General features: G+C 42.1%; 2 protein-coding genes across 2 annotated transcripts; both read right to left on the bottom strand.

The window, feature by feature from the left end:
* Window positions 1-284: 284 nt before the first annotated feature.
* Window positions 285-46,131, bottom strand: LOC108942031 (microtubule-associated protein 1B-like). Its single transcript, XM_029253331.1, is given in 8 exon segments — window positions 285-4,268; window positions 4,517-4,749; window positions 4,850-13,190; window positions 13,463-13,603; window positions 13,756-13,838; window positions 41,565-41,666; window positions 45,866-45,905; window positions 45,907-46,131. Coding segments are annotated over 8 exon segments (9,321 nt in total). The 3' UTR covers window positions 285-4,112.
* A 12,482-nt stretch (window positions 46,132-58,613) lies between these two features.
* Window positions 58,614-59,550, bottom strand: LOC108942020 (cocaine- and amphetamine-regulated transcript protein-like). Its single transcript, XM_029253710.1, has 3 exons — window positions 59,335-59,550; window positions 59,006-59,089; window positions 58,614-58,734 (listed from the first exon to the last, which is right to left on the bottom strand). The coding sequence occupies exons 1-3, from the start codon at window positions 59,497-59,499 to the stop codon at window positions 58,627-58,629; spliced, it is 357 nt and encodes a 118-aa protein (XP_029109543.1). The 5' UTR covers window positions 59,500-59,550; the 3' UTR covers window positions 58,614-58,626.
* Between the last annotated feature and the right edge of the window lie 1,398 nt (window positions 59,551-60,948).

The raw sequence follows: 60,948 nt of genomic DNA, 5'->3' as shown, positions 1-60,948 counted from the left end.
TGCTTGCATAAAGGTGTTAGAGAAGAAACAAAATAAAGTAATAAAATAGTATAGTAAATAACTTTTTTATGTTTTATTATCACAATATAAAACAATACTTGAATTTAATCTTCCTTAATTGTACACTCTTCTGATGCCTTGTAAAATGAAGACCAAAGTTAACTGACTATGAAATAGTGCTACAGTATTTTCTTTTTTCTTTTCATTAGTATTATGTAATAGGAAAAGTACTATGAAAGGCAAAAGAGACAAACCAAGAAACACTGCTGACTTTCAATAAATATTTTATTGAACACCAGGATGTTTCCCCATTAATTTCAGTAGTTCAATTAGTTCTATACTTTAAATTTAAAGAGATACAGAGAGTTTTTCCACACAAAAAAAGAACAGATGAACTAAGATTAATTTTACAGCGCAGCACAGACTACCTATCACAGTGCCTTCTTGACTACACAGCCAGGCCACATGTGCCGTTTTGGTACCATTAAGACCATTTTAAAAACATTTAGTTTAATTTCCTCTTTAGCTATTACATATAAGATTATAAGTCATGAGATCACATGCATGAACAAGCAGAACCCTCTGGCTGCCATTGATCTGATCAATCAGGTGAGGCTTTTCTATTGCGACTGAGAGCTGACTTTGCACAGGACTCGATGAGGTGTTCATGTGAACAATTTACTTTTTTCTTGAAAAAATGAATTGCAGCACATTTGTATCTGCTAAAAAGAATGTTTTCCTCTGGCAGCCTATGCATGTTTATTTTACGTGTTTTGTATAAGCTCAGTTTGGGCATCTCAACCCTTGTGGTGGTTGCATCAAGAATTTGTTGGAAGGGCAGTGACAATACATTTTAAACCTCCCCAAAAGTCATCATGACTAAAGGGCTTTCTTTTTCTCACTGTAAATAACCTGTCAAAGCTGCATAACCACAGCAAACATAGTCTTTACAGAAACACTAACATCACACTCGTGGGCCCCATTCCATCACCAAAACTGCAGGGCCCATGACACATTTTCCCACTCACACGGTTAAAGCTCCAGATCACAGTGCGGGTCATATTTCTCATTTCCATACCAACACGTTGAGTTACATGACTCATTCATCCATTAATAGCATATATTAGCATTGCATTGCTACATTCAAAAATGTCGTTTCAAGTGAGAGATTGTGCCTCTGGAACTGCAAAATATTTTGTTATTCACTGGGGCACATGGTTCTGAGTAGTTAAGAAGTGCTAGGAATTGCAAATTTATGGGATCTTTTGACAGAAACAAAACCTGTGGTTTTGGGGTCTAATACCAGTTGCTGTGGCTGTGCGAGGTGCATTTCTGGGATTCAACAGTAGAAGCAAAAGTTGTGTTTTTTGGTATCTAGTGTGAAGAACATAATTTTTTAACCATGCCCCCTGTATTCGGACACATAAGCGGATGAACTGGAAAGCCCGATCATTTCACAGTAACTAAGAAAACACACGACCAAAGTAAATCACTGTTGTCACAAAGAAAGAAAAAGCATGTATTTTCTATGGGGTTAGGCTGGAGTGCATGATATCAGTCTTGGGACACAAAAAAGTCCAACAGGTCTAATTTGCTAAGGCATGTCTTTAAGACACCTTGCACTGAGTGCTCTAGTGCATGGTTTCTTGTGTAGACTCCCCTGCTGGATCAGGTGAAAGTGACCCCCAGCCTGCCTTCACAAGCCCATGCCACTCCATCCCAACACACACTATAAACTACATTTTGTTCCACATTTCATCTGCTGGATCAGTTTAACGAAGAATCACTGTTGTACATCACCTTCCCAAGGAGGCGGACAAAGGACGCATACAGGAGTTCTCTCTGTGAAAGAGGCACCTTGATGCTACACTCCCATTTCCAAAATAAAACTTTAGTGCAAATATAACAAACATCATTTCTCAACTAGTGTTGAGAAGCGACTGAATTTTAAAATATAACTGCATAATTGAAACACAAATATCAATGAATAACATGTATTACAAACATTAAAAAAACTACTAATTATACATTTACTGAGAAAATTGTATGAGAGCTGACATATGCAAACCCTGTCGTGCAACTGTAGCCAACCGCAAACAACCCCAAAGCATTCAAATTTATACACACTTAGGGCTAGCAATGATTTAGCTGCATCAGTTTAAAGCATATTTACATTTAGTACATTGGCAGTAATATTTCAAAGACTCACTTGCAGCTACTTGCTCACATGACTGTGAAAATCACCTTTAACTGATTCCCTCCTGTGTGTGCTTTTCTCTCACTTCAAACCTTTGCCATAGGCCTCTGTTCAGCCTTGACCCAGGCAAGGACATTATTCTTGAGTAAAATGTTGCTTATCTAGAGAAATTTTTAAGCAATTAATCCCATGAGGGCTGACATTTCCTTTAACTTTACTGAACTATGGCCTGGTTCTGCATGGGTAAGAAGAAGCCATCCAGCAGGGCCTTCCTAAATGTCACTCCAGAGCTGAAGCTCACGCATGTGAGTGATACTAATGCCAACAACCATGATTAAGTCCATGCCCCACATGTTCCCTCCAACATGTTGTTGTTTATAACAAAATCCAGTCCAGATAGACTTTACAAACCAGCAGACACATGACCAGTTCAACTGGAGTGGTGATACACACGTCAAGATTCCCTTTGTGTTGCCTGGGATAATGCTTCCTGTGCTTTCAAAAATTCAAAGATATTAACAACTCTATACATCTGCAATAATCCAACCCAAAAATGCGTGACTGATAACCTTGAACGGCTGTTTAAGCTTTGGACATGATCCACTTGCTGGAGAGAGACAATATTGTCTAGGCAAGTAGCCTCACTAATGTGCCCAAGTAACCACTGTAATATTGCCACATAACAGCAATTGCTCTGGTAGTAGAATGCACATATTTATGTGTTTACGAGAAACAATTTTGTGTACCAGTCATTTCTACAAAAAAGACTGTTTTAATTAATTCCACATCAGAGACACTACAATTTGCATCGTATAACTCAAGGCTGAAAAACAACAATGGCAACTCTACTTATTTTTAGTCTTTCTTGAAAGAAACAGAAGGAGGCTCAGCTAGGGGGCACAGCAGACCATCTACATTGATACATCTCAAAAACACTTATTTTACACTGAACCTTTTACAATGATTCAGTTTTGTGTAATGCAGGTCTGAGCAAAAGCGATACAAAGAATACATTTCTTAGGGTTTTTGGCCTTTAATTAGGCTTTAACTACCTGTCTGAAACTACAATGTACTGAATAAACAATATAACCGGTGGGGAACTCCTAAACATAATTTTTTGTAATTATTACATCCACCAGACTTCTATATTATAACCACAAACCAAGGCATTTAATTGAACATTCCAAAACCTTTTAATGTCTGGCACAAATTCAAAGATTAGAAACCTACTTACTGTTTTAGTTGTGTAATTTTGTATTTTCTGCTTTGTTGTATAAGGGCTGTCCTAAGAGCTGTCATGTATATAGAGATGTTGGAAAATCAGTTTTGAAAGCTCAACCTTTTCCTTGCTGTCATTAGTAGACAATTACAGCATTTAAATTTGGCCTACAAGTGTCTGGGTGCCATTTCCAGATTAATAGTACCAATTTATCCTGGGATTAAGACAAGGAAATTAGTGTAGTTTTAAGTGAAACAATGACTGGGATGCTGGCTAGATAGTATAGTGATGCCGTGAACAGGGTCCAGTTAATTTTTATTGGAAAAAGGCATAACATGGCATAACATAGGATATAAATCTGTTTCTTCTGGGTCCTCCACCTTGCAAAGCCCTGTGGAGACATGCTACTCATTGCAGCATTGCCCCAACTTCTGGATGCCCTATCATTTGACATCTGTGTTGTTTTGTAATGTTTTGTATTTATAAACCAAAACCAATGCATACAGCCACCATTAGTCTGCTGGGAAATAACAATAATATTAACAAGTTATACATAACCCTTTAAAATGTACATGAAAAACAAGAGGCTTTGTCGTCATTGTCATCACCAGCAACCTGTGAGTTTCTATATTCAAACCCATGTAAGACACTGGTAGCATAGATGGAGAGACAGGGAAGAAAGCTGAAGGAAGGAGCTCAAAACTCAATTTTGCAGGCAGGGAATGACTCATCTTGCATGACCACTGTGCTGCTGCTGGCCAGAACCATAATATTGAGATCCTGTTGCCTCTCATGGGTCTGTTGGTACCATTCACGGGTCACTTCTGTGTCATGGGTGGGGATCAATGTAACCTGTCAGCACAAGGAGAGGCATTAAGCCACTATATTATCTTGCTTAAGAATCTTAAAGACATTTGACACAGAAGGTGAAACATGGCTCTCATGCCAACATGCCAATGTTTTCAATGTCTCATTCTGTGGTCGGCTGTTTTAACAAGAAGGTCACTTTCACAGATGGTCAATGGTGCTTAAATGGAGATTCAGACCTGAAAGTGAAGGAAATATAAATGAGGCTAAAAAGAATGTAGAGGCTCCTTTACCTGGAGATTGGAGCCCCACTGGGCTTTGCCTTCCAGCAGAGCATCCAGTACTCTGCGGCTTGGTTCTCCATTGGCTGCATCGTTTCCACTCACCACATAATAGGCTGCACGCACACGTTTAAAGAACTCCTGGTCTAGATTCTTGCTACTGCAGTGATTGGGGATGTAGGCCAAGTCTACATAAATAGGTGGTCCAGGGGGCACACCTGAACCCAACTTCTGAAAGTTAGAACCTAAGGTGGAAAGGAAATAATATACATAAATAGCTTTGAGCCTTTATACTTTTTTACCATACAAATACAGAATACATACATTATATCATGTTAGTCCCACCTGCACTGTTCTTGACGCCATTCACAAGTCCTCTTCCTGGATTTTGGCTAGATCTGGACACTTCATCCCTGTCTTCTCCTCTGGATCCCTGGTTATCATATGACCTGCTTGGTTTGGATAATTTCTCTGACTGTTGTTTTTTTATTGAAGAAGTATGCGGTAAAGAGTCCTTAGAAGCCGGCTTTATTGATGTGAACATTTTCTTAACTCTAGTCTCAGTTTTACGAACTGGGGAAGCTGACTTTGGCTTCCCAAGTGACTTCCGTACACCTTTGTTAGTCTTCAGATCCTTTCTGAGCAGCTTATCGCCACGATTGTGGTCACTGGACAAAATCTCTGGGTCCACCATACAAACATCTGGATGTGGGGGATGCGGGAATGGGTCCTTCAGGGGTGCGGGTGGTGGATCATGAAACCCTTGGGATAATCTGGGTGAGGGTGAATGATGATTACCTCCACCACTGGAGGAGGACGATTTATCCACTGGCAGGTGCTCTGTGTCTTCATCTGAGTCCAGGTTACCCTCAGCAGTGATGGATGGGCACTCTTCAGTCTCAGGTGGAACATCAGAGTCAGACTGTGAGGGTAATGATTCACTTACAGAAGTAGGTGGAGTCTCTTCTCCAGCTAATCCTAGGCCAGCTGCCATTGTGCCAGGGAAATGGTGAGACCCACTTCCATCACCAAGCTGACTGGAGATATGGTAGCTCTCTTGTCTATGAGAGTTCCTTTTGGATGATTTATGATTATCATCTTCTTGTGAGTGGCTGCCTCTCTGGTCTTCCTCTTCATCACTGGAAAGTTGGTGTGGGCTTGGATTAATGAAAGATGGGGATATCTCTCCTTTGAGTTGTTTATATTCAGGGGAGGTTGAATAGTTGCAGGAAGAGGCTCCCACAGAGACATCTGGAGGAAGGTCAGAGTCATCTGATTTTCTCAGTCTTTCTGTGTAGAAGGAAGAGTGAAAGGCTGTATCAGTTGATCCCAGAGACAGAGGACGAGTGGGACACTCTGACTCTTCATGTTCTGCATTATCCTCTTCTTTATATGGCAAAGATGAAGCAATTTCAGATGCTTCTTGAAGCTTTTGTCCTTCATGCCCAAATGGTCTGCTCTGTTCCTCCTCCTTTCCCCTCCCTACACTTCTCCCTACTTCACCCAGACTTGACAGTTCTGCACCAGAGTTTTGTTCTGTTGCACAGGGAGCTCCTGGTGGACTTAAGTTTACTTCCGTGGGTCCATTTGCTGTTGCTGACTGTACAGACTCCTGTTGGGGAGACATGAGGGCATCAGGAAGAGAGCTTGTGTTGTTGATTGTTGAGCCAAACACCTGCTCAGATAAGGACTGTGGTTTCCTATCTAGATAACCTTGGCTGGGTAGAGAACTTTGGCATTCCTTTGGGCTTGGAACAGTAAACTGTTCCTTTTCACATGGATAAGCTTCTTCCTCACTATCTTCTGCTTCTTCTAAAACATGTTTGTATAATAAATTTGATTCCTGCAGCGAGGAAGAATCATGCAACACTTGTACTTTAGACTCCATCTCAGAAGACTGCAACAGCTGAGAGTAGACTGCTTCAGAACTTTCAGACAACCTGGAGTCATCGACCCATTCAGGCTTATAAAAGAGATTGGTATGCAGTCTGTTGTCCTTTATGGAGCCTTGCAGAGTCTCCTTCTTATCATCCATTGAAGAACTGGGACTTGTCTCATCAAATGGACTGAGAGTGGAGAACTTTGTAAGGCTGGAAGTTGTCTCTACAGCTGTGGTACCGGTGGCCTGCTTTTCTGAAACCTCTAGATATTCATCTTTCAGCAACCCCCCAGAACTTGAAAAAGGTGAATCTATCACAAGGGAGTGCTCCTCTTTGAAAGAGGAGTATTCTAAGCCAGCACTGTCTGGATCCAGCTTGTAAAATGAATCTGAAACAACAGCAGGAGTGTCTGGCTCCTCTCCAAACTGACGGCTAGTTGACAGAGATGCAGGGGTGGAGGAAGAGTAAGTGTAAGATGAAGAAGAAGAGTATGCTGTGGCAAATGTGGTGGTGTAGGTGAAACCTAAGGGATCGACATCCACAGGTTTTTCACTCTCAGCTGACTTCTCTTTTTCCAACAGAAAGTCTTTATCGGTTTCTTTATCACTACGATAGTACTTTCCTTCACATTCCTTAGTTAAATGATCAGGACTGTGAAAATCATCTTTGCCTCTTGACTGACTGGAGTGGAGAGTGTCCTTACTGTCTTCACAATAATAGTCAGGCCCAGGAGAGTGCTCCTTAGAGTTTATGGATCTTAACTCATTGCAGCCTCCAGTGAAGAGAAAGGTAGTTTCCCCAGTATGTTTCTCTTTAGAATCCTCAGACTTTATGTTTTGTATACTGCTGCTGTTAATGGACTCAGAAATTGCTATGGTCATTGAGGGTTTATCTTGGTTTTCAGTGCTGTAGTCCTGTTTGTAAGAAATGGCCTCCTTCTTATCTTCCTTTGCTTCAATTTTTGGGAGTGTTAATGCAGCAGCAGCACCATATTGACTTTTTGATTCCTTCTCAGATGTCTCTTTGGCACCCTTTTCCAAATCTGAGTCACTGGCATCCTCCTCTTCTCCTGTCCCTTCTTCATCACCACCATTGTCATCATCATCCTCCTCCTCATCATCGTCTTCATAATCTTCACCCGTTACTAATGTTATATCTCCCCTATGCAGAGCTTCCTCTTTTTCATAGTGACTTATTGACTGACTTGCAGCAGAACTGGCTTGACAAGTGTACTCAGAACCAAGAATGTTATTTAAAGACTTCTCTAAGGGTACAGTGTACGAAACTGTGCTGGCGTGGCTGTCAGTTTTTGCAATAGATGAAATGAGACCTTTGTGGTCAGGTGAAATGTGGCTAGAACATGTTCCATGTTTTTCAGTCTTATGTGACTCTTTCTCTGACTTAGCAGATTGCTTCTCTTTGTCTGTGATATTCTCTCTCTCTCTTTTCTCAAAAACATAGGACTGAGAGGAAGTCATACAGAGGTGGGCATCCAGGTTAAAATGTCCTGATGCTACTGATGGCAGTTCTTCTTTGTGGTATGTGCTAGAGAGAGATGTACCAGCTTTGGATGACATCTCATTTTTATCTTTATATTCTTCTGGGTAGGATGGTGAGAGGTCAGTTTTTCTTATCTCTTCCATATATGTGTCTTTGTCACAGCTATCAGAATGCTCTTGCTGATGACTTAAAGCAAATGAATATGATTCCTTCTCTGTGGCTGATTTGTGTTCATAAATTTCAGTATATGTAAAGGTCTTGCCATGTACATAAGGGGTATCTTGTCTGATCTCCTGTTCACTTTCTTCCTTCTGACCTTGCTCATGATCTTCATGAAGAAGGAAAGCATGAGGACTTAAATTAACTCCTGTCTCTGTTTTAGCTAATGGTGGCGAATAGCAGACATCATTTTTATTCTTTTCTTCTACTAGTGGAAATGGAGCTTCAATTTCATAATCTCTTCCATTAGCTGATGGTTTAAGTGTAATCTTTTCATCCATATCTGTCTTTTCTGATTGGTCACCTCCACTGGAATAATGAAGTTTCTCCTTTAATTCCCACTCATCATTCTTTGCAACTAACTTTTCGTCAGTATCATTTTCCTTGTCTGAAGACTTTTCCGTCACTTCTTTTTCTAGGAGGAAACATGAAGAAGGTGACGGTGATGCAGCCCTGTGTTTTTTCTCTGTCTGCCAATTTCTCTCCATCTCTGATTTCTCATCTGCTTTAGCAGCTCGACTCACTATTTCTTTGGTGTGATAGTCATCTTCTTCGGGAAACGGCTCTTTGGGTTCGTAGGGTTCCTGAGCAATACACAGCTTTTCTGAGACTGACAGTACCTCACCTACAGATGTCTTTGTGGTAGGATGAATAATCGAGTGGCTATATGTAGCCTCTGATGATATCGTTTCTGTTTTATTTTGGAATGTTCTGTCATGTTCAGGTTCAGGGGAAATTTCATGTACATATGTCACTTGCTCTTTGGCATCAGTAGGGAGTGCTTCCTCTTTACATAATGTGTCACCAAGTTTATCAGTAAAATCAATATGACTAGTTAAGGTAATCTGGGATAGGAGTGCAGATGTAGTATCATGAGTCATATAATCTAACTGACTATGCTCCAGTGACAATGGTCTTGACCCTGCTCCACCTTTACATACGGCTTCTTCCTCTTCTGAGTACAAAGCCTGAGGTTCACGTTCTTTCTCCTTAAAAGAAACATCCTGTGTTTTGTCTGACACAGCTGTTGTGGTCTGTAAATAAGCTGATACAAAGATTTTGTATTCTTCTTGTCTTTTGTCTAATTCTTCCATTACACCTTCACTGGGGGACTTTTCTTCATAAATGTCATCATCATCTAGGAACCTACTCTCTTTTTCCTCAATGAATTTAGTTTTACTACACAGTCTGACCTCCTTTCCATTACAGTCTTCCTCTTCTTCATCATCTGTTTCTTCAAACTTTACCCTTTCCCGAACAATGTCCTGTATCTGAGAATCAGTCTTATGATCGGTTTCAGCTTGAGACACATCTTTACTTTGTGTTAACTCATCAGATACATCAAATTTAATCTCTTGTTTTTCTTGAGCTTCTTCCTTGATACCAAGGACAACCCCTGTCTCCTGTTTTTGTGCAATAGATGTTAACACAGTGTCTTTTTCAAATGCCATAAACTTGTCCACATCTACAAGATGAACTTGTTCACACAAGTCATCCTTTCTCTCATCCTCAGTGGGAGCTATTTTTTGACTTTCTGTCTCGGCTTTCTTTTGTGCTTGCTCTGGTGACACTTCAGTCTTATCCTCTACAGGTGACTGATGAAAAGGAGTATGTCCTGGACTGACTGGTCCAGACTGTGTAGGGGAGGCCATTTTCATAGTGCTGTCCTCCAGACTTAGACACCTGTCTTCGTTGTCTGGGAAAATACTAGACTCTGCCATCAAAGAAGCAGAGTATGACGGAGGAGAAGGAAGTCTTTTAGTAAGTGTACTTCCATTTTTATCAGATACAGATAATTGGCTTTTGTCAAAATCTTTCCCTGCATCATGTAGCACAGATGGAGAGGCATAACCTTCATGGAGCTTGCTAAGTGGAATGTCAGCGTTTGGGGTTTGGTCTTCATCTTCCTCTTCTTCCTCTTCTTCTTCATCTTGCATCTGTATGATCTTTCTTCCGCTCACTGTTTCTGGTACAATAGGCTGGGATTCCTCAGTTGGACTTGTTTTGAAACACTTGTCTTCTTCCAAGGATGAAGTAGGTGAAATAGTACCTGCAGAGTGTAGGTACTCCTTTCCCTGGGTAGCCTCAGTGTGAGTAGATGAAGGAATGCTGTTGACTGTGTCCAGGAGAGAAGATGAGCTTTTCCCAGTTTCAGTTTCAGTTTCAGTTTGAGGTGCTGTTACAGATGCTATAGATTGATCCTCAGCAACAGACGTGGCAAAAGATGATAATTTATCACACTCTGTGATAGATGTGGCTGAAGAAATGTGTTCTTCCTCTGCTAGGGGTGCAGCAACAATATTAGTGGAATACACTACTAAAGCTGGGTCTGGTCCCTCAATAGCTTTCTTAGCTGTCAAGTCAATTGCCTCAGGCACAGCTGCTGCTTTCATCTCTCTCATGCCATGGATGGAATCGAAAGAGCCTGGTTCATCAGGAACAGATATATCATAAGTACTCACTTCATAACGGAGGTGTGTTATTCTGTCTTCAGTCTCCTCATCAGAAATTGTCTGCTCAGTTTCAGAATAACCAGGAATGGTCTCATCCTGGATATAAGAAACATTCTCTGCTGCAGCTGTAGCACCACATATATTGGACTGATATACACCACCATCTTCCTCTTTTACTGGATAATGTGGCTCTTTTGATTTAGAGTCAAACTGCTTGTTGAATTTCTCTTTTGTATCTTCAATTTTACCTTTCATCTCATTTTCTCCAACCAAATTTAGACCCTCAGCTTCCTCAGCCTCTGCTTTTTCAATTAAATCCCCTTCCTCTTCCCCTTTATCCTCAGGTTCACTCTTTTTAAACAGCTCTGTCTTTTCTACCTGTGACATATGTTTTTCTTCTTTTTTCTGTTCTGCAAATTTCTGGTTCACTCTCTCAACCTCTTTAATCTCACTCCCCGTTTTTTGGTCGATCTCAAAACCTGGTTTTGTATCCTGTTCTGGCTCCATTTTGTTTTTTTCAATTTCTTTCATGCCTTTTTCTGTCTTCTGCTCTTCCTTCTTTATGACTTCATTCTCACTCTGAAACTTCTCCTCACCTTCTGATTGTAGCCCAGCCTCATCCTGCTTTAAAATCTGCTTTGCCTGACATGGGGATTCTGGATCAACATGTGTGATTATTATTCCCTCATCAGCAGGCTCCAGGGATGGGAGATTTGTGTCTGTTTTGGTCACAGACATGATTACCAGTTTTTTATCTCCCTCCATAGAAGGGCTTGGTACTACAGCATTATTTACAAGTTGCTCAGGTAGTGTTGGGTTGTCATGAAGGAGCTCAGTTTCTGGCTTTGAAATATCTTCTTTTTTCAGTTCCTGAAAGTCCTTAGTCAGATCTTCTGGGGAAGAGACAGTGGACCTGCTCTCTACAACCACTGGCATTTCTGTAGTTGAAGGTGTGTCTTCTGTGGTTGAACCAACTGGCAGAGCTGGCTGAATGGCTTGCTCCCTCACCATTTTTTTATCTTTGGTTTTCTCTGTCTTCGGTTTTGTATGAACCTTAGCCTTGTTCAGAGTCTTTCTGACCTCTGGGCTGAATGGCTTAAGATCAGGTTTTGTGATCTTTCTAAGATCACTCTTAGCTGCATCTTTTTTTTTATCCTCTTTAACTTTGATGTCTTTTTTCTCGTCTTTTTTAGTTATGTCATCTCTCTTCACTTCACGTCTTTCTTTCTTGATCTCTTTCTTTTCTTTATCCTTTTTCTCATCCATCTTTGACATCCGTTCCTTGGTTTGTTTTTTAACAGATTTCTCTTTTAAGAGTTTCTTTTTTTCCAGCTTTGCTGGGTCAGATGCCTTCAGAGGTTTTGTGGTTCTATCAGTTTCTTTTATCTTCTTCTCTTTTTTTTCAAATTTGTTTTCTTTGATAGAGTCACTCTTGGTTTCTGCCACTGACACATCATCTTCAGGTTCTCTTTTTGTACCCTTTGTTATGTGTGTTTTTGGGGAAGATTTAAGACTCTCTTTACTGTCAGTTCTTTGCTTTATTTTTGTTTGTTTAATAACAGGTAAAGGAGTCCCAGAAGACATATCTTTTTGAGTGGCAACTGGGTACCTCAAAAAATCCAGATGCTTTAACTTTTCAAGTCCCTCAAAAATTTTGTTTTGGGGTGCATTACCTGGAAACAGCACTCTAACAATCTTTTCAGTAGGGCTGGCAGGAAGCCACACCACAAGAGCAGTGACAGATGTCAAATATGGAACAGATATTTCTGCTTCCTTCCCATTAGGAAGGACAATTCCAGTCTTAGCCTTGCTGTTCCCTGCCCACTTCTGCATGAGAAACTGCATTTCCTTGCTATCTTTTACAGGGTTCAAAATGTACATGTCTAATCTACCCACACCCATTTTGTGGAAAAGGGTGATGGGCTCAACAATGTTGCTAACCACTCTAAAAAGAGGCTCAGGCTTGATCCCCAGTTTGTTAAGGTACTGGAGTGTGAGGGAAGCCTCTTCAATGCTCCGTTTCACTTTCAATGTAGACTCAGGCATTCGTAGCTTCTCAGGCACATTGAAAAACACCACACCCAGCTCTGGTGAGATGAGGTTCTTCATCCAATTGCTGTAAGTGGTAGAACCTTGGGATTGCTCCTCTTCTTGCTCTGCAATCTTCCTCTGAAGGAGTCCATTGATTCCTGGGAGATTTTCTGCCCCAATATGGGTGAGAAGGATAGAGTCAATGCGGTCCAGATGTCTGACAAGTTTCCAGAAGCATGATTTTCGTTCAGAACCTCCATCCACAAGAATGTTGAAGCCATTCACTGCAAACAAAGCAGAGTCTCCTCTCCCTCCAGGGAAGATGTAGCAGCATGGTTTGGACAGCTTTAAAAAACCCCCTGAAGTTGGAGGCTCCAGAAGGTCAAAGGGTGATGGGACATCCACTGTTTCTGAGATATACTCAGTGAATTCAGTTACCCCCTCCATGTCCTGCAGCACAGGTTCAGGGTTTAATCTATACTCCAGGAGATCCTGGATAAGAGGATTCTGTTGCCCCAGGCCACCCCAGTTCCCCTCCCCCTGCCAGAACAGTGTGAGTTGGGCCCTCTGCTGTGGGCTTGCACTGGCCAGCAGATGACGAACCTAAAAAGCAGAATGAGGGAAAAATTGTTTTGCGATACACTATATGTTCAACTGTTATCTGGTCAAGGGAGAAGACGTTTGTTTTATGCCATGTATGCTTTCTACCTTCAATCAAGTGTCTCAGTTGAAACTCCTAGCATTATGTTTCACATAATATAAATCATAGTTTCTGTTGATATATTGTACAGCAAAGTGAATGAAAGTAATGTTAAGCTAAAATTAAAAAAAAAAACAAAAAAACAAAAAAAAAAACATATACTATACAACCACACCTCAGGATCAGTGAAAATGTCAGATAAGCACTGGAAGGTGAACACTCCACTTTGCAAAATGAGGTCCCCACCTGGTTCGGTACTCTGACCACTCACAACCAGTAGCTTGTGCACTGATGTGTCACAGATCAAGGACCAGACCTGCATAAGTGGAAGAAGGTAGAAAAAAAAGACAGGAGAAAAAGTGGCACAATGCATCCATTAAGGAGAACTGGTGTTATTGTATGTGTTTACTGCAATTAATAGCTTAGTCTTGCTGAAATTTTAATTAGTTTTTCAGTAACAAAACATACCTCAGACACAACTGTATCATCTGATGGATTTACTAAGACAACTGTTTCAAGGGCATCACCTTTATGGTGTAGAGTTCTTTGACCTACACGAGATAGAGAAATATATAATCAGGAAAAGCATAAAATTCTCTTACTTACATTTACATTTATTCATTTAGCAGATGCTTTTCTCCAAAGCAACGTACATCTCAACTTCATTGGCAGAATCAAAATCTGTGCACAACACTACTATTCTTTTGGTATTTTTGACACTAAATAGATAAAATTAGGCATGATTGTGACAGCTGATAAGAGCATATACAATTCAAAGAAAAAAGAATCTCGAAAGAAGATTAGCTCATTATGTGGATTTCGTAATACCTGAAATGAGAGCAATCAAAGAATATTCTACGCAAATATGCTTAACAAAGACAAGAATAAATTTAAAATTCAAAATGTGTCAGGAGATAGGTTTTGGCTGTACTCCAATTAGTAAAAAGTTATATGTCAAAGTTCAGTACAGTCACAGCAAACATAATCACATCCTTGACTGTTTGTAAGACTGACCTCCAGTATAGATACCAACCACCTTGTATATAACAATATTTTGCTAGTGATTGAAACATTATCCTTGTACTCCATATTTGTTGATGACTTGAGTATAATTATCACATAGTAGTTTTGCTCTGGGTATATTACATACTGCAAGTATATTTTATGAGTGCATACTCAAAACCAGAGGTTTCCACACCAGTACATAAGCTGCAGAATTAAGATTCAAACCTTCAAGAGCACAGCATGTTCCACAGACTCAGGAGCATGTGGAACTGTAAATCCTTTAAAGAGAAAGGCTGAGCAGCTGCCAAAAGTTAAAATTCAAAAGTTTCATGGTGTGTAAAGGTAAGCTTTCATCTTTGTTTTCAGCCAGCTTTCTGCAGATGGTAATGTCCATCTCTCCAATGTTGATCTGAACAGAGCAAAGGTAATGTCTACCTTGACAGCAATCTTAACTCACCTCATAATTCATACAGTCAGATAAATGATGAGTTATAGCTGCTGCCTTTGGATTCAAAGGTTGCAGGTGCAAACCCCACCTACAGCTGTAGTAATCTTGATCAAGGTACTTACACTAAAATTGCTCAGCTGTATAAATGGTTAAATAACTGTAGTGTCAGCTAAATTGGCAAATGTTTTAATATAGTCCTATACCTAATGGTAGATAAGGTTAAAGTCTCAGATCAACTCTTGTGATTGCATTGATTACTCATTGTGCTATTTCAGAATCAGAATCAGCTTTATTGGCCAAGTATACCTGAGCATCCAAGGAATTTGTTTCCAGTTTAGAGCAAACCTACAGTACACATTCACACATACAGGCTACATAGACACATACTGAACTAGACACAGACTAATACAAACATGATTACCGATAATGCAGCAGACAAGAACATAGTATAATGCAGACAGAACACAACAAAATGACAGAACACAAAACCATGCAAACATAATACAACTAAATGACCAAGCATAGAAAAAAGTACGTCTTGACCTGTATCATAAAGTGACATTATAGTGCAGTGATTGTCAGTTATTTAGAGAACATATTGCACATGGTTATGATGTTACTCAAAAGATATAAAGAAACATATTGCACATGGATATGATATTGCACAAAAGATATAAGGAAACATATTACACATGATGTTGCACAAAAGATGTAAAGAACATACTGCACATGGGTGTAATGTTGAACAAGTAGGGTACAGCAGTAGTAAAAAGTCCAGTGTAGATTGAGGTTCTAGAAGGGTGTTTAGAATCTTTATGGCTGCCAGGAAAAAGCTGTTTTGGTGTCTGGTAGTTCTTGTTTCGATTAGTCTATATCGCCTGCCTGAGGGAAGTAGGGTAAACAGACAATGAGCGGGGTGTGAGGGGTCCCCTATGATTTTCTGAGCCCGTTTCCTGACATGGGACATTTCTTCTGTGCTTCTCTGCTTCTGTGGCCTCACCAATGACACCTACACATCCACTGGTAGTTTGGACTAAAGCAGCCCAAAAAATGTAGACTTCTAGGGCAATGAGAATTAATTATAAAAGAAAATGTAAATATTTCAAGAAAATGGTTCAGGAAACTCTGTTCAAAGCTGAAACAAATGGAACACAATGGACAGTCAGGAAAATTATCCCTTTTACCTCTTTCGTAATTTTAATTTTTTCTGCCCCAGCCTGCAACTATATTTAGAAATCCCCATTTTAAATCAAGCTTGGCTTTTTGTGCTCAGACAAAGAGAAACTGAAAGACTGTCTTCTAATTCATTTGAATAATTTATTCTTAAAGAAGATAATGTCAGAGCACTGTTCTATGCTTTCTGAAGTCTCCATAGGAGGTATCAATCAACACAGTTTTCTTGCATTTTGGAAACAATGACCCCTGGCTGCAGTCTGAGAGTGAAGATCAATGATTGGTCAGATTCAGAATCTCGCTGTGCAATGCACGGCTACAAAAGCACTACCAAGATCCAGACCACTCTGACTCATCCAGGTGATCCTAATGGAAAAAAAAAGTCTGTGGAATAACATAGAAATTCTGGACACACTTATTATTAATGATTCTATATGGTAATTGTTGATGTTGGTTTTGGAGAAAATGGAACTGGCGATAATAAGAGCTGAAAGCAGGCAAAGGGACTTCTGTGCTTGATCTTAACAGAGCAAAGGTAATGTCTGCCTTGCCAGCAATCCTAAATCACCTCATGATTCATACTGTCAAATAAATGATGAGCTAATGTGTGTACATCACTATGGGTAGTTCTTTCCACTGGCACTCAAAGCAGATAGTTTATTGTTAAAGGCCTGATAGCTGTATCACATTTTACCCAGTGTCCAAAGGTACAGTTTGATTGGTTGAGTTTAACCCATAAGTATGTCCCAAAGATATAGGGGAAAAGAGTGGTACAAAGTCTGTATGAGATTTTCTTCTGGTTAGTGTTCAGGAGCACAAAATTTTTTTCCATTTGCCAAGTGAAGCAGAAACAGATTGTAATTCACACACATATTGGCTGAAACTGCTTGGCCCAAGCAGGGGTCGCAGCAAGCCAGAGCCTAACCTGGCAACAAGGGGGGAAGGCTGGACAGGACACATCCAGGGCAGGACGACAGTCTGTTGCAGGGCACCCCAAGCAGGACTCAAACCCCAGACCCACCAGAGAGCAGGCAGAGGACAAATCCACTACGCCACCTCGCACCCCTTTAATTCACTCACTGCATGAGAAAAACTCAGCTGGTCAGTATGATTACTTGCACATTTCTCTCTATCTGTCCTCTAAAGTAGCAGGCCTGAATTTTAGTCTGACTTTTGGCTTCCTCAGGTCTTAAGTCTGCAAATTTCCCACTCCATGTTTTGCAGGTCACAATTTAGCTTTTGTAGGCATAAACCCATGTTAAGAAATCATACCAGCAATCGTACCTGATGTCTCCCATGGAAGGACCTCATGATAGCTCTGCTTTGCTCTAACCAGAGAATGGAGTATCCTCACTGGCAGTTGCCATAGGGATATTTGCTGCTAGCTCTGTTACAGTAACCCAGTCTCAGTACTGCCAGATGCACTGCAGCATTTCTGTGCGGGCACAAAACAAGTCACCCCATGCTGGTGCAGATGGCCATCTGTGGCCCATTGCACCAGTTGATGGGCTGGTAGCACTCATATCTCAAACAGACAAACTATGTTAAGCAGAATATGCCTGAGAACTATGTTTAACTGCAGAAATCAGAGCAGTTCAGCCTATGGGGAGTGGGTCATTTTCTCCACAAGCTTTTTGGGAACCCAAATACTTTAGACAGGAGGAACAGAGTAAGAGCAAAAGAGAGGCAAGGTTTAAAGAAGGGCTTCACAGTGGAGGCAGTACACTCTCTTCAACCAGCTGGATCTCCATTTACTGATCTACTCTGCATTATACCCAGATTTTGTTCCTCTTCACCTGCCATGACTCAACCCATCTCTGCCAGTAAGGCAGTGTTGCCATTAAGTTTAAATACCTGCTGTATGGTGAAGGCTCAAAGTGTAAACTGGAATTGTCATTTTAGGCCATTGGTTCTCAACGGGGGGGGGGGGGGGGGGGCGCGGAGAGATTGGAGGGGGGCGCAATTTGTTTCCAAGAAAAAAGCACAGAGACAGGTCATCATTTGGGTACTCAGTGTATTTTATTGCTTTTCAATTATAATGTGCATAAAAATGAAAAACCTATAAAAATCTATGTAAAAATCTCTTCATTATTTAAAAAATACAATTTAAAAAATATTTAAAAATAATTAAAAATATTTAAAAAAACGCATTCCTTCTCCTTCTGCATTTTCTTTCTGAGTTGGAGAGGCGGAGCCTCTTTTAAGTATAGCTGGCAGTGTAGACACGAGTCAGAACGTCAGAGATACCAGCCGAACTAATCCATGGTGATAAGTTGGTATGGATAAGTTCATCACACGTGCTAAAAGGAGCTGTGGTGATGGTCAGCCGTCAGCACCTCCAGCTAAAAACTCTATAGCTCTTGCTCTCTGCCTTCGTTTTGGTTGACTGTGATGACTGAATATCCTCAGTTGTCTGACGCCGCCGTTAAATTGCTGCTTCCATTCGCCTCAACTTATTTGTGTGAGGCCGGGTTTTCAAAATTGACTGCGTTGAAAACAAAATACCGAAATCGCCTGCAGGTGGAGGATGACCTCAGGCTTGCACTGTCCAGCATTGAACCGCACATTAGAAGCAAGCGCAGGTTTCCCACTAATTTATAATGGCATGGCTAGCGAAACGCACCCTACATCCCAGTTTGCATATCACATTACATTACATGTAATGTTACAAATTAAATCTATATTGTTCAAAAACATTTTTGATAAATTAAGGGCGTGTTCCGCTATTGTATTTTATATAGTTTTAAAAGAAAAAAAACATACAAGTTAAAAAAGTAAAAAAGTACAAAAAACAAAAAATCTAAAAAAAAAAAAGATCTATCTATCTATCTATCTATCTAGTCATGGGAGGGGGGGCGTGCCACATAATAGGAGAGGTTTGGGGGGGGCTTTAGTTTCAAAAGGTTGAGAACCACTGTTTTAGGCAATTGTCAGTTTTAGGCAGTTCAGTTCAAGTTAGTATTTCTTTTTGTTGAAAGCTGCCTCATAAAATGAGAGCAACATAGATAACGTACCAAACCAGGACAAAACAAATAAGCAGGCAGCCCAGTCACTCTGGCTTACGGAATGGACTAATCTTCATTGGTTGCATTAATTCTAACTTGTGCACATAAATACTAGACTGGAAACAAATTTTTTGGTGAGTAAAAGCTTATGTTATATGTAAGCCCTCTGAAATCACAGTCTCACAAACATAGCCTATTGTATTTACACATTATAACAACCCAGTATGTGTAGTCTCTGCAGTGTGATGAAACCTGTTACTACTGGTAACAATGATCTCACACCAGGTAGAACCATTGTTTATATTAAAGATGGCTAAAGTGGTTTTTGTAGGTACAGAATCATTAAACTGCTCTAATGGACTGTTTCTACAGCTTTGAGATTGAAAGCCCATAGATGAAATCTCCCTTCATAATTAAGGGCAGCTGGAATTCTACAGAATATATGTGCATCATTCACCTCTTTGTTTGTACTACCCAAAAGCCAGATGGACTAAAGAAAAGGTCCATTTCATTAAACTTGTCTACACTTCAGATCTGAAACTTCCAATATCCAAAATATAAGGAGTACTGCACTAAACTCCCCTGTTAATACTGTTTTCATTCATGTTGTTGTAATGATTACACCGAATAATGCCCTTAAGCTTATTTACTTAATAGAATTTGCCTGAAGCATATACAGGTGGTCCCAACTTACGATGGGGCTACGTTCCGCAAAACCCATGGAAGCCGAAAATATCATAAGTCGAAAATGCATTTAAAAGACCTAATACACACCTCTGCGTGACAGACTGGGAGATGCAGATTGCTGCTACCGCACAGCATCGCGAGACAATATTGCACCGCATCTTGCTTGCCTGGGAAAACATCAAAATTCGAAGTATGGTTTCTACTAAATGTCTATCGCCAGCTCATTATCGTAAAGTTGAAAAAATCCCAAGTCAAACCATCGCAAGTCAAGGAGCATCTGTAAAGCAGTGCTTAAATTCTTCCTTCAAACAGGCTAAAAGGGTTAAAAAAATCTCAAAAACATCAGAATCTCACTTGCTATTCACCATCTTCAGCAGCATTTCAGGTTGGAGGAAGGCTAACATTGAAATACTTCATCAGCTGATCTTTGGTCTCCTACAAAAGCAAGCAAGCACTTCTCTGGGACATACTGATGTGATTCTCTAGAGTCACCTTGGAACATGATGCAGAGAGCTTACATTGACAACTTTCCGAACTATCCCGTCCTCACCAGTGAAGAAAAGTGAAAAGTGAACCACTGCAACTGGTTCAGACAGGGTGTTCACCACATAAAATGTTACACTGTCAAGCCACATTATTTTCACTCAAGTTGCAGCACAGTGCATAAACAAAAGGTCCTAGTATCACATTTTAAATGAGAAATGGTATTATTTAATCACTGTCCATCAACATTGGACTTACTGTATGTAGAGTAATACCCAAAGGTGCTAATATATTCATGAATTTGAGATACATGGGCGAACATCCTGTTTTCCATAGTCAGGCATACATATATTCATATGTGTGGAAACTCAAACAGTGCTCTGGAACATCAGTCTTGTGACTAGTTCTAAAATGACATGGATTTTTAATGTACCCGAGACAGGGAAGAAGTGAAACCCAGCAGGCCCTTGAAAAGACAAAGTAAAATAATTTCTAATTAAAGTCTATCTTTGTGAACACTGCCTTAGGCAAAAGAGGTTGCATGACTAACAAGGGGTGAAACCCTCAAAGTTTGCAGTCTTGAATGACTTAAGGAAAACACTGGAGATTCTCATATACACTAAACCATGGTAGCTATAAACTCATTACTGCCTTACATAGATGTTATCTGATTAAACACACAACGATACCTTCACGTTGCCTCCTGTCTTCACATGTATACCAATTCGTAACAATTGTTTCTGGAAATACTGCTGTTCTGCTGTTCTAATACTCACAAAAATACTTGGGTAACTGAATTTAAATACTGAAAACGGTATGTAACTGAAAAAGTGATAATACTCTTACAGCAAAACATTCCTAGCAGTTTGGTGCAAAAAAAAATTAAATACAAAGCATAAAAAATATAAAGCTTGGAATTAGTGCTACAGAGAAAAATGGGCTCTGTAATTTCTGCAATTTGAGATTTGCTTTAAACAGAGCTACAGTATAGAAGAGTAATTTTTGCTATTTTCTGCATCTGCTTTTGTGTGTATTCTGACATCACAAGATGAATGAAAAGGTCTTACCTTTTTTAGAGGGGGTTGCAATATATAACAGAATTCTGCCTGGCAAACCAAGTGTAACAATTCAGATGCCATGTAAGTTAAAGACACTGCATGTCTGGCAGCTAGATATTGCCATTCCATCTTAGGATTCAAGACTTTCCCATTTGCATCTAAAACCCTAGAACATTGTGAGGATGTTATTACTGCAGGGTACTTAGCTTAGGGCCACCTTAGACACATTCAGTATGGCATGCCTAGATTTCAGAAGTGATTTTATGTTCATCTACATGAAACCATATTATTAGGAGTGCAAAAAGGAATTTATTAGCATCTCATTAGTTGTCCTCTGCCCCGTACCTTTGGTTGTAAGGACCAAGTTTTAAAAGCAAAAAACCCTGCTGGTTAGGACCAGCTCTTCTTTACATAATAAAAAATTGTGACAATTTGTATATACTATGGGGGGAGCGGTGGCGCAGTGGGTTGGACTGGGTCCTGCTCTCCGGTGGGTCTGGGGTTTGAGTCCCGCTTGGGGTGCCTTACGACGGACTGGTGTCCTGTCCTGGGTGTGTCCCCTCCCCCTCCTGCGTTGCCGGGTTAGGCTCTGGTTCCCCGTGACCCCGTATCATATGGGACAAGTGGTTCAGAAAATGTGTGTGTGTGTGTGTGTATATACACTATTCTTGGAGTCCTTCTAGATGAATGGTTTTTGATCCATGAAAACACACCCTTCAAGGTCAATGCATTCAGCATTGTTCCCTTTTTTGCATGGGATTTCAACTCAAATGAAAACATTAAGCCCCTGCTTATGTAAAATGTATATTGTTTCCTGTGGGATTTCTAGGTCTCCAGAAGCCCCTTACAAAGGCCTTACTGGTCTTAAGATTTTGTCCATTTGGATATGTTTTTACTCACATATAACTGACTTTTTTTTGCTACTTATCTTTGAAAACTGAAATTATTTACACATCTGTTTAATTAGACAGGCCATAATGACCTTCTTTTTATTCTTAGGGCATGTTTTAACGGGCATGCAGCCCCCTTTGGAGGTAAATACATAGAATAATGAGTATTTTAATAAATGCCAAACAACCCACAGACAGTTTTTTTGTTTTAACCTGAGTGAAAGAGGTGATTCATCTTGCAAACTTGATCATTTTCACCATTTATCTCAAAAAAGGACTCTCCAATGGACCAATTCTGTTTTCCACATGGTGTTATATTAATCAGGAAAAAAACTTACCAGCAACCTTAACAGTTTCAAGCAATAACAGAATATTTACGACAAAGAAGTGAACAGCAGCAAGGCTTCTTTTCTAATTTAAACTTAACAGACCTTATTCTTTTGAAGGAAATCTAAAGATAAATACTATATCCATGAATGCTCACAAGAGATGTCAGTGAATGTGAAGTAATAAAAATATCCCTAAAGATGACAAACTGTATTTCCAGAAACAGTCCCCGTTACTTATTTTGAACATCTATACTGCTTGAAGGCCATAAGTGTCACGACCACGTGCGAACCTCAGCCAGCAGCACCTGGTTGGAATTAGAACACCTGGTTGTAATTGGAGCAACAGGGTATAAAGAGCACCACTCTACCACTGCCTGGTTGTGGAATCTCAGTTGAGATAACTGTCCCCTCTGTGCTTTCAAGCACCACAGCGCGATGCTCGTCCCATGTCCTATTCGCCATCGTCCCCAAGTCCTGCTCCACGTATCCTTGGTTACAACCACTTGCCTTGTCCCTCAACCACAATATCAGATCCTCACCTCTGTCCAGTTTGCCGATTAACTGACCACGAGAATGAACCTAGTCCTTCAGTACTGAATAAATGATCCTGCACTTAGGGCCAGCCTCCTCCGCATCTTCTGTTCCCCATGACAACAAGTGGGTATATTTCATTCAACAGACTACAAAACTTTTTCAGCTTTTGTTGTCAAATAACAGCCTGGAGCACAGGCTAACATGTTGAGCATCCAACCATCCATGCAAAAATACATTTTAAAATGTCTTAGAAAATTACAAAAGGACAGGATGACAGGACTCTAGACAGGGCTCTATGTGTGGATCCACTGAGATAGGCTAGTGACTCATCTAGGGTGGTTCTTGTTTAGCTTTCCCACATGTGCTTCTGGAATAGGCTCTGGATGGCCTTGACCATGCCTTGGACAAATGGTTAACAATAGCGAGTGAGTAAGTAAGTGTAGAAAGCACTAACTTGAAGTCAAAATTAAGCTAAATGAATTAAATATTTTACAGTGATGATACTTACTGTCCATTAGACTTATAGTATCAAGCCCTCCATTTTTCACTTTCATCCATATTTCTTCCATATTCCAGGTGTGCGGTGGCGCAGGGGGGGTTTAGGGTTTGAGTCCTACTTGGGGTGCCTTGCAGTGGACTGGTGTCCCGTCAAGGGTCTGTCCTCTCACCCTTAAGCCTTGCACCCTGAGTTGCCAGGTTAGGCCCGGCTCACCCCGACCCCGCTCGAGACAAACGGTTGTAGACATTGTGCATGTTGTGTGCGATCCATATTACTCAGATAGGCATTGTTACGCCCACCAACTCGGTAACAAGCAACACTGGCAGCTGATCAGGGTCTGGGCACATAAAAGGGCAGTCCGGACCATAGAAAGCTGCGGAACCTTGTTCACCCTCGTTACTCACTCGCGCTCCTAGTAATTGCTCCTCGCCCTGCTCCTCACCCCGCTCCTCGTACTCGACTTCCTGGTTTGCCATGACTCCTTGTCTGTCTTCTGGATTGCATTTCTCGGATTCTCCCTTCGGACTATGTTCGCACATCTGTTTCTCTTGCCTGTCTCCTCGACCATGTCTTCTGGATTGTCCCTTGAACAACCTTCCTGTGCTTCGCACTTGGGTCCGGCACACCCGCTCCAGGGAAACACCGTGACAGGCATGATATTTGAGGTGTGATGAATCAGATAAAAACTGATGGAATATGCTATTTGTGCACAAGTGGCCTCTTATTAACCTCTGTTACGTTGTCCTGAGTCCCGTCCTCTAGTTCCACCAACTTTCCTGTGTCTGAGCTTCGCTCTCTGTGCCATTTCAGGAAACGAGTGTCCCAGTTTCCCCCTATAATCCAGGTCATATGATTTGGCAAGTGATGTAGGCCTCTGCACATAATCTCATTAAGGCCTTGATGCTAATTGCTGCCATGCTATAGCATTATTGCAGGTGCTATCTGTATCTGTGCTATCTGCTATCCCATGCACATTCATGGTGCAGTTGTAATGAGCAGTCCTAAGCATTAAGCTATAGTCCAATTGAATGTGTATAACTCTGTACAGGTCTAGACAAATCTAATCTAGTCTAGGCCTGATTTTTTGTTCTTAAAATCCTTGTCCTGACTATTAGAGACATGCTAGTGCATATAATCCAAAGACATAGACATTGAGATTGTTTTCTTGATCCTTTTTGAATGTCCTTAAGGAAGATGGAAGCTGTAACTAGACTGGAAACAACAAAAAAATAGTAGTCCAGACCTATGAATGGTTACTGCAGGGAGATCTTGCAGGGTAAAAAGAAGAAAAAAGATACAGCAAAGAAGTGACCAACAGGTAATCAAGGTGCTATTTGCTTTTTCAAAAAGGCCTTTGTTCTACATGGCCTCCTTGCAGCTGGAACTCTAGTCAGCCATGTAGTTACAGCTGAAGGCCTTGCTGCTAGATCCACTGGAGTCGCCGAGAGGACTGATAGAGAGCCGAGATCTGTCTCCATGGTGATACTACCAGCTGTCCCAGCCATTCAGTCAGACTAAGAAACTAGATTGCCTTTTACTAGCGCTCCCTGCCAACTACAAAAAGAAACTGAAAGTACAATGTCCTGAAAACTGGGTAAATGTACTAAAATAAAACTATAACAGTCAGGAGCTGAACATATTGCAGAAACCAACAAAATATCTTCATAATACAATTCAGATACCTTTAGGGTGTGTGCTGATGGCTGCAGCATCCCTGCTGAGTCTCATATAACCCAAGGCAGCATAAGCAACACCTTGGGGCTACTGGGCCTCATCTGTACTGTATCCTCAAGACTCACTTGGACTCATCTAATGGGAATGCTGTGCCATAATTAGTGAGCAGCTGTTACCACTTTATCGATGGCCAGTGCCACCTCATTTGTCAGGTTTTGAGAACTGCAGGCATATCATATGATCAGGTCAAGGGTGAAGCAGACTATCAAAGAGTAATAATAAAAGAATACTAATGCTAAGGCACACTTGAAAAAAATATAATAATAATATTTTGGTTCTATACATATGCACATTAGTAGAGGACATAAAATTCTTGTTTACCAATTTTATAAATGTATTTTATACATAGGGGGGTGCGGTGGTGCAGTGGGCTTGGCCGGGTTCTGCTCTCTGGCAGGTGTAGGGTTCAAGTCCCGCTTGGGGTGCCTTGTGATGGACTGGCATCCTGTCCTGGGTGTGTCTCCTCCCACTCCAGCCTTATGCCCTGTGTTGCCAGGTTAGGCTCTGGCTTGTTGTAACCCCACTCGGGACAAGTGGCTTCAGCCTGTGTGTGTATTTCATACATACATTATCTCTCTGTAATTAGTATAGTATTTTATGCACCACTAATCAGCCAAATATTTCCTTAACATCCATAAACTTACTTCTGCGTGGGAGTAAACACAAGGCAGATTACTTGCATGTTTCAGTGTCAGCATTTAGATGAGAGGTAGAAGTGAATGATCAAGGTTGAGCCTCAGTGGGGTTTGTGGGTGGACCTAGAATGTAGGCTGAGAAGAAAGCTGTTAGAAAGGTTTGGCTTTCTCTATATCCACAGGTACATCTTCTTAGCAGAAGCCAGGGCAGAAATGAAAGCTACCTCATGCTAAGTAGAAATGGCATCAGTTAATGTCAGATGTCCTGTTCTAAATGAGCAAGTGTATGGCTCTTTTAAGGTACTTTCTGGAAGGTATCAATTGCTGGACACAGGCCTGCCAGATCTACCTGCCATTTCAGCACTGCCTATCTTCTCTTAGTTGTGCCCTAATAGTATATATAGTGTAACCAGAGCCTACCTATCACTTGCTCCCTGAGGAGTTGCCTACTATAAGAAATATGTGGCACAGCACTCTGCATGTCATAGAACTTCATAGGCTGTCAATTAATTGATAAGCATTACTAATTATTTAGTGAAATGGAACTTTAAGTATGATTTACAATAGTTTTGGAAACTGTTTTTGTATGAAAAACTTGTTCACATTGTTGTGCCCTTGACCTTGTGTATACTCTCGGGTAGCAGAATTTTGTTTTTCTATTCAGTCCCCTACAGCTGAAGCACCACAGCTTGAAAACTCTGCACAAACCTGGAAGAACACTGACCTCTGTGGTGTCACATTCAGCTCCATGTACAGCCCATATAATTATACACAGTACCTTCCACAGCCGTAAACCCCACCTGGAGGCCTTAAAACCTTGAGGAGATCACACCTTAGAAAATAGGGGTGCCTTTGAAAAAGGCACCATCCATCTAAAAAAAGAATGTACATCCAAGCTACTGCGACAGATATTCTGCACCTCCTGAGTTTGTAAACGTTGTACTGTTTCTCAAGAAGAAAATATCCAGCCAGTCCTCACAGACAAACAAACATTTCAGATCTGTAGTGTTTGAAATGGGTTTGGACACACAATGCTGACTTTTATATGCACTGAATCTGGAAAAGAACAGTATTACAAGCATTTTTTTTTTTTTTTTTTTTTTTACAAACGAGATGTGAAATCTGCTTTTTTGCATCTGTGCTGTTTAAATTGGAGCCTGTTCCAACCACTTCTGTTTCAAAGAGATGCATATATTTCATAATATTACATGATATCACATTGTTATGGTTCCTAATGGTCATTATGAGTGTACTTCATACCATAAATGGTGACATTGCATTAAAAGATTATTAGTGGTGAGGAGATCAACTACAAGAGCAGTGAAAGTAATACCATGTTGGTAATAATGAGTTGGTAACTGGTCTACCTTCAACTCAGAGCTAGCACTGTAAAGCTTTTCATATCTACTGCTGAGATTCAAATGCAATTGGCATTCCACTCTGGAGAAGTACCTGTTTTGTTCTCAAGGAGCTGGAATTCAAAATGCCAATATGCAAAATGCCAATGAAGAAATATTTTAGTGTCAAACCAACCCGAATCAAATGGATCTGCATACTATGCTGTAACTCAGTGGAGCACCCAGTCACTTGTTTTTCTTCATCCAGATTTTATCCATGTCGCAGCACTCACTGAGAATCCACATGGACAGCTCTGAGCTCCAGTCCCCCCCCTCATTTATTGACACGGAGGAGACACGCATGAGGCGGATCTTTGACATCTGTCCCAAGACACAGCCCTGATTCACACAAAGGGTGTCAGATGACACTTTGAATGTGATGGTGAGATGTGCAGACACACAAAATACACACCGCATCGGTGCGACCACCTGCTAGAAAGTCTGTACATATCACATGAGCATCTGGGTTATTTTACATGATTTTATACATACATATTCCTCAGATCAGTCTGCGTGAGCATGGCACCCTAGTAGACCTTACATCTATTTCATTGAAATTACTGTCACAGACTTGCCACAGACAGTGTGTCTTGACAAACGTCAGGATATGCTTAATAATGGTAATTTGAGAATCCTATACTGAGGATAACGTCCTATTTCCACATCGCATTCCTCACACGCAATATAACTAACAGCGAGCGCGTTTCAGCACAAAATTATTCCAGTCCATGTCAACAAGGTGAAAAACAGAGTGCATAAAACGCGATGGAAAAAACGACCGAAAGCGGGACATCTGCTGTGACGTTTTTTTTTTTTTGCGCGACGACCCATAACTTAATAGTCAATCACGCATCATGTGGAGCGAAACAACAACGAACGTACACGACACAAAAACATGATGATGATGATGATGCTGATGCTGCTGATGATAGTCGTCGCCAGTAACAACAGACATGCAATTCTCTCTCGTGTATTATAATACGCACCGTGACCGATAGCGTCTGGCGTCCGTGCCGCGCAGCTCGTCTCGCAGGAGGACAGTGAGGGCACGCGCGCCCGCTCGCGCCGCGTCGCTCGCGCGCACGCACAGGGAGAGGATGAAGGGAAAGGACGGGGCGGGGCGAGACGGGGCGAGGCGGGGCGGGACGCACGCGCGGACCCACAGGCTCCGATGCGACGCCACAACAAGTCGGTGGGCTGCGACCAGGGGAGGAGACGCAGGAGACATCGCACTCACAGTGTGGTGGTCAACTCTGCCTTCGTCCAGCTCAGTCACTCACTGCGTCCCTGTGTATTATTTATTTATTGATTGATTTATGTATTTATTTATTTATTTTAAACAAAGAAGAAGTGGTGAAGAGAACTAATACTCCTGCATCTATATTAAGCCTTGGTCACAGTGTAGAAATATATGTAATAATTTTTTATGTACAACAAGTTTGGGTATATCTTCTGATTTCATTTGATTTCTGTGTTAAAAGCTAGAAAATACTGTACAGTATTGCTTCAGATAAGTGCACTTATGGCAATTGATTTTTTGACAAGTAAAATACTAATTTATTGTTACAGTCTACATACCTACCCACAGGCTATGACATTTTGTACTATTTGCACTCTGAGCTATTTGATTGTGGCTGTCTTAAATTAAATACAAGCGGGTAGAGCTGCTCTCTCACAGCACCTGAGTGGTGCAAGAGGACATGGTTCGATCCCTACTCAGTCTGTGTGGAGTTTGCATGTTCTCCTCCTGTCTGCGTGGGTTTCCTCCGGGTGATTGGTTTCCTTCCACAGTCCAAAGACATGCTGTTCAGGTTCCCCCATAGTGTGTGAGTGACAGAGAGAGTGTGTTCCAAGGCTGTATGGATGAGTGACCCAGTGTAAGTAGTGTATCTAGCAGTGTAAGTCACCTTGGTGAATAAGGTGTGTGGGCTGGTAACACTACATAGAGTTCACTGGAAGTGGCTTTTGAGAAAAGCTTCTGCTAAATAAATAAATGTAAATATGTTTTTGCCATCGCATGTCCTCTCACAGATCTACAGGCTTGACAATCTCTTCTTGACTCTGACCTTCAGTATCAGAATGGACACGGCACTAAACAATAAACAAGGACATTCCAAGGTTTGCAGTTATTTAATGTCTCCCCTTCGTTTTGGCCAGTGGGGCCGATGCCATGACAAGGTGTCTTATTATTGGCTCCAGTCTAATAATTTGATAAATGCGATAAGTGGTCTGTCCTAAGATGTTCTCTCGCTGTCACTGCTACTTTCCTGCTCCCAGAAGACGGATGGAGATCTAATTCTGGTACACTGGCATTGTGTGAGTACTGGTCTTCACTTAGTAAACCACTGGAGGTTGGTGTGGGTTGAGGGATTGATAAGAAGTCCTTTACTTCTTCCTGTTCACCTATAGCTGCTGGTTAAGAAGCAAAATGGCTGCAACCAGCTGCTTCAGGCACACACCGTGATCAACCTCTTACAAAGCTTCCAATATTTCAGTGCGTCTGTTTTGATATGTGTCCAGACCTGTGTAATTTGTTTAATTTGACTAGAAAATGAATGGAACAAAGATGATGCGAGTCTTGTTTGCACACGTCACAATGACGCTCCAGCCCAAGAGCGATTAAGGAAGCAGGGCGGTGAAACTCATTATGTCTTTGTAGAAAATGTTGTTCTGCTGTGCAATATGAACTTAACTTTTCGAGCTTTTCTATACTCCCTTTTCAGCCATTCCAGGGCATGTATTCAATCACACACTCCCTCTGTATCAGACAGCATGTGACCTCGTCCTTCAACCTGAAGGAGTGTTAGGTGAGGAATGTTAATAAGGGTTCTGATGCCTTACATGAAGTTGAGTATTCCTCAGTGATTTTGATGAGGAAATAAAAAGACCTGAAAAGTAGAAGGATGGGTGGAAGGAAGGAAGGACAGCATTACTTTAGTCTTGTGCCCCAGTTGTCTCTGGCCCAGCAACTGTGGGGTGGAGCCCGCATCAAAATAGTAACCCAACTAAGACATATTTATAACATTTTGCTTGGCAGTGAGACACTACTACCGAGCAAAATGCATAGAGAATGGACAGGGCAAAAATAGAAATGTGTTGTGATGTCAAAGCTACCATGACAAGCCCATGATGGTTATTTTAGATAATCGGTAAAACAAAGCTGCAGCTGTAATAAAAAATAACTGATAATCTTTCTTCTCTGTTACTTGTCAAAATGCATTTTAAACACACATATTGCCACATATTTGTGTTTTTAATTTTAATATGATTTTCAGATCTGTGTTACCAGTCTGCAAAATCTGTCAAATCTGTGCAGATGAGTCAATGACAAGTGATGTGCCCTTCAAACAGACCCTTTATCCAAGGTCATTTCTACAGGTGCTCATACCAGCCATGAAGCCTTGGCCTACCTAAAGTCCCCCTCCCATGCTGGGACAATGCTAATTATGGAACTCTCCGTCTCTGTGAGCAGATGCAATTGCGCAGACTCAGGCGACTGTCTGAGCCATAGGACTCACCCTGTACTTATAAAGATTGTGGCTGAGTTACTTAAGAGACCCATACAAATAATAACTGTACGCTATATTGTACTGTCAGACACTAGGGTGTTCTGGAAGCCAGACTATAAAAATATGTTCTACAAGCCTTTTGTCTCCATGACCTTTCCATAATGTGAAGAATATTTTAAGATATGTTTTGGCTTGATGTTTTCAACTGAGTTTTGATTCTTACAACGTGTTATGTGGACCCATTATACTGTAAACATAGCACAGACCATTGTGGAACCCATGTTTCGATGCTGCTCAGAAAGATATCATAATTGGTCCTGTTTTCTGTATAAAGAACCTCTGTGTATGAATTTGGAAGTCCTGCTGTCATGTCCATCACACCCAGCAAATCTGCTTCTTGCTCCCCTTTGAAACCATCCCAACAATTCCAGGCCTTCCTACTCCTCCAGCTTGTGCCACTCCCAGACAGCAGCTGGCTCTGGACATGTGACCAGGCTGTATTGAGGGATTGTGTTTCTCAGTGCTACTGATGAGAAGAGCGTCCCCAGTCTGAAAGATCTCAGACTTCTAATATCTTCCTGACATGAGATTTCCTTCCCCCAACCATGCATACCCTATGCATAATATCCACTGAGGCAACCAGCTTGTTCTAATATGTTTTTTCTCACAGTGCAGGTTTTGACCAGTCTTTGTACATATTACCCAGAGTGGCCAGTCATGCAACTGGTTAGTCATTTATTATAACAACAAAAACAATAATAATAGTATGAAGTTTCTATACTAATCCATTAACAATTATTTACCCACTTATACTACTATAATTTCTTTCGGAAAAAAAAATCACTTGCCAGAATAAAGTATGTAACTTAAAATGAACTAAAATACCAAAATGCAGAATATTTTGAGACATGACAATAATGTCAAGATATTTTAGTTTAGTGTTTGTAACAAAATTGCTATTTCTTGCATTCTAACCACTGATATTTTCTCTTTTTTAATGTTTTTATTGCATTGTTCATTCGTTTTCACCAACTCTTATTAATGCTGTTTACTGTATATGATTTAAATAACTGAGTTAATAGTTATATGCTTATAGTTTATTCCTGAAAAGACTCAGAGAACCCAGGTTTGAATCCCATTCCTCCTGCAGCACCCTTGAGCAAGGCACTTACTCTAGAAGTGATATGGTAGGAATTGTTCTGTTGAATGTTTATTAAATGTTTACTTTATGCTGAATTACTGCTCTGAACCATGGATGGGAGTTGGGTTATCAGGAATCGCTTATATTGGATTTGACTGCATGTGTGTGTTTGCGACCATGTAATGTGCAGAAATGTTGTTGAACTGAATAATAAGCTTGTTGTATGAAAATGTTGTATGTTTTCTTAACATATTGTAGTGGTGTTTCATTGTATGAGGCAGTGCTGCTTGGAAGTATGTGAACCCCCTGGTGTCCTTTATTTTTACCAAGAAAATTACCATCAACCAGTCTTTTTCATCAGAAATAATGGATGTGTAATTACCCATTCCATATATTGATTTAGAGGAAATTGTGTGTAGTCGGGGGGCGCAGTGGGTTGGACCGGGTCCTGCTCTCCGGTGGGTCTGGGGTTCGAGTCCCACTTGGGGTGCCTTACGACGGACTGGTGTCCTGTCCTGGGTGTGTCCCCTCCCCCTCCAGCCTTATGCCCTGAGTTGCTGGGTTAGGCTCTGGTTCCCTGTGACCCTGTATGGGACAAGTGGTTTGGAAAGTGTGTGTGTGTGTGTGTGTGTGTGTGTGTGTGTGTGTGTGTGTGTGTGTGTGTGTGTGGTAGGAACACAGAAGTGGTGCAGGTGCAAAAATAACTGAACCCCAAGTTGCATTGGTTAAACACTGCAGTACTTGCTGCCCCCTTGTCACTTGTAGTCAGTATTGTGACCATCACTGGCCTCTGTGATAAGCCTTAGTAACAGTTGTGTCTGGGTTCCAGTCCTGTGCTGCATATTGAATATTATAATTGGGTCCTGTTCTACTCTCAGGGAAGGTCCATCAGCACCTTCACAAAAAAGGTCACACACTAGCTGCATTCTGGTCAGGTTCTCTGCTCTGTCCAGGCTCATTTTGACAGAGGAGAGGCTGCAGGAGGCTGTTGAGATGGGCACCATCAGAGGCAGACATGACGTCAAGCCTCTGAAGGATGTAGGCTGATTCACTTTTTCACTGATGGCTCAGTCCCCCCATGTAATACAAAGGAAAGAGCAGTATGTGGGGACAGATAATTCCAGTTCTCAGCAGGGCTGTCGGGGATGCATGTTTTACAGGGTTTATGTGTAATGATAGATTTGTATGCCTACTCACTGGTGTGGGTGCACAGCACTGCAGGGCGAATGTTAATGTGCTGTGGTATTGGATGGAACGCTCTCTCAGGCATCTCTCTCTCTATCACTTTCATACATACACACATGCACACAGCTCAACCTCCTGCCAGCGCTGATTTCTCAGAAATGTAAACAGTGACATCAACCGCATTTGCAATTAATAATCTCCAATGAAAATGAGACATTACTTCTGTTGGTAATGCTAACACAAACTGTTTTTATTTTCCCCAGTGAGGTCTCACAAATAAACACACTCTCCATAATTTGTTGCACATGCAAAGCACAGCTTCCTTTTGCTGGGCAAGGACCAGGATCAATAACACACACTGAATTATTAATCAGCTTTAATAATGCATGTAGCTCACCCCTCTCCATATAGGCAATACCTTTCTCTAGTGGCCAATGACTCTCAGAACCAAACTCTAGAAACATGTTCAGGAGGACTAGGGGGCATTATGGTTATGTTATGTTCATTATACAGGTAAATTTTATTTAAAAGAAATCAGACATATTTGCATGCTTCATGAACATTTTTGTTGACTGCAAACATTATTCTGTTATCTTGCGGATGGATATGAAAAACTAAGTTTAGATGGCCTTCTTCCCATTAAACTGAGAGGTTTTTGTATCAGTCTGATATCAAGAGTGTGTCCTTAAAGAGGTCTGAACAGTGAAACATAATGTCCTACTTTCTCTGTGACAAACACCACAGCTGTACAGCAGCCAAACAGAGAACATTTTGCCCCTATACAAAATACGCAAACTTTGAAAGTATTAATTTATATTAATAATTAACCAGACACATAAACTGACTCACTGAGCTGACTGACATTTTTTTGATAAAGTATGCAATCGAGTTTGTTACTGCTGACTAATAGTTCATCCAAATTTTACAGCGCATCCAAATTTAATTGCAGTAAATACAGACTCGGACCAAAGGGATCTATAAGGCATGCTGGACTGATGAAGTATGCGGGAACACTCAGTATATGGTGAGTGACAGCACTGCTGCAGGCCAGACACCCTGGTCCAAACATTGCTTCCCAGGTCCAGACCCTGTCTCTCAGACGTGCCCCAAATGAAGGAAAATAGTGAGAGGTTGGAAAGCTGGGCTTGTCTGAGTCAAGCAGAATTTTTGTGGACATTGTTATGGCATCACCTTTTTCTCTGTCATCCCGCCTCCACTTTCCCACCCCTTCCGACACATGCTGTGCTCTGCTCATTCTCATCCATGCTCTGGATGCCCTAGTAAAAAAATACCACACTAGAATAAGCACTGGAAAGAGCACTAGAATCAATCAACGTCTCAGTAGCCCTTCACATCCACTTCCACCCACTGTTTCCATTTGCATTTTGTTCCTTCATATCACATTCAGAATAGCTGTGCTGTGGACAACACCTTGCGCTGTGGATAAATAATGAACGTAATCAGCTTGCAGGTCTCGTTGCCAGCCAGCCTGTCCTGACACCTGGCCATCAGACAGGCACAGGGGACATGCTTATTGGTATATGACCTTCCATTGCTTTTTCTTGTTTCCATGGGAATGACCTTTAGTGCTACCGCCGCATCATAAAAAGGAGGAGATAAGGAGCAAACTGGAAGCTTTCCACTAACGTATAGAGATATCACCTCCACCCACAGTAAGTTAAGGAACACTGCAGATCAAATCTCAGAGACACAGCATTCAGAAAACGACATTTTTGTCACAGTACTTCCCACAGTCTGATTCAGTGCTGCGGTTGTATTCCGATCACATCTGTGGCAGCATGGTTTCACAGTCAGATGGAAGCAGATCCCAACATCTCTTTGTTTGATGGATGCTCTTTCCCAGGCCTCTGACCTCAAACCATTGAGTCTTGTTGCTCTACTGCAGCAGCAGAGCTTTCCAATCCTTTTGCTCAAGTAATAGTCAGACAGTCAAGCAGCTTACCTGCAGACACAGTAAATGAATGTAGGGCTCAGACAAATTAGAGGGACGCTTGGGGCATCAGTTGCGTGTGTGGGCCGACAGGGGGCCCTGTGTTGTCCTCTAGCTTGTAACGCTAAAACAACAAACAATGCAGCAGAAACTAATAAGGACCTGTGTTAACATCACTTCTTTCAGCCGAAATAATTCTATAGTAATATTTTGTTGTTGTGGGGGTGCGGTGGCACAGTGGGTTGGACCACGGTCCTGCTTTCTGGTGGGTCTGGGGTTCGAGTCCCGCTTGGGGTGCCTTGCGACGGACTGGTGTCCCGTCCTGGGTGTGTCCCCTCCCCCTCCGGCCTTACGCCCTGTGTTACCGGGTTAGGCTCTGGTTCCCTGTGACCCCATATGGGACAAGTGGTTCTGAAAATGTGTGTGTGTGTGTGTGTGTGTGTGTGTGTGTGTGTGTGTGTATTTTGTTGTTGTGGGGGTGTGGTGGCGCAGTGGGTCTGGGGTTTGAGTCCTGCTTGGGGAGCCTTGCGACGGACTGGCGTCCTGTCCTGGGTGTGTCCCCTCCCCCTCTGGCCTTACGCCCTGTGTTGCCGGGTAGGCTCCGGCTCCCCGCGACCCCGTATGGGACAAGCGGTTCAGAATGTGTGTGTGTGTGTGTGTGTGTGTGTGTGTATATTTTGTTGTTCAGTACATGGATAAACTAACTGACACATTTTTTGTATTCGGAAAAAGTAACATTTAGTCTGCCTGATAACATACAAACTTTGGACACCTTTATGGATAGTAGACTTCTTGGGCAATGGTACTTGATCACACTTTTTAAGTAGTGCAGTTTTTTTTTGTCCTTCCTTTATATATGTGGATGTATTCATACTTTCTCTATTTCTATGTTGCTGTGACCCAGTGTTGCTAAAAAAGAAAACAACCAACAAGCCCTGCCATAAAGTTTTGTAAAATTCCACGCTACAGCACTTAAGTCCAAGTCCTGCCATACCACTACAGGAAGTGTAGTACACTCCTATTCAGTGAACCCGTACGAAAAGTATGAGTGTGTGTGTAGGAGTTCAAGGTTGCTATGAGGACACAATGTTTCCTGAGCACATCTAACACATCTTCAGGAATCTGCAGCTGCCTCTTGTGCATGCAGCACTGTGACCTGTAGACAGGGTCTGGGTGGACACCAAAAGTGATTGCAGCCAAAACTTTGTTCAGAGGTCAGTACTTCTGTTTGTAATGATCATGATGCGACAATGCATCATTATTACCAAAAGAGATCTCAAGGTTCTTTTGTTAGCTTTACACTTTTACCATGATATAAAAATATGGACAATAAGGACTGATGACAGTCTTGGCGCCTATCATATGTGGCTTTTACATTTATATTTATTCATTTAGCAGGTGCTTTTCTCCAAAGTGATGTACATCTCACAGAAAATACAATTTGTGCATTACATGAGGAGAAAGAGAGTCATAGTTGTAGACGTGATTCTTTTAAAATGTATGGAGAAAAAATTTTTTTATAAACATTGCTATTTTTCATTGTTTCAACAAAATCTTTACGGCATAGATGGCAGAACGATAAATACACAAAAAGAATGGCAATGGAATATTGTGATGTCAATCTTGTTGCAAATTTAAATGCTTATTTCCCAGATTCACCAAATATTTATAGTTAAGTTACCTGTGGCATGCCCTGAAATCCAAGATTGTGCAGACACACAAAAATGGGGGGCTGATACTGTGTTAAGTCATGCCATATAAAGCAGCTGGTTTCATTGTATCTCAGCTATAAATTCTTTTATTTCAGCTGTTCAATGTTTTATTGATTTCATTGCTTGGATTTTATTTCATTTTATTACATTTGGTCAACTTACTTATTCACATTAAAGGGCATAATTTGAACAAATGGTTAATTGAAATTCAACATTGAAATATAACTTGCAGGAATGTAACCCACTGATTACCCGCCTCTCACACAAATAGGATAGCAGTAATTCATCTTGTTTTATATAGATGTAGAACATGCATGTAGAATAGGTGGAGGGAAGGTACACTATTCCATTATATACACTGGTCTATGTCTGGGTAGCCACACATAGTCACATGCTACAGAGTCACCACTTGACCTGAACTGCATGCCTTTGGACTGTGGGAGGAAACCAGAGCACCCAGAGGAAATTCACAGCAACATAGTAAATTTGGACTCCACATAAACTGAGCAGGGTTCAGACTCATGTTCTCTTGCACTACCCAGGCACTGTGAGGAACCGGCACTACTCATTGTGCCACTGTGCCACCTGTTTGCATTACAAGCTGATTGGCTTTGCAATAAACGTGTTGAATAAGTCTTCAACTGACTGTACGTAACTATAGCTGCTGTAAAATAATGCATCTATAGCTAAGTGGTAAAATAACTATGAATCCTTGTGTCTTAAATGGTAAACTCTACATTCTTGGATAAAAGGTGAGACATTTTAGTAGTGAAGCTTGGAAAAAGGAAAAAACAAGCTGCTAATGGTATCAAGGTTTTCACTTTCAATTTTAAAACAATAAAATAAAAATAAGACAGAAATATCTTAATATAGCTGTGTGACCTTATTTACACCCGTATCCTGCTTGCTTTCCTTACTGGCAGGAACACAGAGTACGAGACACAGGGTTCTCTTTCTCAGAAATAATGCTGTTCTCAAGCCCCTGCAGCACCTGCCACCCTCCACTGAGGTTTTGCGGAGCTTTGCTCAACCTGCAGAGGTGGAGATAGGGAACGATGAATTGAGGGGTGTGATTTTTCGTCACATGGCTTGGTGCGGAAGGCCAATTACAGACGTGCTACACAGACGCTGCTGTTGTGGAGTGCGGAAGCAGGAGTGTGTGATGGTAAGAAAAACACTACCATCAGGGGTAAAAATGAGTTGGGGAAATGTGGCAGGTGAGGAATTGCACTCACATGTGGAAGAATGGGGTGGCGTGGTGGCACGGCGGTATGGCGGGCTTGGCTGGGTCCCACTCTCTGGTGGGTCTAGGGGTCAAGTTCTGCTTGGGGTGCCTTGCTGTGGACTGGCATCCCATCCTAGGTGTGTTGCCTCCCCCTCCAGCCTTGTGCCCTGTGTTGCCGGGTTAGGCTCTGGCTCGCTGCGACCCCACTTGGGACAAGTGGTTTCGGATAGTGTGTGTGTGTGTGTGTGTGTGTGTGTGCATGTGCAGGAGGAAAGCAGCCTGTAGGAGGTAATGTGCAGCAGCAGAAGGCAGAACCTGTTGACAGCTCTGTCCCTTTCAAACATGAGTAATAGAAGCACTCCAGCTATGGCTCATCACCATGTTCTAGACCATCACGCTCACAAATAAAGGGTTAATTGCCTTTAAACTGACAGATGTCTTTAAAACATGCACAGTTCTAACCTACAAACTGTTTCAATTTCTAGGTCAGAATAGCTGTGCATAATAGCGTAAACATGATAAATTCCAATAAGATATTTGTGCCAAAGGGGGCATGGTGGTGCAGTGGGTTAGACCGGTTCCTGCTCTCCGGTGGGTCTAGGGTTCAAGTCCTGCTTGGGGTGCCTTGCGACGGATTGGTGTCCTGTCCTGGGTGTGTCCCCTCCCCCTCCAGCCTTATGCCGTGTTGCTGGGTTAGGCTCCGTGACCCTGTATGAGACAGGTGGTTCAGACAATGTGTGTGTGTTTATGCCAAAGTCAGACAGTCAGGTTTTATGAGGTAATGCATTGAATTGGAGACCTGGCAGATTTTTTTAAAGTTGAAATGATGCGGAATTATGCAGAGAGAGTGAGGTTTGACAGCACTATGCAAATATGGAGCTAAACCACACGAATTTGCTTTAAAAAGCAGACAGTGGGAACCCTTCCTGGGCTGCAGCATCCTACTTCAACCCTTTTCGAGCGCTTTCTCTTCTCAGACTCAGACAGAGTTTTTCACATAATAAGGCAACGGATGATTTGTAGAAGACTTAAAACTTCAAAAATCGGTACAGTACGTGTATATGGAAAGGGTCTGAAATATGAAAATGAATTTTGCTGCATGAATTTGCATGTATAAAACTCTTTACAATGTTTTTGTAGTACATGAGTACAGGAGAAAAGTCTTGCAGTGGATGTGGGTCTATTTGCACACAGACATGCTGACAGTGAGTCAGAAGGATGAACAGCACACCCCACAGGAGCTCATCATCTCTCTGCTCACAACCCAGACACAGGCAACATTCCTTGGACCCTGGATTTGTTTTCCATCCCCTAATGATCAATTCACATTATTTAATTTTACCTGATAGTCTGCAGTTCTCAGAAACAAATGCTGTCTCTTTAAAGATGATGTGATGTTGTGATTCACTCTACATGTATTTATTCATTTGACACACTTTTCTTCAAAGCGACTTCCAATAACTCTATGTAGTGTTATCAGCCCACACACCTTATTCACCAAGGTGACTTACACCGCTAGATACACTTACAATGGGTCACTCATCCATACATCAGTGGAACACACACACTCACTCACACACTATGGGGGAACCTGAACAGCATGTCTTTGGACTGTGTGAGGAAACCAGAGCACCCAGAAGAAACCAGACACAGGGAGAACACGTAAACTCTACAGACTGAGGAGTGATCGAGCCCACGTCCTCTCATACCACTCAGGCGTTGTGAGGCAGCAGCGCTATTCGCTGTGCCGTGCTACCCATACATACTTGCCTCCTTGCATGAGCACATGCCTGTCTACCTGCGTGTGTGGATGCCTTCCTGCGTAACTCTTTGCTTGTGTGCGCATACGTACTTGTCTGCTTGCGTGCCCGTCAAACTGCCCACCTAACTGCCTGCGTGCATTTGTGCCTTCTTGCGCAACTGGCTGCTTGGATACCTGCCACCGTGCTTGTGTCCCTGCCTGCTTGCTTTCTTGCCTGTCTAACTGCCTGCTTGTCTGTGTGCCTGCTTGCGTGCATCCTGCCAGCATGTTTGCATACTTTCCTGCCTACCTGCCTGCGCGTCTGCATGAATGCATGACTGCGTACATACTTGCCTACCTTACTTCGTGCATGCTTGCTTTCATGCATACATACTTGCCTTCTTACTTTCCTGCCTTCCTGCCAGCGTGCTGTGTGCCTGTCTGCCTGCTTGCCTTACTGTGTATACCCGCCTGCCTAACTATGCATTCACACTTACCTGCTTGCATACCTGTGTACCCATGTAACTGCCTGTCTACCTGTCTGTGTATGTTCCTGTGTCCCCGTCTGACTGCGTGCTTGCCTGTCGTAAGTGCTTGCTTGCATGTGTGCCTGCCTGCATGTTTACGTGCTTTTCTGCCTACCTCCTTGCATGGCTGTATGGTGGCATGGATGCCTTCATGCGTGCATACCTGCCTGCCTAACTTTATGCACGCATGCTTGCGTGCATCCATATCTGCTTGCCTGCTTGTGTTCCTGCCTTACTACCTGCATGCCTGTGTGCCTTCCTGCCTACTTGCCTGGGTGGGGGCCTACCTGTCTGCATGTTTAGCTGCATTCTTAACTCTTTGCATGCGTGCTTGCGTGCATTCATATATACTTGCCTGCTTGCGTGTCTGTGTGCCTGCATGCCCCTGTAGCCCAAACTCAGGGTGCAGCTGTCCCATGGGTGTCATGTTTCCACCACACTCAAGGAGCTGACCAGGTCTGGGGTGTCATTCAGCAAAAAAGCGCGCATGCCCTTCACAGGCCCCACTTACACACAGGAGACATGTCACCCCTTTCTGTGCCAGTGCTGCTGACATCTGTCTGATGGTGTCTGATGCTGTGTACTCTCATACCCCCCCACTCCTCTTCCTCACAACACTGCCTCAGCACAAGGAGATTGTTGCCTCTTTGGTCATCTTTTTCAGTGTATCAATACATTAGGGGCATCACTGGCTTCTTGACCCTTGACAGACTGCTATCATCAGAGTGCTCCTGGCCCCAGCAGCACCAACTTCAGCCCAGAAATTGCTTTTCATAGAATTTAACCCACCAGCTTCCCCAAACATATTTCTATTCACATATTCTAGTCACATTTTGCACTGCCTCTGCAATGACGTATTGCTGTTCCAGCAGCATTTGTTCCAAGGTGCCTCTTCTCAGCTCCAGCCCCTAAATTCCTGATGTTACAGAAGAACTGGTAGCTGGAATGTTGCAGGTACAGAGCCCCTCTCCCACAGGGTGCTAGATCTTCATGCCAGTCTTTTTCAATCCACATTCAGCTGTCTTTCAAAGATGGAGAGGATATGACCCTTTGGCTCCTGTACACCTGTGAGAATGAGCATCCGGGCCCTTGGTCTGTATAACGACACATACATTCTGCAGTGAAGTGAAACAGGAGGTTCTGCACCAACACAGGGCTGCAGTCTGCTTACTGCAAAGTATCGGGAGAGTTCCGCATGTCATTGAAAACCTCAGAATTTACTGTGTTTCATCTGAATAACTAAGCGCTGTTCTACGTAAATGATAAAAGCAACCATGGTTTGGACTATAATGCCTTTTAATGCTAAAAACGATGACAGAGTAGGTTGATGTACTGCAAACTGACAGAATTTTAAAGCCATTTCACATTCCAAAGAGCCATTAAACTGATTTAAAATTAGGGTGACTAACCTCTGATCTTTGAAGAGAAATGGGCAGAGTGTCGGGTCACAAAGAGTTGCAACTGCTGGTCCAGATCACAGGAAGTGAGGCTTATGTCCCACGAGCAAATTCCTGTTTGACACAGAGATGGTCAGTGTTTGGTGTTGTTAGAGCTGAAACTGGCAGGTTAAGCACGTGGGAAGTACTGCCTGCTGTGAGTGTGAGTGTGTGTGTGGGTGTGTCCTATTTGCGTGCAGAAGTTCCACCAGGGAGCCGGTGAGGGTGTCAAGGTGACCCAGTTGTCACGTTGCAGAGTTAAAAACACTCATATTCCCGCGAGCCTCCAACAGCGTCTCACTGCAGTTCACCTTGTGAGTTACCTTTATTTGTTTACCTGATGCTTTCTCCAAAGCAAATTACAACATTTTAATCACTTAAATAGCTTGGTCATACTGTATATACTGTAGCAATTCTGCCGTAAGTTCCCTCCTCAAGGCTACAGCAGCAGGAACATGGGATTGAAATCTAGGACCTTGAAATGCAGGGCGACAGACCTAAAATTAGTTGCACTTATCTTGTCCAGTATGACCTCTTCCAAAAATCAGACACACATGGAGGTGGGAGCCCCTACGGCCTACATCAAACATGTCTAGAAATGATTACAGCATTTGGGAGTCAAGGTGAGTTGAAGATTAAGTTATGCGCATTATGTTTTCCCAGGTGGTTTTCAGTTCTTGCTGTGAACCATCCTTATGCTCATGTTCATGCACCGTAACTTTATGATCATGCCCAGATAAGCCTTTACACAGCCGCTACTCCTGTAGTGTATGTAAATATTTGTGTGCCTTTCTGTACCTTTAAAAAAAAAAAAATGTAGGTAGATGATCAGCATTAGTCTATCCTGAGTTTTGTGCATCTACTTATGCGATGAACATTGGTGCATAAAGTGGAAAGAAACAAACTAGGTTTATTTAAGAATCACACGTCTGCAACTATATCTCTCTTTCTCATAATGTAATGCACAAATTGTATTTTCTCTGAGACGTATGTTGCTTTGGAGAAAAGAGTCAGCTAAATGAATAAATGTAAATTTAAATGTAATGCTAAAGAGTGATCCCATCCTTACTTGTGTGGTAATTACAGCCTGGCTGTGGGAAGGCCTCTGTGAATCCCAATGAAGGAATCCATTAGAGGTGCGGGTCCCCAGGGAGTGACTGTTCAGTGTTTGTTGGGAGAAGGAAAGTAGTACATGGCGCCAGCTTGTCTAGGTGTTTTTCAGGGACTTGGTAAAGGGCTATGGGCATGCTAGTCAAGTACTATCCACCCAGGATTGGGTGATGGTTTTCTGTGAGATACCTACTTTGAGGGGAACGAGTGGGAACACAAGACTTCACTCGGCTTCCAGAAATCAGAGTGTAAAATTTCTCCCATGACGATGTTTATACGTTTGCATTGTTAGATGGAAACATTCATGTAGGGATGAGGTGAACAGATACGTAACAAGCACAGGTCATTGGTGAGCTAACAAAGATCTAGGCAGGGTCTTGACAGATGATGGCGGGGCATTTGTAATTTATCCACAGGAAACATGTTTTACATAACAGAAAAGACTTACAAACTGAGAAAAACTACAACGTTAACATGGTGATGTTGGCCATGAAGTCTGGTCTTAAAGTCAAGCTGTCTTACCTCTTCTGGTTGCCCTCATATACCTGACAAGTACAAATTTATTTGTTTATCAAATATCTCATTCCAGTTGCAAGCACTGTAATTGGCAAAAATCCTTCACATGATGCATGACGTACCACACAGCTTGGAGTCATAAATTACTCTGTTTAATGTTTCTTTTTTCCATGAAACCATTTATTTTGGTCTGGAATAAAAAGACGTGTCTGCCCAAGGAACATAAATGTAATTCTGGTTTAAATTAATCATTGATTTTTTTTTTTTTACCTTGGCGTCACAAACTTAGTTACAGCTGCAGTAATGTTTATGGGCTCTTAAAATACCCTTTAGACACACCCTCATCTATTAGCCCATAATACTGCATCTGACACCCTGTAAACCCACCACTACCTCCTTCCTGGTCTCTGTGTTTCTTCAAAGTCTGCAAGTGAAAACGCTCCCTGGATCTCACTCCAGATGTCAGCCATAGTGCAGGAGGAGTTTGTGTCTGTCTATAATTCACTATCATGACATGAAGTAGGACTTGTTTTATCAGTAAGAAAATGCCACCGCTCTGTCTTCACTTGCCTTAGTCAGATTCATGTACAGATGGTCCCCGACTTACAATGGTCTGACTTATGATTTTTCGACTTTACGATGGTGCTATAGCAATATGCATTCAGTAAAAACTGTACTTCGAATTTTGAGTTTTGGTTTTTTCCCGGGCAAGTCATATGCGGTATGATACTCCCTTGTGATGCTGGGCAGCTGCATCAATCCGCGTCTCCCAGTCTGTCACGGAATTGCTAGTGTATACAACCGATACTCTATAGTTTTCTGTGTTTCCAGCATTTTTTTGGATACCCTCCCCATATCTATCTGTTTTGTGCATCCATCATGTCTATGAAACACCCATCTGTGCCTCCTGCTACTGATAAGAAGAAGAGGAGGAAGGCAATTACTCTTGAAGAGAAACTCAAGATAATTCCCAGGATGAAGGCAGCAAGTCTGTAATGGACATCGCACATGAACTTGCACTTTTGCAATCGACGATCTCGACCATCTTAAAGGATAAGAAGCAATGGTGTTTGGTAGGTTAGGTGTATTAAATGCATTTTTGACTTATGATATTTTTGACTTACGATGGGTTTATTGGAACGCAACCCCATTGTAAGTTGAGGACAGTCTGTATTCTTATTGTCTGCACAGTTAATATTGCACTTAAAAAATATTTCACTCCGGGTTTAAAACCCTGTTTTCCATCTTCACATCAACTGACAAATATATTGTGTACCCTTGTGTGTCTTCAAACAGGAAATTGCAATAAAACTGATAAATAACAGTGAAGAGACATTGCTGATGCAGTAAAAATCATCAGTATACATTTATATTTATTTACTTAGCAGATAGGGGGGCATGGTGGAGCAGCGGGTTTGGCCTGTGCCTGCTCTCTAGCAGGTCTGGGGTTCAAGTCCCACTTGGGGTGCCTTGTGACAGACTGGTATACCATCCTGGATGTGTCCCCTCCCATCTTGTGTCCTGTGCTACTGGATTAGGCTCTGGTTCTCTGCAAATCTGCTCAGGACAAGCAGCTTCAGCCAGTGTGTGTGTGCGCGCATGTGCATGTGTGTTTTTAGCAGATGCTTTTCTCCAAAGTGACTTCCAATGAACTCTATGCAGTGTTACCACCCCACACACCCATTCACCAAGGTGACTTACACTGCTAGATACACTTCTATAGTATACTATAGTATATAGCATACTATATATACTTGAGTTCAGGGCTTTTTTTTTCAAGCAGCAGCTACAACAGCGTTCAGAAATGGCTCTGCTGGGTAGAAAGAATAAACGCATCAGATTATATGAACTAGACTTTTCTGTACGCCAGTGGCAGTAGACCTGTCACGCGCCCGTCTCGCGCCGCTCACCAAGAGTCTCTCCTGTTACATTTCACTCCCATCCACCTTCTTTCCCACATGCCACACATAGGCTGCGGGGGGTGGTGTATTACCACGAATGTGTCTCAGTTCTTGCCTGTAATTCGATCACATTTCCAGGTGTGGCTGTGGAAGTTGCTGGAAAGGACGCGTGCCGCAGTGCCCATTGCAATAGCGGAGCAGGGTTTCGGGGGGTCCAGCATCAGTTTCCCGCACTGCGTCACGTGAAACCTTCACTGAGGTACGAATTTTCAAAAGAACTCCCTCACGTCAGACGAAAAGTTATGACGATCAAGTTAACGTGAACAATGATTGAGATGAAATCAGTTCCTCTGAGTCTGATAAACAGAGACCCGCACCGGGAGTCCAGTCAAGTCGGGACGGTTTGATATCAAAATAACATGTCTTCCCTGAAAAAATCTCAGAAAGACTTTTTTTTAAATAATTTATCCTCCATTAGGTAAAGAGCTTCACCATAGTTTACCTCGTTATACAGCAGAATATTGAAATGGATTCGTACTGAAGTAATTGTAGACTAACACGTCACGTAGATCGAAGGTACTTCAGCAGGAGAGTGATTCGAACCTGCAGCCTGGCAGGGTGACAGCTCTGTCGTCCACCAAGCCACTGACGGAGCATCTCGCACTCGTTCTCATCTAGACACTAACACTGCACAGTGTTATCCGGATTTTCTTGCACCGCGGTCAGGCCGGGGCGGTGTGTACTCACCGTGTCTGATGTGTTCTGCGACACACCGCAGTTGCTGCTCAGTCAGTGGACACCTCCCCAATGAGCAGGTAGTAGTGCTCCGGACAGAAAGGTGGCGCGCGGCTCCGGCGCTGTCCCGGGTTCTGCACGAGATCCTGCCGCTCCTACTCCTGGGCGTCGAGCTGCGTTCTGCCTTCGCTCTCTTCTTCCACCTTCCACTGAGCGCTGCGCTGCATCTCCATGGCAACGGCACCGCGGGAGGACGCCGGGCCCACTTCCATCTCCATGACAACTGCGTCCACGGGGATTGTGCACGAGGAAGGCTCCGGGGCGGGGGGTACAAATGGGAGGGACACACATTTCGAGCCATTTGCCTCCACTGGTTTCCTGAAAGAGATTGACGTCCGATACAGCCAATCGAATTGTCAAGGAGGCGGCGTTAACGTGGGGGACATGGTGACGCAGCTGGTTTGGCCTGTGCCTGCTCTCTGGTGGGTCTGGGGTTTGAGTTCCGCTTGGGGTGCTTTGTGATGGACTGGTGTCCCGCCCTGGGGGTGTCCAACCCCCCCCAGCCCTGCGCCCTGTGCTCTGTGCTACTGGGCTAGGCTCTGGCTCGCTGCGACAAGCGTTTTCAGTCGTGTGTGTGGAGTTAACTGTTAGATAGATACCACAGATACAATGCATCTAATCACATTTTACTGATAATGCTTTCGTAAAACTAATAGGAAATACATTTTTCTTTTGGTTTTAGAAATCCCTGCTGCATATACGTAGAATTTTCTTTATAGTGGAATAAGAGAAATAGAATGAAATCTGATGCTTGATAAAAACAGACTCTTCCCGGTCATGCTAACATTTCATTAACATTTTCTTTGTGCAGTGTTATATACCAGTGTTAGAACTTTTCCCTGAAAATGTGATGTGTTAAACATTTTTCACTTAATCGTGTGACTCAGTTGCACATGATCACTTTGGGTTTATTTGTGATGCTGAAACTGTAAGAAAAGGAGAGCAACATTATGCTTATATGTGTCTTCTGAAGGTCAAGAATAGTGCTGGTTGATATTCCTTGGTCCTCTGACACTACACCCATGTGATCTCCCCCCCACCACCACCCGGGAGAGCGCCACTGCACTGCAGCTGCCAAGCCTGCTCGGCACTTGTCCAGCAGGGACCAGGACACAAGGGAAGCTGAGACTGTGCAAAAAAACAGGAGGGTATCAGCAATGATGGGGAGGGAGAGTGTGACCCGTGGGGAAGGAGGGATGGAGATGAAACTGCATGAAAGGAAAAATAAAGATTCAAATAGTGTTCAAATGACTGACGACACCTGAATATGTTTAGTATTATTCTAGCCAGTGCTAAAAAACCATTTGCCAAGTGTTATAATCATACCTAATTCTGTATAGCTGCATATGTTGTATGTCTAACCAGACAGGGAGAATTGTACAGCCATATAGATCTGTATCGCATAAAGAACATATATATACACACACACACACACACACACACACACACACACACACATTTTCCGAACCGCTTGTCCCATACGGGGTCACGGGGAACCGGAGCCTACCCGGCAGCACAGGGTGCAAGGCCGGAGGGGGAGGGGACATACCCAGGACGGGATGCCAGTCCGTCGCAAGGCTCCCCAAGCGGGACTCGAACCCCAGACCCACTGGAGAGCAGAACCCGGTCCCACCCACTGCACCACCACACCCCCCTTTATATATATATATATTTACATTTTTTTTTCTATTTTATTGCAGAAAAGGAACAGCACTGCATTGAAATACAATAATATACAACAAAAGGAAAAGAAAGAAAAAATAACAGTAGCATCTCATTCAATACGAAAAATGTGATCATCTTAATAAACTTGTTATTCTTATTGTTATCAATGAGTTTAAGAGAGTTTACAATAAGGGAAATCTCAGCAAGAAAGACATCGAATCTAGGCAAAGTCTTGAGAAATTTGTTTTTGTGAATAAAAAATGTACAATGCAACACGAAAAAATTAACGCATAAAGATCATATGGAATCTATACTAGCATCTCGTATGACGTCAGCCGCACACTCGTGCAGCTCGGATGTGGTTGCTACAACAGATTTACTGGTGTCATCAATCTCTGCGAGGCCTCCCAGAGCACACTGCTGCCTCGCAGTGACTCAGCGTTTCCCGAAGGCCGTTTTGCTGCGGAAGCCAGCAAACAAGGCCTTTCACTGCTCCCTTGTGGAGGAGTCAGGGAACTGCAATGATGGTTACATTTACAGCAGACATCCAGAGAGATTTTAAAAAAGATACATTTACACACACACACACACACACACACACACACACTTACTTTACATTGACATTTATTCATTTAGCAGGCGCTTCTATCCAAAGCGACGTACGTCTCAGCAAAAGTACAATTTATGCAGTAGATATAGACTGGCTTTTAAAAGTTAGTAAAAATCATGGAAGAAATTTGACTAAAAACCCCTTTTCACTTCAGGGAGTTGCACTCTCAACAGGTCAAGTCACGACAAATCACCTGATCCAGTTCCTTAAACATTCATTTAACCTAAAGTGAGATGAATTTGGTCTTTTTTTAAAATCTTTTTCTCAGCATTTCAAGGAAATTAGTGGTATGAACAAGGCCTGGGGAAGAACCAGAATCATTCTTTCAGCTTTATTTTGCTTGAACAGACATGAATTAAACTTTCTTTCTGATTAGAGACAGAAAGACAAGAGCCGCACAAATCTCACAGACCTGTGTCTTGGGAAGCTGTTGTCACCCCACAGATTACAACCCACGTCTCTGGAGATGAACTGCTTACCAATATTTCGACCTGTTCCCACAGTCTTCAAAGTTACAATCTTATTTTACCCTCTCCTTCTCCACCAGCTCTTGAGGGTGAAAGAATTCCTGGAGTTTTTGGACTTTACCTACTATCACAAAGATTAAAAAAAAATTATTTAATAAGATAGTATAAATATAAAAAATAATTAAATTTTTGGAATGCACAATTTAACATTCAAATGTGCATAAAAGTGCAAAATTGTTGTTTTGATTTTTTTAGTCAAACTGAACTAATGCAAAGAGTGTGACAAGCATTCACTAGAAGTTATATATGTTTCATAGACTACGGACATGAAACAGAAATCAGAGCAGATTTGCCAAATTTGTAAAGACACAGCTCTGCCACTAGATGGCACAAGAGTGAAACCCCGATCGTAAAGAACGCAGTGACACCACCAAGTGAACGCTTTTCTCCCAAACGACGCATGACTCAGAGTAAACCAAGCGTTCGTCCAAGGTGCATTTTACCAAAATATAAAGGATAAAAGGTTTAATTTCCAGCAGTACACATAAAGAAGATCTAAAGATAGATTATATAGATATAGATATAGATATAGATGTATAGATCAGTGACCCATTGTAAGTAGTGTATCTAGCAGTGTAAGTCACCTTGGTGAATGAGGTGTGTGGGCTGGTAACACTACATAGTATTCGTTGTAAGTCGCTTTGGATAAAAGCGTCTGCTAAGTGAATAAATGTAAATGTAAATTAAATATAGATATAGATGAGTTTTTCCTTTCGGAACAAATGCCATTGTGCCATTAGGGCAAAGTATTTAGTAAGCACCTTCTAATAAGTGTATAACTGTATGATCCATTCATCCATTGTCAACAACCGCTTTGTCCCGAGCAGGGCAGCAGCAAGCCAGAGCCTTGCTCGGCAACACAGGGTGCAAGGCCTAAGGGGGAGGCGACACACTCAGGATGGGACGCCAGTCCGTCACAAAGCACCCCAAGCAGGGCTCGAACCCCAGACCCGCCACACAGCGGGCACCGGCTGAACCCACCTGTATGATCAATGTATTCAATCTACAATTATGCTCTCTATATGTTTATGACAATCTACTGTATACGTTTCACTGGTTAAATTTATACATAAGAAGGAGGGGTCAAAATATATGGAGTAGTTTACATTTACATTTATTTATTTAGCAGACGCTTTTCTCCAAACCGACTTCCAATGAACTCTATGTAGCGTTATCAGCCTATGCATACCTTATTCACCAAGGTGATTTACACTGCTAGTACAGTACTCTACTAGTTTAAATATATGACTTTTATAGTTTGGTGTTACTCTCCTGTTTTTTTATTTTACTCACAACCCTCTTAGTCTGTGTCTAGTTCAGTATGTGTGTATGTAGCCTGTATGTGTGAATGTGTACTGTAGGTTTGCTCTAAACCGGAAACAAATTCCTTGTATACTCTGTCAGCCAAATGAATAAATGACAATTTTTGGATCTGTCAGGAGGTCAGTGTGGAAGGGATTAGGCAGCTTTGGGGGACACTGGAAGCTCATTCCACCACACTGGAACCAAAATTGGGAACATTTCCGTGTATAAGTGTACTGGACAGCTGGTAGTGTAGTAGTTAGAGCTGCTGCCTTTGCATCCAAAGGTTGCCAGTCTGAATCTCACCTACTACCCTTGAGCAAAGTACAGTAGTTACCCTGAATTGCTCCAGTAAAATTACCCAGCTGTACAAATGGGTAATCTTCCTCAAATTGGGAAAATGTGTTCACAGGGCTGGAGAAATCACATTCAGCAGTAAAAGACAGTAAAATAATAGTGGACAAGTTTACAGAATTGCGTTTAAAAGGTTTGTTATAGCCTTCTGTGAACACTTTTCGTAATAATACCATTTGCCCTCTTTTCAGTAAAGTGATTTAAATAATTCACCAAAATCAGCCCCCCTAAGAAGGATGTGAACTTGTATGAACAGTGTGGAGGTATTGGTGTTGTCCGTTAGGGGGCGGTGCTCTCCCCAGTGAGTATCTGGCAACTTCCCTACCAGCCACCTTCACCATAAAACTGAGTCGTTTATCCTTTTACATGGGGTATTCCTGTGGGGGGGCGTGGTGACACAGTGGGTTGGCCCGGGTCCTACTCTCTGGTGGGTCTGGGGTTCGATTCCCCCTTGGGGTGCCTTGCGACGGACTGGCGTCCTGTCCTGGGTGTGTCCCCTCCCCCTCCAGCCCTACGCCCTGTGGCCCTGTATTGGCGGGCTAGGCTCCGGTTCCCCACGACCCCGTATGGGACATGCGGTTCAGAAAATGTGTGTGTGTGTGTGTGTGTGTGTGTGTGTGTGTTCCTGTGGGGGCTTGGGGGGTTCAACAACATAACATTTAAATGACCTAACATGCACAAACTACTGTAGCGACATTGCTACAATTTCAGTAATTAATAGAAGTAATGTTGCTATTGTAATGATATGAAAAAAACATAAGATATAAATAACAATATACATAACTTTTGGGGGGGTGCGGTGGCGCAGTGGGTTGGGCCGCAGTCCTGCTGTCCGGTGGGTCTGGGGTTCGAGTCCCGCTTGGGGTACCTTGCGACGGACTGGCGTCCCGTCCTGGGTGTGTCCCCTCCGGCCTTACGCCCTGTGTTGCCGGGTAGGCTCCGGTTCCCCGTGACCCCATATGGGACAAGCGGTTCTGAAAATGTGTGTGTGTGTGTGTGTGTGTACTCTGGTATACTTGGCCAGTAAAGCTGATTCTGATTCTGACATGACAATTTATTAATCTACAAATCTCTTATCTATTAACTAATATTGCGTGATCTTAATGCTTTTCTTTTTGTAACGATATTCTGAATGTTAAAGTACTAGTCTGTGCATTATGACCAATAGGAAATGTGGACCTTAGGACTTTTGTTTCCTCACTAGACCACAAACTAAGCTGTCTTATCAGGTAGACGCTGCCATCGTTACAGATTTACTCATGGGCAGTGTAACTCTGTCCGTGGAGATAGTAAACTGTAATGATCGAGCTGATGCCTTTGGACCCAAAAGTTGCAGGTTTGAGCCTCACCTCCAGCTGTAGTACCCTTGAGCAAGGTACTTACCCTAATTTGCTCCAGTAAAAGTGACCCAGCTGTATTAATGGGTAAATAATTGTGAGTACCTTAACATTGTAGGTCAACTCTGCAATTGCCTGGTCCCAAGTCCAGGATGAGAAAGGCGGAGGGTTGTACACTGGGCTAGCAACCCACCACGTTAAAAGCTATCGCTACGGAAATGCCAGCAAAATCTACAAAAAAATCGTCGAATCTTGGGTAACTGGCCAGGGATTAGGAGAGCAGTGCCGAACAATTGGTGTGACCTGGCTCGCACAAGACCGAGATGGATGGAGAAGACTAGTCAGTACCTTATGCTCCAGCTGGAGTGATGAGGATTAACTAACTAACTGATATTGTAAGTCGCTTTAGAGAAAAGCGTACGCTAAATACTGGAGTTTTTTGTCACAGTATAGGGCTTTACTATCACCCTAAATTTAAACTGCTAATGTGACATTTTAGTGGCCAGACCTAAAGAACTAGGCTCTACTGCAGGTTACAATCTGGAAGATGTTTCGGGAATATTGGTTTGGTTAAACTGTAGGGACTGTTCCAGGTGAGTGTTGTGCAACGATTTGTTTGGGTTTGAAGTGCTGAATGTTCCAGAAAGAAGGGTTCAGGGGCAATGATAAGTGTTGCAGGGTGTGGAATGGCAACTGTTGGTGTTACTCTTTTGATATGTTCTCAGCTTCTTGTTCAAGGAAAAAAACTTCTAAGGAGATCCTCGAGTCTCCAGACCTCAACAGTTTTCTGCGTGACTCTGAGTGGGCAAGGAGTTCTGGAAGCTGCAGCTGAGGAAGTCATAAGGAACCCAGCAGTAACTTTGATGCTGCGAATACTGTACAATTATTTCCAGCCTGTTGTGTTTTGTTTCCCTTTAACCAGAGGATTGCATCACAGGACCAAAGTGAATACGCGCAAAGTCTGATTCATACGGGTACTGTATAAATAGGAATGAAATATGTTGTTAATTATGTTAATATTCAGATAATTATGTTGATAGCCTGTATTGTTCACTGAGGAAATCTGCTCAAGTTCCCGGGTGTCGGGAGACACTCACTAGACACGCGCGCTGAAACTGAACTCTAGAACTCGGGAACCTTCCCAGCAACAATGCCAGCCTCGGGCTCCACCAATCAGGCGCCTCCTCCGCTCATGCTTCTCGCTGTTTGATTGGCTGCGCCAGTTTGCTGGGACGGCGGACAAATACGCTCAGAAGTGATGCCACATCATACAATTGAGTTAAAGTCTCTTAGAAATGCAAATTGGCTTGTTCATAAAAGAATATTTAAAACTCTTTTTTCTAAAACAATGGAAAACATTCATTCACAATGATGTCATAGAAGGAATGCAAACCATTTGACTAAATTGTATAGATTCAATTAAATGTTAATTTTTCACTTTGGTAGACCTTCGCTCACAGTCTCTCTTCTACTCAGTAATTTTTATGACTCTAGATAGTTTCGGATGTCTTTGTTAGCATGACCGTGGTCAGTCTCATAGGTGTAACGGACTGCATGTGTGCTTAAGCAAGCTTATTGTGCCCTTCACCACTTTTTTCTTCCGAACTTCCTTAAGTACAATAGCCAATTTTTTAGACTTGCTTACATTTACATTTAATTCAGCAAATGCTTTTCTCCAAAGCGACTTCCTATGAACTCTACATAGTGTTATCAGCCCACACACTTTATTCACAAAGGTGACTTACACTGCTAGATTGTTACAATGCATCACTCTTCCATACATAAGTGGAACACACTCTCTCTGTCACTCACACACTATGGGTGAACCTGAACAGCATGTGGGAGGAAACCAGAGCACTTGGAGGAAACCCACGCAGACATGAGGATAACATGCAAACTCCACACAGACTGAGCCAGGATCGAACCCACATCCTCTCCCACCACCCAGGTGCTGTGAGACAGCAATGCTACACCCTTGCTTGACAAGTTACTACAGCCTGTGTCAGTTTGGATATTTTACAAGTATATTTTAGCGTGATCATTTTCACCTTAGAAAAGTGTGGACACAAATGTTCTGTTGTTTACATTTCTTCATTCGGCTGACAGTGCTCTGCAAAGCAAATTACAACCACTACTTACATATTTATACAGCTGCATAGTTTTACTAGAGCAACTAAAAGTAATTACCATGCTTGAGGGTACTACCACTAGAGGTGGGAGTTAAACCTGTCACCCTGGTGTCCAAAGGCTGTGGCTGTGACCATTAGACTTCCAGTTATCATGGACGCACATGCACTTATTTTTGGTTTGCAATAATTGATGGGCAGACAACGACACACTTCCAGCATTTGGGCTGCCGGTGTTCACAGACAGACAGTGATATGTCACTGGGATGTGGAGCTGAGATACCAGTAAAACTGCAGCGTTTTGACTGTGGAATTTGTGGAGTTTAGCTTCCAAGCATCTGGTGCAAGACCCTCTGCGACTAAAGCAGTCCCTTTCTAGACTGCTGGTGCTGTCAGCTCTCACTGGGGACAAATTCACATCCCGTGCCATTGAGGTCTGGAGTTGGCACGTATGCTGTCCATTAGGCAGGCAAATGTGATGTTAGGCTCAGGAATGGATTCATGGACATGGACATGCATTCAAGCGAAAAGTCCAAAAGACCACAAAGGGGGTGTTTTTGGCTAGGAAGAGAGAACATTGCCTGACATCTGCCAGTTCCCTGTGTGTGAGAGTGCCAGATTCAAGGTCCCTGCGTGGGCACCTGTCACCTCTGTTACGGATGTACCTGGTCCAGTCCTGGGCAACGTCAGCTCTTGTGCTCATCATCAAGTCCTTACGGGACTGCTCTCAACATGCAGGAGTGCCGCTGGGCTTTCATTTCGATTCTCCAAGTAAGAGTCAGAGCTGACGTCGAGCAAAGGCGACACTCAGTGATGCTGAATGATTCCGATACATTCAGTGTGTATAAATAACATCTGACGTTTATTTAGCTGAGGCTTTTTTGCAAAGTGACTTACAGTGATAAACTACTTTTAGTTATTTGTACGGCTGGTTAATTATTAGTGAAGCAATTTAAGGTAAGTACTTCACTCAAGCGTAGTACAACAGAAGTGGCTTCAGCCTTACCTCTTCAAATGCTTTTTATTGTTTGTGTATATGGTTTCAATGATGTATATTTGTTTATTGATACATTTCAAGTGTTCCTTTCTGTATAAAAACATATGCATGAATACAGTAAAAATTAAAAATGAAAATGTACTATGTTATGCTGTTTTTTTTCAAAACACGATTTGGGCAAATAAAATTATAGTGGACCCATAGATATTTATTAATTAATTCATAATTGGTACTGTAACTGCATATTCTAATGCTGGGTCACAGCATTAGGATCTTGTCCCAGAAGCACTGAGTGCGAGGCAGGGGGCACCCTGGACAGGATGCCTTTCCATCACAGAGTGATTATGCACATACACATACACAGACTATGGGCAATTCAGAGTCACTGATTCACCTGAAACATGCCTATGAGCTGTGGAAGGAATCCGGAGGATGCAGAAGAAATGCACACAACCAATGCAAGAACATACAAACTCTGCACAGGGCTGAACTGTATTTCAAGTCTCACCCAACTGCACAGCACATTTACCGCGAGGCACCAGTGCTACCTGCTGTGCCACTTAGGCACCCTACATTAAGAACTCCTGTTTTTTTTAAGCAGGCAAGGTCATGTACAAGAATACAATTAGATTCCATCCTTGTTTTCTGTAAAGAAAGACACTCTGTGTTTAGAACTCTGTTAAATGCCCCAAGCCTCAACAAGTACAACCACAAAGCCACCTCTGCTGAATGCAGAAGTTAAACTAACACAGAGTGGAAGTTCTCAATGGGTGGCATGCTTGAATGACTGCTAGATAAATAGAGGTGTTGTGTTGTCTTGTTACCAGATTCCATAAGAAAAGTTTTGTAGTTCACGAGTCCTGTGACCATCTGATGAAAGCATTTCTTTTCTCTGAAGCTATTTGAAGGTAGTGGCCCCAGATTCCTTCTAGTCACTAATAGGAGATGGAGCTGTCAGAGTGCAGTTCTGGGACACTCACAGTTGCTTGGATTTTTTCAAGGGACAAGAGGTGGGAGTGTTTCGGTCCGAGATTCTGCAGAGAAAATGAAGATCGGTGATGTCAGTGTAAGAGACAGGACAGTTGTGCTCATTTGGCTGAGCTTGTGTGTGGATGAGGGGAGACAGATGAGATGACAGGCACCTGGACAGTCTGAATGTAGCCTTATAAGCAAATCAGGTCATCTGATGCTTCAAAAACATACCCCGAGATGACGTCAAAGAACGTCAGAAGTATTCTTCTCCATGTGCAAAGGAAATAATGGACTCTCACTTTTAATTAGGTAGGCTACACCGACTTTTTGTGGATTGCCAGAAGGCATTTCTCTGTACACTCACACTATAAATTGCATTTCAGTCCTGCAAAAGCAAGATTTGTAGAATAAAATGCCAGCAAGGGCTTTGATATTGGTCAAAATAAAAGTTCTAGTCTGTCTGAATTGCAGCTCACAGACAGTACAGATCTTGATTGGTTGTCTGGCTACAGTGATATTATTAAGATAAGTGACAGTGATTACAGTACATAATCATGCATATTATAGGCGATAGTGTTAATAATTAAATAGGCTTAGGCTTCAAACAGACTTCTTGCACAGTGAGCATCACTTTGTTTTCAGAATGAAGTACTGTGTGAGGTTTATTTGCTAGTTTAATGGCTTTAAAGAGATTGGTCATATTTCCCCAGACAGTTCTCCAGTTGAAGCTGTGCAGTCTCCATGTGCTGAAACAAACTGAGGATCATAATAATTGCTGTTGCACATCCACCAGAACAAACGAGTTTCCTTTGAATGAGGCTGTGGTTACAAAGCCCCAGGAATGGATATCAGCAACACACACATAGGTCAGTGTCATTCCAGTCCATGCTGACCACAAACAGACTGGGGGTTCTGCTCAGAGTGCCATGAAAGCCCAACTTTAACGTTACATTTTGAAGCCAGCTATCTTTTAGTGTAAGGTGAAAATCCAGTACTTTACAAATGAAATACTGCAGTATAATAATGAAATCTGAAAAGGATATGATCTAATCATTGCCACCTAAAATCACAAGGTATAATCTTTGATAATGTTTTTATACAATATATTACTTAACACTTAGATGTGTTGGTTATTTCTCATGACATAAGTTGTTTTTCATAAATTCTGTGTGGTTTTGCAGGGGATATGAAATGGAAAAGTAAGGTAGGAAGAAGTAGAAGTACTAAGGTAGGAATTCTCATTCAGGTGAAGCCTATACCTAGCTCAGCCCCTGCTAAGACAAAATTAGTTCCTCACTTCCAGATCATGCATTTATAAATTTTCTCAGTATTACCTAACTATTTAGAACAAAACATTTCAGTGAGTTTTTTGGAGGAAACTGGTATGTAGAGTAACACAGTTAATAACCCTGTAAATGGATTAGCCCAGATTAAAGAGTTGGTATGAAAACCAGCCAGATTTTAGATGTGTAATACGGAGTGGCATGGCAACAAAGCGGCACAGTGAGTAGCACTGCTGTCTTATAGTATGAGAGGACGTGGGTTTGATCCCTGCTTAGTCTGTATGGAATTTGCATGTTCTCCCATGTCTGTGTGGGCTTCCTCCCCCAGCCCGAAAGACATGCTGTTCAGGTTCACCTGTAGTGTGTGAGTGACAGAGAGAGTGTGTTCCACTGATGTATGGATGATGTATATCTACCAGTGTAAGTCACCTTGGTGAAAAAGGTGTGTAGGCTGATTACTCTAGATATAGTTCAATGGAAGTCACTTTGGAGAAAAGTGTCTGCTAAATAAATAAAGGTAAATGGTTGACGGGGATAACACTGGCACTGAATTTTATTCATAAATATTTGTCGGTAAACTATGGATGTGTAAAGTTGAAACTCCATAAATATGTTTGCCAATTAAGTCACAGCCGATAATGGCTGTGATAATGAACAGTTTAATGACTGTACTGTGCTGTCATATCTGTTTCAGAGCCATTGTTGTTTTATTACCTTTGGATTATGTGCTTAGCCTGAGATATTTCAGTTTATATCCCTCTATTTACATCCCAAAGAATATAAATTACTACTCATAACCACTATCTAATAATCCAATTTATCTACTGCGACACAATGTCTTTCTCTATGTAGTAACAAGTATAACTGAATGCAGTTAATTAGATTAAATTTAATCAACCATGAAACGAAAAAGGGGGAGCTCTTTCTTGTAAGTGATTAGGGATCAAACTTAAATTAAATACATCAGTTGATGTAAAACAAGCATTACGGTGGCAGACTCCTGCTTTGTACAAATTATTCACATTGCTGCATGAATAAGCAAGGTTTTCCAAGACTCTGGTTGTCTCTTTCTGTCTCTTCTTTCTCTGCTGGCCCCACCGTTAGTGTAAAGTAAAGGATGTCATGTTAAGGTGGTGATAGCTTCCATTGTTGACTCCACCAAGAGTGAGGTATGCTTCTTTAATATTTTTAATTAAGTACCCTTTAGATTTCCTTAAACAGTAGTTTACAGGTAATCTCAAATAGGAGAATTTGCTCTGAATATGCTCAAACTATTGAATTCAATGACCACACAGACTGTTTTACAAAACAAGATATAACATATTTTAATACATAAGTTTGGCTACATTAACGAAACAGGTGACATTTTCTTCAGTAACCTGTCAGTCTGGAAATCCACTGTGTCTTTAATCAGTGTGGCAATCATTTTTTTGCATGTTCTCCCATCATCTAAAATATTAATATAAATGATAATAAATAACTAAATAAATATATGTATATATATCTCATAAAATTGAAGTACATTCCTTTCCAGTCCTCCTCACAAACACTTCAGCAAGAAGAAGTTACAGAACGCCCCGCGTGGACAGTCACACATCTTCCCGATGCGAGCGCCTTTCCTGATGGCACACTGCTCCCCCACGTCGCACTGAGGGACAGAGGGACAGAGGCAGTGAGACAGGAGGCAGAGAGACAGTCAGAGAGAGACAGAAAAGTACAGATGGTAGAGGGACAGAGACGGAGGGACTGTCGGAGGGACAGTGAGAGAGCAAGACAAGCATTTATCTCCAAAGGAGGCAACAGGGGCTCAACTTGTTTGCAGGTAAAAGTCAATGTCATTTTTTTTTTTTTACTCTACATATGTACCAAAACAGGGAGACACTGCATTTCTGGCACTGATGATCTCAGTATGTATTTACCGTGGGAACTTGTCCAAACTTCTTTTCCCACGGTGATATTCGTTTGCTCTGAAGTTTTTCCAGAACTTCTTGCAGAGCCCCAAGCTGTTGAAAGTACAACAACAAGGCGTTGGCATTAGAGGAAAACAACAGCACGTCAACACCATCGCCTTAAAAAGGACGTTCAGAGGTTGCGAGACAATCAACTTTTTAGCGACTGCATTGGTTTGTCAATCAATGAGTCGATATGCGCTGCCCCCCCCCCCCCGTGAATTGGCGGGCTTTCGTCAAGTTCGGGCGAGCCCCTTTCCCCTCATGTCGAAGGAGTTTGGCGAGAAAGAGAAACTTACAAGCTGCTTTTCGTTGGTCAGGTTTGGGGTTTTCGGGTAGAAGTCCATGAGCGCTCTTGTGTCCACGTCCACCTCCTGGTCCGAGTCGCTGGTTTCAGCACCGCTGGCGGCGGACAGCAGCACGGCGCACGCGACCACGCGCGTCCACAGGCGGAACCGCTCCATCTCGCGCCGGAGTTTCCGTTTACTGGCCGAGTCGTGTCGCGCCTGCGAGGCTGTCGGTTCAAATAACTGGCTGCGCTCGGCGCGCCGAGCCTTTTATCCGCGCCACATGTTTGTTGTTCCGCCTCCTCCTCGACCTTTGTGTGTCTCCTGCGTAAGACAGACGGGCTCTCTGACTCACTGCTGAACTTAATTGGCAGCTGAAGTGCATTTTCAGAAAATGTACTTGAAGTTCACTTCATTTTTTCCTTACACTCCAGGAAAAAGACGTGGTTTACTGCACCTATAGGCTCGAACAAGCTCGGAACGGCACAGAAATGTGAAATCGACCTTAATACAAACACCTTTGGAAAGTATATCACATGCTGTGGGTTGTTGGATCAGAAGTGCGCAGCGAAATAAACCAAAAATCTCAATTAAAACAGGTTGTCCCTCTTCCAAACTTGAGATTTTTTTTTTCTCGGTACTGTACATTATTCTTTGAAAATATTGTGTACTTCAACAATTAATATATGCTGTATTCAAGGATATGTTTACGATATTGCATGTAAATGGTTGTTACGTTTCCCTCATAAAGATGTACGTTTAACAATGCATGATCTTGACATTAGCGCCCTAGATTTCAATGTCATTAACATTATCTTTCTTTCATACTGCAGACGATACAGACAGTGAAGTCATCATTTATTGTTATCATTATTTGGAATTTTAAATTTCTTCGGAAATTATCTGAATAGGGATGTACACATCTGCGTAACATTTATTTATATACATTTTTTTATTTGCCAGACGCTTTTCTCCAAAGCGGCGTACATGTCATTACATTACGAGAAAGAGAGACATGATGATAGTTGCAGACGTATGATTCTTAAGTAAACCTAGTTTGTTTCATTCCACTTTATGCACCGATATCATAGCACGAGTAGGTGCATAAAACTCAGGATAGACTAATCCTGATCACCTTCCTACATTTTTTTTTTGTTAAAGGTACACAAACAAAGGCACACAAATATTTACATACAATACAGGAGGAGTAGCAGCTGTGTAAAGGCTTATCTGGATATGATCATAAAGTTACGGTTCATCAACATTTTCACGGTACATGAGCTGGAGAGATCTTGGGTGAAGTGAGTCCAAAAAAGGTCAGTTTTCAGACCCTTCTTGAATGTAGACAGAGTTTCAGCAGTTCTGAGTGAGAGGGGGAGGTCATTTCACCAAAATGGAGCCAGAACTGAGAACCTTCGCTCTTTACTTTTCATACATGTAGCCACCAAGCGAGCAGAAGTTAATGAGTAAAGGGGTCTGGTTGGGGTGTAGCAGTTGATCAAGTCTTGTAAATAGCTAGGAGCAGTTTTATTGATGCTTTTGTAGGTAGTAACCAGGGTCTTGAATTTTAACCGGGCAGCTATAGGAAGCCAGTGCAGAGAAAGGAGTGGGGGAGATACATGGGAA

This window comes from Scleropages formosus, chromosome 7 (assembly GCF_900964775.1).
Source record: "Scleropages formosus chromosome 7, fSclFor1.1, whole genome shotgun sequence".
In the NCBI taxonomy this organism is placed as follows: domain Eukaryota; kingdom Metazoa; phylum Chordata; class Actinopteri; order Osteoglossiformes; family Osteoglossidae; genus Scleropages; species Scleropages formosus.
This window is presented reverse-complemented; position numbering and strand designations above follow the sequence as displayed.

Bases quoted from the DNA above. Each gene is read 5' to 3' on its own strand.
- LOC108942020 (XM_029253710.1), bottom strand. From the start codon at position 59,499: ATGGAGCGGTTCCGCCTGTGGACGCGCGTGGTCGCGTGCGCCGTGCTG. The intron at 59,090-59,334 runs GTAAGTTTCTCT...TACTTTCAACAG, and splicing joins TGACCAACGAAAAGCAGCTT to CTTGGGGCTCTGCAAGAAGT. The intron at 58,735-59,005 runs GTAAATACATAC...TCTGTCCCTCAG, and splicing joins AGTTTGGACAAGTTCCCACG to TGCGACGTGGGGGAGCAGTG.